Here is a 71845-nt window from a genome sequence, read left to right on the forward strand (position 1 = left end):
TGTCCATCAATTACCAGGTTCATTCATCTCATGATATATCCGTTGTTCCTAGACCTCTAGGAAATAGGCAATAGCTGTATATAGTCATTGATAGAATTTCCAACGTACCGAAAAAAAAGGAAGTAGGTTCATGCATTGTTCTAGACCTTTTGGAAGATGAATGACCATTTTCATTTGTGGAGTCTATAAATTAATGTCACTTCAATATTTTAGAGCTTTCAAGATTGTGTGATGCAACAATATGCTTTGTTGTGTGAGACTAAAAAGGCCCTAGGTGAGATGCCTAAAGTTTTCTAGGTGTGAGGTCTTGGTTCTTTTTTCTATCTACCGTCCACGTACCAAGTTATACATGCCTTCCCCAGCTTTAATCCATGACTCTTTCCCCCATTTTTTTCGTTAATTACAAAATATTCCTCCGCCATAATTTTTGACCTAACAGTCATAATATCTGCATTGCCATTTTTTCATAAAATACTTAGCAAAACCTTGAATATTGCAATCACAAGTAGGCTGGATAAGTATCATTCCCACCTGGCTGATAGCCTTTGAAGGCATTCAAATGCAATTTGCTTTTTAGTTGGAATCAATCCACTATAAAATACAGATTTCAATACAGTCGCTGGTTCTAAAGGAACTTAGATAATTACGAGAAAAGCAAGGGCCATATCTTATATGGTGTATGGGGAAGTATAACAAAGCAAACACACTATGGTGGAGGGTTCTCCATATAAGACCTTTCGCAGTCCTCCATGTATTGCTATCTTCTCTGATCCACACCGGTACAAGTATATGAGATAATTCTGTACGACTCAGCAGTGATTTTCTGGTTTATCTGAAAGGATTAACATCAGCTGATAATGTTCAAAAGTATGTACAGCTAAATCCATTTGTTCAGTGGCTTATCACAGATTCAGAGTTATATTGGAATTCTATCTTGAGATTATGAACACCAGCTGGTTGCTAGCAAAAGAAGATGCTAATGGGTTTTGATAAAGATCAAACACCAAATGATCTGAGGCATGGGTTTTGATAGGTGGCTTAACTTGAATGTGCCGCATGATCAAGGCATGAGTTTTGACACCTTAACCAGAAATCATCGTCAGGTCCTAGAGTATTATCTTTCACGTCCTTGTACCGGTATGGATAGGAGAAGACATGGATGATTGTGCAAGCCTTATATGGAGAATCCTCCACAAGTAGTGTGTTTGCTTTTTATACTTCCCCATGTCCCATGGAAGATCTGGCTCTTGGTTTTTCCATAATTTTTAAAGTTCCTTTAGAACCAGGGGCTTGTCTTTGTTCTCACTTTTCAATTGTATTGAAACCTATATCTTGATAGTGGACTGATCCAAACAAAAAGGCAAATTGCATTGGATTGCCTTCGAATGCTATAAGTTGGATGAGAATGATACATATCTAGTATACTTGTGACTGCAGTGGTCAAGATCTGGTTGACTATCTCATGGGAATATGGCAATGCAGATATTGTGATTGCTAGATCAAAAATTATGATGGATTCCTATTGTGTAATTAATGTGAAAAATGAGGGAAAGAGTCATGTATTAGAGCTAGGGAAGGCATGTTTAACGTGATACGTGGACGATAGATAAAGAAAAGAACCTAGCTTCACACATTGAAAACTTTAGGCATCACACCTTGGACCTCTTGAGCTGATAAATAGGATTGCATCACACGGCCTTGAAAGCTCTAAGTTCTTGGAAAACCTCATTCATTCATTATTTCAAAATATTGAAGTTAAATTAATTTATAGACTCCACAACATGTGTTGAATGCAATGACCATTCCTCTTTCAAGAGGTCTAGAACAATGCTCGGGCCTATCAATAATTAGATATGTCTATTCCTATTCCCTAGAGGTCTAGGAATGGATGGATGCATTACATACTACTAGGGCATTAGTATGATGAAATGAATCTCGGGCATTAATGTGATGAAATACATTCAACGAATGTATCTAAGCGCAAATGAATGTAACCAATGTTATGAAAATCGGTCTAGGCAGCTGCCTAGGTTCTAGGCAGTGGTCTGCCGCCTGGACTAGGGGCTTAGGCACTGAATAAGGTGGCAGAACAATTAAGGCGGGATTAGGAGGCAACTAATCCGATGGCGGATGGGCAGAATTAGGCGGCTAAGTGAGATTAATCGGAGAATTAGGTGCTTAGGCGAGATTAATTAGAGAATTAGACGGCTAGGTGGGATTAATATTTTTTTGTGTGGCAAATCTAAGAGGTTAATTCGGGTGCTACTGTAGTTTTAATATGGCATATACTTAGACACCTTACAATATAAAATGATTTAAAATTTAAACCTCGTTGCTGTTGCAAACGGATCAACAGTCCTCTCTCTCTCATCTCTCTGCATCGTCTCTCTCGTCTTTCCCTCTGTTCTCTCTCTCTCTCTCTCTCTCTCTCTCTCTCTCTCTCTGTTCTGTTTGTATTTAGTCACTTTTTTTTTCACCTGTTATGAAATAAAGTGAAATTATGTATATATTAAAGTTATGTTTGTTTTGGAATTATGTATATGTAGGCTCTATTTCCTCTATTTGGATGCCATTTAATGTTTTGTTCTTATATTGTTCTACTTACTAAAAACTTGGAGGGGGGAGAAGAATATTTGTAAAAATAAAAAGGGAAAAACTGACTAATCCCTAGATGCCGATTAATCCCTGATTAATCAGCCTAGGCGCTAAGCGGTGCGCAGCCTCCTGACTAGCGCCTATTGACTTAGAACATTGAATTTAACTTAGTAGACTCACATATCGACCAATGGAATACCCATCAACCCATGACTTCGAATCTTTTGAAATTACCAAACTAGCCATTGCATTATTGTGGACTGCATCAAGATGTGAGACATGGCGTAAGAGAAGTTTCTTGAATTTATAGGGGGGAAGGTTTTTAAGAGATCTTCACAACATTGAGTGACTTCGTTGTTCTCCTCCATCTTTCTTCGCCAAACCCCAACATAAGCATGATTACTTACACAGACCCTATGGAATGTTTAGGCAGAAGTGCTAAAAATATGAGTGAAAACAATTTTATTTTACTTTTGTTCCTCCTTTGCTTCTATTACTGTAACAGAGAAGCTGCAAATCCTACACATTTCTTCTATGCAACTTTGTTATCTACTATGCACAACATACTCTTAAGTAATTTCCATTGGTGGGATACCTTCAAAGGTACATTTTTTATGTCATTCTTCTTTTGGTCACAATAAACAGGTTACAGCTTGGTTCCTCTATTTTTACTAGTGTTTTTCTTTTTCCTTTCAAAATTGGAATATTCTTGGAGCCAAAACTTGATTGGATAAGTCTAAATTCTGTTGCAAAGAAACTGTGATTGATTTCGAACTTCTAGTTCCAGAGAATAGGCAACAGTTTCTCTGCTTACGATTTTACTACTAATTTTGTTGACGTGTATATAATATAAGTACATGTAACTAATTGAACCATATGTTCCTTGTTTTATTGTCAGATTTGGTTGACAAATTGTATGATCTATCACCTTGACGTCTAGAATGGAGATTCCTCTAAAAGAAGCTAATAGCAAAACTTTGATTATATGTTTACAGCCTTTGACGGAATTTCCAAATACGAAATGCAAGCGGTGTGGGTTCTACGAGGAAGACATCTTAAAATCAGATGAATTTGATGAGTGGGAGTTTTGCCCTTCTGATTTTACTAACCCTGATGGAAGTTATAACAAGTTCAAAGTCGAAGAATTCAATGCTACATTCTTGTGTCCTGATTGTGTGCCTCTGGGAAGTGGTGAGTGTTTTTGTAACATTGTTTTTCTTGGCACGTTTCATTTGGTTGACTTTTACATTCGGAGGTTGCCTTGGAGAATTAATGGTTAGTAGAGGAAAAGCAAGAGTATTACCGATGTCCTAACTTAACAAGAACGAAAAAAGAGAATGAAACTACTATCTTGATTACCTTACTGTGTCAAGTTTGGATTTCCTATTCAAACTGAGAATTTCCATAGTTGTATTAGTAAGTTTGGGTGTGTGATATTAAGTGGTTAAACGAATGTTGGTAGGATGGTTTGGCATCTTAGTTTTCCAGAAAGTAAAGACAACGTTTCCACAGGTGGTTTGGTGGGACTTGAGGCTCTGCCCAAAATTGGTCCAAAAGTTTCATGATTGAATCACGACATTCTTAACATTTTATTTGTCTCAGATGGTCTTGTTTGTAAGACAAAACTATACAAACATCTACTACGGGCCAAGAGACAAGACTCCTGCAGGCCTCAACCACTTATTCGAGCGAGCTACAAACGCAAAACGCGACTGTAGTGGACACCGACCTATACCTTCAAAACTGGAACCCAGAATGAGTTCTAGGAATGTATATGAGACATGGATGTTGCTCAATGGAAGCAATAAATTTATCTAACATCTCCAATAATCATGTGTAAGTGAATAATCCATCAATAAATCGACATGAAGTCATTGATCCGGCACGAAGCCATTTAGGGTTACTTACAGTAGGTTTTGATTGACAAATTTTAGGTTCCAACAAAAGTCAATGTTCAATATTTTTACTCTCACCATACATGATTTTCATCCTAGATAAGGAAAACACTACCTCTAACAACTTGCAACCATGTGCTGATAAAAAAATGATGGGGAACTATGTAAGGATCATTTTGGGTTCCATTTATGTTTTCATGTTCTTAGCTAATGAAATCCATTTTGCTTCCTGCACCTTTGCATTTTCCCAGTTGCGCGTTCAGGTTTCTCTGCACTTTTTTTTATGGACTTAAATATGTGTTTGTGGTGTTATCTATATCACGATTGCATTATCCTGATTTCATGACATGATGCACCTTGAATTTCATGTTTCTGTAGATTCTAATCATGCCTCCGCTTCACATAATGGAGGCAAGGGAATGCATGTGGCCATAGTGATTCTAATCAGCGCCTTGGTTTCAACTGTCTTTATTCTTGGACTAGCGGCTGCATACAAGTATTGGCAAAAGAGAAAGAGGGAACAGGAACAGGCCCGGTTTCTGAAACTATTTGAAGAAGGTGATGACATTGAGGATGAGTTGGGTCTCGGGCCTCTTGATGGTGTAATTTGACATCTTGCATGATATCATTACCTCACCACTCAAAGCCAGAGCTCTGTATGGTGAGCTTTTTGACGATTAAACTCGGAGTGAGAAAAGAAACAAGAAACAGTTCGGCAGCTCTGTGTACAAATCTTTTTACTGCTCTAATGAAAGTGTTACGGGGGTGGTTTATGTTAATTTGTTTATTTGTCGTGTCTCAGTGTCGCAGTAGGTTTTAGGATTGGCAAAAGGCTAACAGCAAAAGAATGATTGTATAGAACTTGTATTTGCGGAAACAGGGAGTCCACAAATGCATGAAACTGCACCCTTTTATTTTTTATTTTTGGGTGCTGCACCCTTGTTAATATAGTAACAACACGTACATAATAAACACGTTTGGTTGAAGGTTAAACTGGGCTTAGGTCATTTGGAATATATATATTTTTACACGTGTATGGACTGTGTGCATGGATTGCTATTTGCATTCCCAAGTTACGGCAATGCAGAAATGAGTTTCCAAAGGAAACTATGTTGTACCAGGTTCAATTGAAGGAGAGAAGCTAACAAATGAAGCTAATGAACCGATGAAGTCCCAGCCACACAAGTGAAAATGAACCAATATGGTCACTTCAATGTGAAATGACTCGGAAATAAAATTTTGCTTTCAATTTAATTAGAGTTTTCTCCTCCATTTACAAATGTTTTTCTAGCTATAGTGCCATTCTCAAGTTAGCAGTTCAACTACAGGCTACGAAAGCTGTGAAATAATGGCTGCAGCATGAAAACGATAATAGCTATTTTGCCTGCACACATGCAAGTGATAGAAGTTAGCGTGAAAAGAGGCGATCACTGCAGATTATGAGCATTGTAAAAGTTGAAGGATCACTGCAGATTACGAGCATTGTAAAAGTTGAAGGCCATTTTTGCAAGCAATCCGTGGTCTTATCAGACGCAGAATTGGTTTGTTAGATCTAAGGGACAACATAAAGCGTACACTTTGTCAGAAAAAGAAACTGGTTAGAAATATAAGACATTGGAGTGCCAAGATCAGAATAAAGTCTTTCTTCAGCATAGCTTTCCAGGTTTTGCTCTAACAAGCATGGCCAGTAACCAAAGATGCTTTCACAAAGTTTCTTCTCATACCATTGTGCTTTTGATTCCACCTCTCAATCGATGGGCGATTTCTAAATGCTTTGAAAAAGAAACTGACTAGAAATAGGACATTGGAGTGCTAATATCAGAATAAAGTCTTTCTTCAACATAGCTTTCCAGGTTTTGCTCTAACAAGCATGGCCAGTAACCAAAGATGCTTTCACAAAGTTTCTTCTCATCCCATTGTGCTTTTGATTCCACCTCTCAATCGATGGGTGATTTCTAAATGCTTTGTAAAAGAAACTGACTAGAAATAGGACATTGGAGTGCTAAGATCAGAATCAAGTCTTTCTTCAACATAGCTTTCCAGGTTTTGCTCTAACAAGCATGGCCAGTAACCAAAGATGCTTTCACAAAGTTTCTTCTCATCCCAGCCAACTCCAATGTTGCCGTGGTCATGAAAATCTTCTTCGCTCCCATACTCATCTCCGAACCAAGAAATATAGTCAAAACCAGGCTGCATTTCAACATCGTTGTCATAACTGTAATTACTGCTGCCATGGTGTACTTCACCTAGGTATGCTTCTTCTGCCTTGTCCATGAATCCACTGCCATATGGGGGCTCGGAATTATCGAAACCAGCACCATGGGGGAATTGATCCTCTCCCCAATAGCTGTTGAAGTATGACTCGATGCAAGGCCAAGTTGTATACTCGTTGCGGGGTCCGCTCGTTTGATAAACATCTCCTCCAGTCGCGTAAGCAGGGCCTGGATACAAAAATCCAAATCTCTCTTGGGAAGAAGAAAGCGGCTCTCCATAAGTGTCAGTCATTTCATAATCACCAATATCTAGAGTGGGATAATGCACAAAGTCCGGGTAGCTAAACTGAGAAGTATAGGAAGCCATGCCGGATCAAGAGTTGAGGTCTGAATGTATAGCCTCTTTGCCAGCTGTAATGCAAGTTTAATGAACATGTTCTTCCTTCTGACCCTTAATATCCAGTGGAGAGAGAAAGAAAAAGGGATTGACGTAAAATCAATCCTTTGAAGTCTCCATCAAACATCAAAGCCGTGAGCTTGGTTCAGCTATTGGGTGAGATGATCCTTGAAGGGAATCACTTTAGGGAGGAGAAAAGCTAGGACGAAAAAGATTGGGCATCTTGGGGGGCAAAAAAAGTGGCTCAACTTGTCTCCAGAGCATCCTATCCAATTGATGCATCACCACATAAACACGGAGTACGGTTTCCACATACCTTCTAGCTAGGGGAATATGTTGATGCCAATGGTCTAAATGGCGCTCGGCCGTAGTTGGGCGGAGACCCACCTCCAAGCGCCAAGCCGTCTAGGCAGCACCAAGCAATTCGGCAGAATTTTATTTTTTTTAACAAACCATTGTCCTGTCAAACTATAATCCATGTATCCATAATGCAAGTTCAAACTTCAAAGTACAAATCCAAATGAAATTAAGTAGTAGCAACTAGCAAATAAGTTGAATAAGACAATAAGTAGCAGGGCTTTGCTCACCTCCCTCGTATTATTTTTATATATATTTTTTTAGGCCGCCAAAGACCTCCAAAGACGCTGACGCCACCGCCAAAGCCCGCCAAGACCGCCAAGCCCATCTAGGCGGCCGCCAAACCTCCCTGGGCGCCAAATCAAACGCTAAGGGCTATTGGCGTGGCGGCAGGGCACCTCCAAGCGCCTAGTGGGCCGCCATTTAGAACACTAGTTGATGCCATCCAAGTGATCTACGTTCTTATTCAGCATGCCCAGGTCAGAAAACTCGGTCCTTAACACTGCTAACCTTCAAAGCAATCAAGCCTTGATCCGTTACATGGGTTATTACAAAATCAAGTTGTACTTTACAGCTTTACACCCGCTGTTTGAGTTTCATCCCTTCGGGAAATGGCAATTGGTAAAATAATTGGTTTAACTTCATTCAAATAAAAAAGGCTCATACTAAACCTGATGCAACAGACACACTAAACTCCAAACAAATTAGTTCCTAGGTAGGCATATGATGAGAGTATCACATTCCTAGACTCGGAAAAGGCTCAAAATTCGAAATGAATATTGCTTTATAACCCATCATGTCTTAGATTTATGGCAAGGAATCAAGAAGGATTTTCATAACATAGCCATTTAGGACGGGGGAACAGTTTAATGGGGATTAAGACTGTAACAATTTGCAAGATGTGATCGATGGCAGCATGGATGCAATGCGAAAGCAGTAAATGGGATAAAACCAGTTTCTGTTGAGCAGAACCAAACACAGCACGCACATCTGGATTTTATGCGTGCAAGAATGAACTTGCATGCACTAACCAAAGCCACTGCACGAAGTTCCAACCTGCGCACACCAATAGACAACACACGCACGGGGGTTTGCTTTTCTTATAGACTCTGTTTTTACCCCCTTCTGGGCTCTAGAAGGACCAGTGCACACCCAAGACAAACCAAGCAGTTATAGTAGTTACACTACACAGTTTAAAGGCTGAAAAGCCCTACAAATTAACAAAACACCCCATAAACAGTGTGGGGATTAAATAGAGACCAAGGGCCTAATTATCCATGCAAGGCCAGCCACTGGTCAGAGACGGACAAGCGCGTGGGTAGTCCACAAGCGCGCGCGGGTCAGATCCACTTAACCAGTGCTTGGTTTACATGTTTCTGGGTTCTGGTACATGTCCAGAAAGATCCCATAGGTACTCCATAGCAGCAGGTATGAATATTGAACTAAAGCTAACAATTTTAACTAAGGAAAACAATAAACTAGTTATTAGCATGCTTAACAGTGATCTATACAAAGTAAAGCATAAACAGTAGGACACCAAATCCCACGCAGACCTGCGAGCGCAACCACATAATGGCGCGCGCTGGTTCCTACCACAACGGTTTTTGAAACCTTGCCAGCTTTAGGGCCAGGACACGGTATTGATTACCAGCCTTGACCCTGCTAGCCTCCCCTCAGGGATCAGAACAGAAGACAGAAGGTATGCTATACTTAGATTGAGTTTGAAAGAGGTTGAGCTTTGAGGTGGAAGAACAAGCTATGTTCTTGAGGGTGTATGAGTGGTAGAAGCAAGAAAACAAGGTAGCTTGTGTAACTTGGAATTAGGGTTAGGGTTTTGTATTCTTTGGAACTTGATGTTTGGTAACCCTTTGAATATTTTTTTTGGAACCCTTTTAATGGAAGAACCATGGGGGGTATATATAGGAGGAGAGGTGGTAGATATGGTGGCAAAGAGAGGAGTTCAATCAGTCCACGAGGCTGGCCTTGGGTTACTTGGTGGCTAAGCTTCCTAACCCATAAAGGCGATGGGGACAGGCTTTGACCAACGCGCACGCATTGCGCCCTGGCGCGCGCGTGTCATATCGACACGCGTGTGGGTCAACGGTCAAGCTTGACCGTTGACCATCACCTGTCCGTTTGACCAGCACGCGGATTTGGGTGAAGCGCGCGCATGTACCACCTACTCATGCGTTGGTCAACGGTCAAACTTTGACCATTGACCAACACCTGTCGAGTTGATTTGCGCGCGCAGGCTCCAAATCAGCGCGTTCCAGTAGGGTTTTTGACTAAGGTTAGGGGATCAAGGGTTTTTCAAACACTCAAAGCTCAAATACTTATCATTCCCGGGGTGTTCTTGACCTGTTTCATCATTAGGGAATCAAATACTGTAAGTAAACTAATCTAGAAGCCCAGATTGGGGTGTCTACAGGGTATCATTCTCAATACCTATAATGTACTCTTATCACAGAAAGCAACTGCACAAAATCAGTAGGAACATTTCTGGTATGTGTAAAACTCTTGAGCCATAGGCCCATAGAATACGGCTATCCATACATAAATCAAAAGAGTACACTCTACATCTTCTGAAATTCAACAAGCAACATCTGTCAGAACCTTGAGAAAACAATAAATGAATCTCATTATCTCACAGAAGCAATAGCCAAGAAACCTCGGCTTCCCTATCAAAGACTTACACTGGTTAGGAAAGAGACTTTGAGCACTCACAGAATTGCTAACCAAAATAGTTAACCAGAAGTTGTGCTTCTTGTTGCATGATTAAAGTTCTCGAGCTCTTTTGATTTGGAACCATATACGTCTCTAATTGTATCCCTACAACAACTGCAAGGAAGATAAAAACAATGAACAAAGCTCAAAACTAAAACTTTTACCGAAGGCTTTGTAGACAAGAACTTAGAGTCCTGGTTTGATACCTGCATGCCTCCTTGTCGAACCTTTTCTTGTTGATTCCATACAAAGTTTCGAAAATTTCAGGCTCCACACGACAAAAGTATGGCCGATCTAACACACACTAAGCCCAATTGCTATCAGATTTCATGGGTGAAGCTAATCACAATTCAATATGACAACATAGTAAATGCTCACCGGCGTAAATGGAGCATGTTCGAGAAGATTTATTGTAGTTTATACACCAACCGTCTGCACCTACTAGGCTTCTATACAGCTGAAATTCACAAATTAATGTATTTACGTGGCTACACATGTAATATAAAGTGTGAATATGTAGACAAAACTACCAATAGATGTTTGTCTATATACAGGGTTGCTTAGCTACAGGTTAAGCACCCTAAATTTCAACTATATCCCCGGTACTGACACAGAGTTGCAACATATATGCTAAACACAACCCATTCTGTAAAATCCATATATCTCAATGGTTTTTTTGTTGAACAATATTATCGATATATCAAAATTCTCTTTTTAATTGTAAGTTGTAGAGTTTAGATTAGTATGTCGACTACAAATAGATGATTGTTAGTGATAGCTTTGTGTTCTTTTATTTGTTTGTCATAACCGGGATGGATCAAAAGATTTCAACTTTGAGAAGGTGGACTTCTATTGTTTGGGACAGTTATTAAAGAAATTGATACTGTAATTTTGAAAAAGTTTCTTTGGGATTCAGGCTCCCCCCACCCCGTTGGATCCATTACTGCAATATCTGTATGAATGTACGCGTGTGTGTATATAGTCAGCGTCAAAAGGAAAATGCAAACACATTTATCCAAACATTGATCGTCTAAATGTGGCTGGAGCAGTTGGATGTGTGAGCGCGTCTACATACTAACCTATGAGACCCACATGCATTGGACGGCTCTGCAAATAATTGTGTAGTATAGATTCTATAGACTTCTTTCCATATTTGATTTGTCCCACTGATAGGGCTTCAAACGAACCGACTGCTACCAAGCAGCTCGAGGCTAGGCTCGGCTGAACTCGACTCATTTAATAATCGAGCCAAGCTTAGCTCAAGCTCGAATGTTAGGTTCGTGTAGTAGACCAGCTGAGCTCAACACTGCTTAGCTTGTTTATAAAGGGTTGCTTAGCTAAGGGTTGAGCACCCTAAATTCCAACTATATACCCCGGTACTGACACACAGTCGCAACATATATGCTAACCGCAACCCATTCTGTAAAATCCATATATCTCAATGGTTTTTTGTTGAACAATATTATCGATATATCAAGCTTCTCTTTTTAATTGTAAGTTGTAGAGTTTAGATTAGTATGCGACTACAAATAGATGATCGACACTGACAACTTTGTTTTCTTTTATTTGTTTGTCATAACCGGGATGGATCAAAAGATTTCAACTTTGAGAAGGCGGACTTCTATAATTTGGGAGAGCTATTAAAGAAACTGATAATGTAATTTCAAAAAATTCTCTTTGGGATTCTGGCTCCCCCCTACGCTCCGTTGGATCCATTACTGCAATATCCCTGTTTCCATCGGTTTGTATTGTTAGTCGTTTCCATCAGTTTGTATTGTTAGTCTCTTATAGGGTTGCTGCTCTGGGCTGGGACGACTAGTGGATAGATTGCTGGCCCCTCGTGTCCCGACCCTTTGTGGCGGTGAGTCGTGCTTAGGTCTAGTCACTAGTTTTTGCAATTTTTTGTCGCTGCCCCTTTGTCACCTGTTTTCTTGTTTTTCCTTCGGTGATGGTTTGTTGGAGGTTCCCTTTCTCTGCTCTAGGATGGATTCGCTGTATTAGCCTATTTGGCGTTTATGAAATGGGCTTTGGATTAAAAAAAAAGTCGGCGTCAAAAGGAAAATGCAAACACATATATCCAAACATTGACCGTCCAAATGTGGCTGGAGCCGTTGGATGTTTGTGTGCGTCTACGCATGAGACCCATATGCACTGGACGGCTCTGAAAATAATTGTGTAGTATAGACTTCTTTCCGGATTTGATTTGTCCCACTGGTAGGGCTGCAAAGAACCGACTGCTACCAAGCAGCAAGAGGTTGGGCTTGTTTGGGCTTGGCTGGACTCGACTCATTTAGTAATTGAGCCGAGCTGAGCTCGAGCTCGAATGTTAGGTTCGTGTAGTAGACCAGCTGAGCTCAACACTGCTCAGCTTGTTTATAAAGGATTGTTTAGTAAATGAACCAGTCTCGGGCCGCTCCCCGCTTGATAAGGGCTCGGCTCGACAGCACACCTTATTAGTTTAGTTTGTCTAAAAGGCAAGCTAAAAAAAACAGAGCGAGAAGTGATTAGGATCGAGAATATAACCTCAATATCAGAAGGGTTTTCGAAAATCTCTTCAGGGGTGGCGAAGGAGGGACCCTTGTCGAGCTTGCAACACGCGCCGCAACCCTCAACGCACTGCCACCGTGGGCCGAAGCCGACGGAGGAAGGGCCGCCGCTTTTCTGGGTTCTTGTTTTCTTGGACTTTGCGTTGGTTCTTTTGCTCGGTGGGTTTCCCGCCGCACACCGAACGGTGAGGAAATATGGCGGAACCGCCACGGCGTGAGGCATTTCTGCTGGTTTCCAAGATAAGACTGGTTTTGTATGTAGTTTGGGCTGGTTGTTTGCCAGACTAATATTTGATCCAATGTGTGAGCCCAATTCAATTGTCCTCATTTAACTAATTGTTCCGTTCTAAAAATGATGACAATTTTTAAAATTCGTGTAATTTTTTATTACTTATATATTTTAATCTGTAATATTTTTTATAAGTTTAAAAACTTTGTATAATAGAATTAATCGAGAACTATCAAACAAGATCTATATTGCGTATTTTTTAAGATTTATATTAATAAATGATGTATAAGGAACTGAAATTACACAATATAAAAAATTATCATATATCCAATTTGGGATGGGGTACAACTTTTTCCTTGGTAGCGGTTATATCCCATTTTGTTAGCTTATGTTTTCATTTTGAGTCGTCCCAAATATTTTCTTCATTTTCTAAATTAATTTCAATATACGGTAAAACTTTCAATTTACCCCTTAAGTTTTGAGTTGAAGTAGATGCTCAAGTTTAATTGTGAGGTAATTTTGAAAAATCTGAACCTTTGATTTAACTCCTCTAAAAATTGAATTCTCAATAGGGGTACTTAAATATTTGTATTTCCTCATCCTGTGACTTTTTTTTGAATAGAAAAAAAAAGAGATTTTATTAACTTTTGAAAAAGATACAAAAATTAATAGGATAAAAGAGATAACGAAAAGTTCAATCTGAGACCCAAACTCTTGATTGACAAGATATCAACCAAGACAATACCTAAAGGGAACAAAGCTCCAACACCTAAAGGCGTAGAAGCCCAGATAAAGCAATTAAAGCAAATGAGACGCAACCAAAAACACTGAAGAGGCCTAAAGCCCAAATCACATGGGAATAACCCAACAAGCAAAGCCCAAATAAACTCAAACTCTAGCTACATAATCACAGCTAGCAACACCACATACCGCTGAAATCCCACTGCCGCAAGCCCACCGCCAACCACCACAAAGCAAACACCCACCGCAGCTTGCCGCCGCCTCGCAAGCCGTTAGGCAAAGATCCGATTGAACCCAGGAGTAGGACCGATGGAGGCGTGTGGCTTCACCCCTGGAGCCATGGAGAACAGCCTCGCCGTTAAGGCAAAATCGGTTGTCCCAACAGAAGCAACCGGCCGTGACTTATGTTTTCATCCAACCACTTTTCCAGTTTATGTTTTGATCCCCTAATTTTGAAAAACCCCATTTTACCCTTGTTGGACTATAACAGGAAAACAAAAATTCTCAAGCAGTTCTCTTGCGACACATGATATGAACATTCCAATTCAGTTAATGCTTAGTGGTATTTATGTCTCATCGATTTAAGAATTTACATTAACTGCAGAGATTTTATTAAGAAAAACAATTTGAATATGAGGAAAAGTTTGAAAGATTTTTGGTTGGGGAAACAAATAGGGAGGGGAGAGGAATATAATCATATGGATTTTTATGATATTTTAATTTGTTTATTGCTTATGAGGGATATTACATATATAGATTACTTTAATTCGGCCTGGTAAAAAAAAAAAAATCGGAGGCTTGCACTGAGAAATTGTACTAGAACTCAACGAAACAAATTCAAGACAAAATAAACTGGCCGTGCAACTAGTTCATAAACAACAGAAGCAAATGCAGGACGCCCGATAAATTTTGTAAAAAGATTTAGCGTGAAAAGTGCAATTTACATAAATATTTGAGCACAGAGACACATGATTTTTTAATTTTCTTTTGGTATTTATAACTTCATTTGGTTTCCCCCGTAACCGTAAGAGCAGGGCCCATCCCTTGGCGCCAAAAATGATATTGTCAATATAGTAATGCTACTACACCAGTTTAGAGCCGAATTTCGACTTTGATATTGAGTTTAGCTCAAGGCTGGATTTGCTCTAACCAGTATGACTATCTCAAAGCAATTGAACTTATTGAAGAACAACGACTAGAACAACCCTATTAGTTTAGTAGTAAAATCCTTGCTAATTAATCTCATTTTAATGCAAGAGTTAGATCCAAAACTTCCCCTAGTAGGTGAAATTATACAATAGTCCGAACTCATGCAGAAATTGGCCAAAGTCGCATGTTATCCAAAATTTAGCTACATATATGCATGTTTGGCAATACCCTAACATATGCCTCTTCAACGTGAGGCGCCCTTGAATGCCTTCTCTCTCCCCCCGATAAAAAGTAGTACCCCGTACAAAAGCCTTATCTCGAGGTCCAATTTTCTGTAATGAAAAAGTGTCTATGTACCTCTGTTCTCGTATAATTTCAGACGTGAGATTGCACAATAATATCTTCCCGAAAAGATAATTTTGCATAATTTTACAACTAAAATCGATCGGGAACAGAAGGACAATTAAGTTTGGGTACAGGTGACCTAAGATGCCTTATCCCCTATAGTATTATTATGGTTGACACATTTTTGGAAGAAAGAATTTGATCCAAATTTTTAATTACATTGTGTAATTTGAAAACATCCCCTATGCATGCATATACTTAGGTAAACGATCATATTCAACACTAAAAATCTACAGTAACTCATAGAATGGGTCAAATTCAATCAAACTATAGCACATGTTCACATTAGTAAGACTGAGATATCTTAATCTGTTGGATGGATATGGAATTGGATCTTCCCCAACCAAACATGAGTCCGGCTAGCTATTATTTGTCCATTCTCAAGGATCGAAGCGCTCAAACTATAATCTAACGAGCTTCAAAATTAATATGTTTATGAACGATCAACGTTTCATTCATTTCTGCACAAGCATGGCATCCAATAATTAAATTCTGAGCGACGCGAAACACGTTCAACCAACATTAGTCTAAGAACTTTCACAATTGCTTATTACCCTCTAATTATAATTGCAACTTTGAATTCAAGAGTTACACAAACAACAAATGCACATTTTTTGTAATCCAACCAAATTACCAAAACCTTAAGTATTAGTGAAACAAATATTCCTTTTTCGCCAGCTGCAGTTGTTTTATTTCGACCACTCCAACTTTCTTCGATGATCTCTTACCTTCTCTTGTTCTTACTCCCAACTGACAAAGCAACGTAAAACAGAAACCTGAAAAAAAACCCCAACCCAACAGTAACCCACAAGCAATTCCACTTGCTCAAATCCGTGACCGCCTGCGTCTGCAAGATATCGGGCCCGTTGGTCAAGCAAGTAGCATTCGTGATGTTCATCCCCAGAGTCTGGCTCATTGTCTTCAACAACTTGAGCTTCGTCGCCTCCGGGAAGATCCCCAGCGGCGAGTTATCGAAGATCTGGACCCCCCTCACGAAACACTTGCTGGGGTCGCCGAACTCGTTCTGCAGGACCCCTTGGTAGGGGTACTTGACGAGGGAGATGTAGTGAAACCATATCCAGTAGGCGGGGATGCGGTCCCGGGTGATGAAGAAGCCGCTGAAGAGGAGGAAGTAGGCGAGGATGGCGACCACGACGGTGTAGCCGAGCATGACGTGGGAGACGACCCCGGAGAGGAAGGTGACGAAGGAGCTGCCGGCCCAGAAGGAGGCGGTGACGATGAGGAAGAAGAAGAGGAAGCCGTGGAAGCCTCCCGCCAGGCCGACCGCATAGTAGGTTATGGAGGAGAAGGTCAGGGAGAGGAGGAGGATGGAGGGGATGGAGGAGAGGGCGTGGGAGAGGACGTAGGAGGAGCGGCGGTAGGCGTTGTAGGCTGTTTCTCTCATGAAGATGTACCTGTGTACGTTAAACCATTAACCACAAATAAGGTCAATTCAATCAAAGAAATTAGCTTGACAATTGAGTACAAGTGTAAGACAAGATTCCTAAATTTGACCATTATGTGGCCTACCATATATAGTTGGTGATAAAATCTTTTTAACAGCGGAGTCGTGAATTGTTTACGCGGCCAACCGCGATGGTCCGAACGTTAATGAAATATTTTCAAGGAAGAGTTAAACTTTTTTTCAGAAAAATTTCATTAAAATACGAATCGTTTGAACGATTGCAATTGGTTATTGCGAAAAAGAACTTATTCACTGCTGAATCAATAATAAGTTTCTCTCATGATGATACGAAAGACAGAGTTGGAAAAAAGAATCAAGTTTTCCGCTTTTGAAAATTCACTAGCATGCCAATATTGCAGAGGCAATCAACACATGACTTTGAGTAATTATCCGGTGCCTCGTAACGCATAATTTTTTTCACGACGAAAGTCAACATTGTTATTTGTAACGTTGAATATCATTTTTACTTTTTAGTAAGGGTAAAGTGATACTGTAGAAGAATTAAATGAGATATTTTATTGGAGAAGTCTCCATTTATTCAAAACTCTAGTAACCTCAACATAAAGATCGGGCTCTGCCTTTGGCTCCCGGGTTTGAGCCTTGTCGTGGGCGTTTAGAATTCAGAATTATCGATGGCCTCTGAAATTTATTGTGGATTAACCTATTCAAATCCCGCTACCCACTAAGAAACTTTTATGTATACTGGAAATACCAACCTCCTTAGTTTCCCTTTCAGTCCATTTTGCATTTTTCAGCTATTTTCTAATCATATTTGGATGATCGATTCCGTTTATTTTGTAGAGTTCGGCGAGAACTTTAATCTTACAAAAAATTGTGTTCATCGAACTTTAATAGGTACATGATCGGCACACGTGAAAATTGAAAAAAAACCAAAACTGTGTCAAAAAACACACTGAAGCGGAACCCAATTTTGATTTTTTTTCCCATTTTCATGTGTGCCGATCATGTATCAAATAAAGTCCGATGAACACGATTTTTGGTGTGATTACGGTTTTTGTCGAACTCGACAAAATGAACGAAGCTGATCATCAAAATGGGATTGGAAGATGACCGAAAAATGCGAAACGGGCCGAAAGGGGATACCAAGGGGTTGGTATCCCTGGATACATAAAAGTTTGTCTCCGGCTGATGTATATAATATGGCGCGAAAAAAAAAAAAATCATTAAGTTCATTAAAAATTGACTGAAAAAATAAGCCCATCAATGTAAACTCAGAAGAATGGCATGCCAAAATTCCAACGTTACCTTTCCATGAGAAACACTGGTATGGCTTCTGCGCAAGTGTAGAACGTCGTCGACATCGCAAACGCGAAAAACCCGATTCGCTCCTGGATCCCTTTTGGCGAATTGTCAAGGTGCCAGAACATCGTAGCAAGTATGATTCCAGTAATCAAAACCGCCCCCAAACGCATCCCGAACAGCTCGGGCATTCGCCGCGAATTGAGCGACGATCTCTTCGCGATCACTGCCACTTCGATCCAGAAAGGATTCGCGAAAGTGGGCACCGATGCACTGAGATTTGAGTCCACGTTGGTTGCTCCAGAAACTAACTTGCCCCTAGAAATGCTGGCGCTTATCGCGTCTTTTAGCGACAGATTGGCTGCTCTGTTTTTTAGGCTCTGTTTTCGCTCTGTTTTGATGCGCCACGATCGGTTGAAATCGACGAGGGATTTTGTGCCGCCTGGAGAGCCTTCGAGCTCTCGGATCAAGTCCAGTGCGAATTCGGTCCGGTTCTCGTTCTCGGGAACCGGGTGATCGAATTCTTCGAAGAACAGAGGGAGAGACGTCGGAGAGCCGTTGAAAACGGTTTGGCCCTTGGAGAGAAAGACGAGGCGGTCGAGCAGGTTGAGGATTCGGTAACTGGGTTGGTGAATCGACATGATCACTATGCTTCCGCTCTGTGCAATTCTTTGCAGCACCTGTTGAAAATACAAATAAGAAAATTTATTATTTTAGTCGTTGATAATTTAAGCCGGTCACTAAACATTTGTTTTTGATCGTTCATCTCGACGAGTGTAATTTAGAATTCAAAATAAAGAGATGAAATTTAAATGAAGTTTACGAGACACAAACATAAATGAATATTCTTATCTTATTTCTGGTGTTAGTTTTTATCGTTGGTGAATTTTTTCAAAACTTTATTCATACTTTTTTCTTTCTCAATCTGTTTTCTTTCTCAATCTTTTTGTAAGGCAAATAAAAAAGTTAACAATTGTGAACTAAAGAGTTAAAAAAAAGCATAGAAGGCTACAAATAAATATATATGGAATAATTAAGCTTTTAGATGAATTATTGATAACAATCTGGTAATACCTTAACCACCATGAACGCGCTCGTAGAGTCGAGCCCGGACGTAGGTTCATCGAGAAACAAGACAATCGGGTCATGAATAATATCAATCCCGATCGAAACACGACGCCTTTCACCACCCGAAACGCCCCGGTGGCCCTCATCGCCGATCACGGTTTTCGCAGCGCTGCGGAGGCCTAGTTGGTCGATAAGTTGTTGGACTCGGGCCTTCTTTTTCGACGTCGACAGGGAGCGGGGGAGGCGGAACTCGGCGGAGAACATGAGGGTTTCTTCGACGGTTAGCATCGGGAATAAAAGGTCGTCTTGCATTACGTAGGCCGAGATCACCTTGAGGAGTTTGGACTCCAGGATTTCCCCATTCAGAGTAACGGTTCCTTTGAGGCTCTCCTTGTGGATTCGGTCCGCGAGGGCGTCGATTAGGGTCGATTTTCCGGACCCACTTGCGCCGAGGACGGCCAAGATCTCACCTGTTCAGAATTTGAATTTTAGAAAATTGAAGTAAAAAATATGCCATAATTGTGTGTTTTCCCCTCGATTAAAGGAGTGGAAATGAGCGAGCAACAGAGCAACCCCTTTGGGTGCGATCATAGGTTTCTAATCTTGCGATGTAGCTATTGCTTGGACTACGATGAACAGTCTATCACCATAACTCTACGGAGACATGATTACAAAATTATATATGGTGCCCTCGAGGGAACAAAAACATCTTATTTACGAGGATTATTATCGAAAGAGGATTGACACACCCAGGGGTCACCCCAGTGGTAAGGGTGAATGACTGACTTTGAGAGTATTTTCCTTGGTCAGGGGTTTGATTTCCCATCGGGTGAGTACCCTGATAATAAGTAGGAGGCCGTGACTGGTGTGACCGAGCTAGTTCTCCCGAGATTTGAGTTGCGCAGTTAGGTCCAATTGTGGCTCGGCGGTAGAATTGTTCCTCGGTTAATAAAAAAAAAAAAACGATTGTGTGGCAGCCTGTCATTATTGTGTGTGAGTATGTACTAACTATGATTTGCCTTTTCTTTCTTGTGGTAATTAACAGATCTTTTCGAGTCCCTTTGGTCCATTTGTAGGTCGGTCCTTTTATATAATTTTTTTTTTGACATCGCTATCGATAATATTCTAATCCTGTTTATTGAGTACGATTAACCCGATTAAGGAATATATATATCTTGATCGAAAACACTAGATCAAGCCCATTTATATCAAGCTAAACGTAGAGAATCACGTGATGATTGAAATTCGATCAACAGGGACATTATTGATTATGCATGTCAACGAGCTCTACAACAAAATGGGTTTGTCACGTGATACTCAAAGACACTAAATAACCCACTCCTTTAGGCTTGTCGGGATTTGTGTTTGTTCTCGATAAGCGTGCATGATTTCATTCTTTTGCGAAGGAGAAACAAAAAATATGAATTACACAGGGTTGCTTGTTAATCTCTTTAGAGCATCACCAATGCAATTAAACGGAGCATGTCATAATTTTGTTGCGAACTTAGTACAATTCAAAAGAACAAGAAAAGGTAATTTAAACATCACCTTCTCTAGCCTCGCCGGAGACGTCATTAAGCAAAACTTTTGTGTTGCTCTCCATCATATTTTCGGGCAACTCGTGCTCCCTCCTCCGCCTGAAACATGCCGGAACCGTCACTTTCCGGGGAATCTTCACGCTGTAGGTGAGATTATTGAATGCCAGAACGAACGGAGACGAAATCGGGTTGTTGGACACCTCCAGGACATGGTGGTCCGGAGTGGAGTCAGAGTCCGTCTGGGCGTCCCCGACGCGCTGCAGGAGCTCCCCAAGAGTCGGGGTGACGTGGTGTATGGGCTTCCGGCTCAGTTCTTGGAGCTCCATCGCCGCCGTTCTAGGACCCAAAAACGGCGTGTCACTCGCCGAGGACAGGGACATGCTATCCGCGTTAGACATTGGTAGTACTCCTTGTTTGTTGTTTGTTTGGTTTGTCAGTTGAGAAACTCTCGCTCCAGACATAACATAGCAAGAGAGAGAGAGAGAGAGAGAGAGAGAGGGGGTTGTATGATCTGTTTGTGTATTAGTATTAATAATGTATATAAGGGGGTCTAGTATTTGGTGGTGGGTGGTTTCGTGCAAATCAGGAGAGGATGATTTTTTTTGAGAACGATATTTAGGTGAGAAGTTGTACTGCCTTCTTACTTGCTCTCTATCTTCTTATTCTTACTGCCATGTACAACTTTATACAAATAAGTCCAAGCTAGTCTTGAGAGGGGAATCGAAACGTCATACATGAGTCTTTTTTTTTTGTTTTTTGGGTACTAAGTGTACCATTGGGTTTCTTGTTAAAGGGTTAATTGACCAAGTTGGCCATGCATGTCACGTTTCAAGCAAAGTTTTAATGCATTATAGCTAGTAAACAGAGATTAACTAAGTTCTATCTTTTACTCTTTAATTAGCTTACGTAAACTGTTTTTACGGTAATGCAAGTTTTTGGTGTCAACTTATGTGTACTTCAGACTGAACCTTGCAGCCCTCTATAGTCATTTTATAAGCTTACACATGAGGGGTGAGGTAACTTCAAGAGTTTCTAAGAAGGAGAGTTGAATCTGGGATTTTAGGAGGGAGTAAGCCCTCTACTCTCGAAAACTTATTCGGTGGTCTCGGGGCACGGTCATGTAGTTTCCCAACACTCTTTTGTATCAATACTTTCTGTAGAGCCTGGTACTATGAATAAAATCTCACATGAATATTATATGTGTGATGGAGGGCACCACGTGATAGTGTCTCAAGACCACTGAATAATTACTCCTAGGGGTGATATAGGTCCAGTTCAATCTAGTTTGGACATATGTTTTGAGACCGAACCAGTTATTCGGTTTGGAGAAATGGGAAACTGGAACTGGTTGAAACTAATCCGATCCAATTTCATTCGGTTTACCTGATTTCGGTCCGGTTTATCCGGTTTCCTCTACCATAACAAAACCACCATACATGGCCACCACCACAATCAGACCATCCCCGCCATTGCCACCATCATGTCCAAACCACCATTGAAAGGTTTCAAAGCTCCAATTTAAGGGGTTTCGAATCATTGGATCCAAAGGGTTTTCAGTAGATTCAATCAAAGATGGTGGATGAGGGGAGAACGAGAGGGATGATGGATTTTGTTAATCTCCTATTTCTAGATCTGAGATTTGTGTGTGTGTGTGTGTGTGTGTGTGTGTGTGTGAGAGAGAGAGAGAGAGAGAGAGAGAGAGAGAGAGAGAGAGAGTGGTTGCAAATCGCCATCGTTGGAGGAGGCCTTAGGAGTGAAGTCGACATGTGAGGAAGACATGAGGGATAAAATCTGGATAAGATTTTAGGGTTTGTATTTATATAGTCCGGATCCAGTCAGGGATCCTGGATTGGGCTCTGGTGTGAACTTCTTTTCTCAGTCATTGGATTGTGTTTTGAATGGTCAGGATCCGCAGATAGTTTGTTCGCGCGCCGTTGGATTGTGTTTTGAATGGTCGGGATCCGCAGATAGTTTGTTCGCGCGAACAAACTATCCGCGGATCCCGACCATTCAAAACACAATCCAACGGCCGAGGAAAGAAGTTCGCACCAAAGCCCAAATCTAGGATCCGCGGATAGTCTGTTCGCGCAAACAAATTATCCGCGGATCCCGACCATTCAAAACACAATCTAACAGCTGATGAAAGAAGTTCGCACCAAAGCCCAAATCCAGGATCCCAAACTGGATCCGGACTGTGTATTTATATATCTAACTTATGTATGTAATAAATATAATTATTCCATGTAAACTACACAACATGTTGATTTGAGGGTGAAAATGTAATGAGGGTGAATCCTAATTCTAAGAAGGGTGAATTGGTATATCTAGTGTTTGGAATGTTTTTTGAGAAAGGGAATTTGGAAGGTGGATATGATGGGATAAGGTATCAAATGACATAATTGCTCCCCCTTTAGTTATTTAATGGACAAAAAGGTTAATTTCATTATAATTAAATAAATACATATTTATTATTAATTGTTGGATAAAATAAATTAGGGCACAAGTCAGAAATTATGGCACAACTTAGGAATTAGGAAAAATCAGAAATTAATTAGGGCATAAATATGAAATTCGGGCAAACCAAATCATGATTTAGGGCACAAATATGAAACAAAATCGAAAACCAAATCATGAAACCAGAACCAATTCAGATTGCGATTTTAGGGCTAACTCAGATCGCAAACCGTACAAAATTGGAAGACGAACTCAAACCGTACAATAATGGAGCTTAACAATACCTGAGCAAAAAGGAGGAAGACGAAGTAGAGAGTGACAATTGTCAGCTTACGGCGGTGGAGTCACAAGAATTTTGAATCGGCGACTTCCTCTCTATTCTCTCTTCTCAGTCTTGTTTGTAGGATGATAGAATGGAGCAAAAATCATGAGTAAAGGGAAAAGCAAGGGCAACAAAGTAATTCACCAACCCTGCATATATAACCCCTGTCATTCACAAATCCACCCACAGGTGGATTACAAATCAAATCCACCCTTGAATTTGACTCACGTTTTTCATAGCCAAAGACCGGAGAAGACGAGAGGGTGGAGATGGAGTCCGGCCGCGTCGCATATTGGGGGGCAAATCCCCCAGCCAAACAGGCCGTTAGGTCTCGAGTTTGAGCCCCACTCCTTGCAATTTTTACATAACCGGTTCGGTCCGGTGCTCAAGTCCTCAAAATCGGGAACCGGACTAGACCGGTTCTATTTGAAAACCGAAAATGGATTCGATTTTCTGCTTCGGTCTGATTTTCGTAACTGCCCTAATTACTCCTTAGTCTTTCACACTTGGCCAACCGTTGGAAGTTAACTTTTATAATAAGCTCATGTAAACTAAACTGTTATTTATGTATGAATTTCTTATATATCTTCTCTTTCGTCCGTAATATTGACCCCAATCACCTTCAAGGGAAAATGCAGAAACAGTCCACCAAATGAGCGGTAACGGATGACAACTTTAACCTGTCTCATATGTTGTAAGAATAAGTCTTAAAACTTTTTAATAGTATTATTTGCACATTAGCCGCAGTGTCTGGTGAGTTAGCGTGATCACACCGACCCCAATTTATATCCCTAAAGTTCTAATTGTTTGAAATTATTTGCACATTAACTACCGTTTGCATGATTCCAAACTGCATGATACGGTCTCCGAAGTGCACGAATATAAAACTTTCAATATATAAATTTGGTCCATAGAAGGTTGGCCGAAGGTCATATCACTATAACTTACAAACACCTTTTGCCCTAACCTTACTTTTCCATTTTCTCAAATAGATTGACTTATTCGTGGAGGCTTTGTGAATAGGGTATTTACGGAGTTGCGCAATTACATCCGTCCGTTTCGGCCATCAATAGTTGAGATATGTTTTTAAACTATTTACCGGTAATAAATATCTTTTAATAGTAATAGTTTGTGTTTAATCTAGATCGTTCAAAACACTTTTGAACACACGAGAATGAGCTCCGTAAATAGGAATGGGAGGGGTTGTAGTGCACCCGTCGCACTACACCATGCAATGCGGCCGATCTGACCGTCCATGTCGGTGCGGACGGCTTGGATTTAATCCGAATTCCTACAAATCCTAGCCATCCATCGTTCGGATGAAAATCCGAGCCATCCATTGCCGAGATAGACGGCCAAAATGGCCGCACTACACGGCCACACGTGTAATGCGGAAGTGCACTACAACACCCCGGGTCCCCTAGATAAGATTTTCTCTTTCTCAATTTGATCGACAAAAAGTATTCATTGGGTTCATGTTCATAGTTGATTTGAATATTACTCCACTAATTAACATGTTTTCAGATGGATAAAATGGTGACCAAACGCTTCCTAATCTCTTCTCCACACGCCTTCATTTCTTCACGAAAGCTACTCCGGCCCCTCATTTTCAATTCATGGAATTAATATGGCCCCCGCCTTGCTCTTTAGCCATAATCTAATTAATCAAAATCACTTTTTGTTAAGCTGTTTCGATTATTTTCTCGTTAATATTGCTTGGATTCGAGTTTTTTAAATCATGTAGTTTGATGAGGACTAAGGCCCCGTCCCCCTAAGAAAAATAAGTACTTATTTTTAAATTAAATGTGATATTTTATAAGAGAATGATCTATCTTGTAAAGCAAAAAATAAGCATTTAAAAGTAAGAACCTTAGCGTTACGAGGCCTAAATCTAGCTACTCGATCTGAGCTCAATGCAAGTGGTGAATCTAAGTTTCGGTCCCGACATAGGTTTGGTTCTAAGGGAAATATTAATTCCCTCTTAGTATATTTGCTTATCCATTTCAAGTACCAGAAAAAACAAAAAAAAAACTTGCCTTATTTAAATTTTCTGTTTTATGATTGCAGTACTGGTAGGTATGGACGTTCATCTACTGTGGACTTAAAATCGTTATAACTGCACAACTAAATATGCTTATTCTAGTGTGTATGTATAAACATATCGACTTACTAGAGAGAGAGAGAGAGAGAGAGAGGTCCCAAATATAAATACAGAAACAGTTGTGCTTTAAATCATATGATCCGTTGGAATATTCCACCAACTCAGATGTATTTTGGTGTATGGTACGTACGTACTAGCTACAATTTGGGTGCATGGCAGTGGCCTAATCTAATCTTGCGTGTGTTTTTTTTTTTTTTGAATAACCGGTCATTAACAGAGTTCAATGGAGGAAAATGATTCATGTGGCCGATCCCAAGTGATTGGAACATAATGCTCGATTTGGTTTGGTTTGATAAGGAGACCAACGAAACGTGACTAACTCATCTCATAAATTTCGATACAATAGGGTGTGAAATTTCAGGTACGAATTAGAATTTTGTTATTTTCATACGTATCTAGGAGCCATGTGGGCAAGTGTAGTGGAGTGCAGTTAGTACCTCCCTTATACTCCAATGCACATGGGCAGGATTTGATTCTCGTAAGCACACAACCCTCTCCCCAAGTCTCTTAGGATAGATTATATTATGATTAACAAATGGCCAAAAGAAGAAGAAGAAGAAGAAGCCATGTGGCATGGGCCTATATTTCCTTAACAATCCCTCCTCACGTATAGCCGCGTTTGAGGTATGTCACATATAGTCTCATTTTTTTGGGTCCATCATTGTGAAGGATTTTGCTAGCCTATCATCGTTGGATATAGATTGTGAATTTTTAAAATGTGAAATGGAATGAGCTTTGCTCATACCATATGTGGAAACTTTATATTCAACGAAAAATCAATTGACAATGAGTGGAGAGATCCCAACATTATATTAAGCGATCACTCATTCTACTCCCAAACAATATTTCCTTAACATTGAATATAAGAATTTTTGAATAAAAAAATTTGACAATATAATTAAATAGTCAGATAGTGTTTTCATGAAAATTAATATATACTACTACTCAAATAAAAAAAGGTTTATAGAAAATAGTACTCCCTCCGTCCCTTTTTTATAGTCCTGTATTCCATTTTGGGCTGTCCCTTAATAAGTGTCCATTTTGTAAAGTTAGTGGGTAAAAGTTGGTGCATTGTCTATTTTATCCCTAAAAGTAGATTTCTTTTTGAAAAGTAAGTGAGTAAAAGTGTAATGATGATGGGTAAGTAGGGAAAGTGAAGGAAAAAGTTGATGTGAAAGGTATAATGATGATGTTTTTTTAATAAGTTGGAATTACGAAGCAGGACACTTAAAAATGGACGAAGGGAGTAGTAGGCGAAGGAAAAAGGGTGAAACTTAAAGTACAAATTTAATTACTATATTGTACTTTCAAATTCTATTTCGCAAAATTTATTCCGCACATTTCACCCAACAAATTTCATAGATTCTGAAAATTTTTTTTTTGAATGCCATAGACTCTGATTATAACATAAAAATTAGTAATGTTTTAGCTCCCTAGCATCCCAGAAACAGAGTGAACTAAATAACTCTCATCCTTATGTCAGGTTACTCGAGGGTCGAGGGTAAGGGTGAGTCCTCTAAATGGAATTTTCACTACCATATTTACGTGTTTGGTCGATCAAAATGATGCTTCAATGAAACTTATAACAAAAAATGAATCCCAAAAACAGAGTGAACAAACTCATCTCAATTTTTCGATGTTGACATTGGCCCGAATATTTTGACAAATCTGACAGAACCAAAGGTGGTGTGAATTTGACACCAAAGATGATTTTTTTTAAATTTTTTTTTGGGTTCAAATAATAGGATAAGATTTTATAAATGGTAGCAACGAAAAATAACTGAACGGGCATCCATTCCCATGGATGAACTTGCTATTAGAGCAATGCCACTCCTGTTAGAAAGTCATGGGCTGATATAACCAAGTAAAAATCTCAAAGACTGGGCATCAATCTTGTGAATTTGGACAACCCAAGGCACACCTTTGAATTCGGCGTCTGAAGAAGATCTGAGATTAGATGGTCAAAGGCATCAAACCTAAGTGGTGCTATGAGTGCAATTCGGGTAATTAAGTTGGACAAGTTTTCTTACCCACTGTTTTTTGAAAGGCAAAGGAAAGGAGTATATTAATCATTAAATAATATTACAATGATTACAAGGATCCGAAGTATGACAGCATCACAACGAGAAAAACTGGCACCCTAACCCTCGACAATCACATGCCACCGTAGTTTTCCAAAAGAGTTGGTGAGTAACCAATCATGATTTACATGAGATAAGCAAAGAAACAAAATATCAATAGGATCTCAGGGGAAGCATAAACCCCTCCTTTAGATAAACGCCTGCCTAAGAACCCAAAATCAGGCCTAAAACAGATGCAGGTGGCCTCAATGAAAACCACACCAATGACGACAAAAAAGAATATTACTGGGCCAGGATGAAGTCCCCCGCGATGAGACCCACCAGTAGCAGCAGTAATTCAAGAAAAGAGACATCGGCATTGCGATTCAGACGTGAGAGCGGCAGAAGCGGGTGGTTCTGGCCCTTCATTGCCAAATGGAACAGGAACCGCGGCTTCAAATGGAATTTAACCAGCAGCAGCGATTGGAAAAAACATGCCAGGAAATAGTAGTATCGAAGAAGAAATCTCGCCATCATCTACCACTATAGCTAACAGTAAGTAGGCCAAAAACCTTGAGCTAATTAAGCACATCAAATCCTCTGCATCATGAAGCCAAAGGCCCAACCGGATCCTAAAAATCGACTTGGGAAAAGGATGGCATCTTCGAAATCACGGCCTGCTTTAACTTGAATAATCCATGTTTTGCTCCCACAGGGATTGGGAAGTGAGAAACACCATACATCAGCGTCGAGCCACAAAGGGCCAAACTGGAATTTCCCCCAAAGAGACAGACTCATATGTCCAAACACACAAAACAAGCTCCTGATAAAATAGCAATTGATATAAGACCCCAACCCACAACCCAAACCAGCGCTGGACAACAAAGAGAACTAAGACCTAACCAAAGCCTGAAAAGAGACCTGTCTGGTAAGGCAGAACCAAGACAGAACCAAATTAAGAAACCAGACCCTCCCCAAACCAAAGAGTCACGATACCATGACTCTCAAACCCTTTGCCTTTCTAACCCCTATAATACATCTTTTGAAATCACCAGTTGAGTAGTGCTTGAGAGATTGAGCCTGGCTTTCACCCATAAAGCAATTCTCACCTTGATTATATCCTCCAAAGCTGCTGTATCAAGGACCTTGTTGTCGAAAACAATCTCATTTCTTGACAGCCATATGGACCATATATATGACTGCAAAGAAACAAGACTGCCAGCATCCCTTTTAAACCTCCTTGTATATCTGTGACCTCCATAAATTGAAGGAGGGCATGCCCCACCACTGCATAATATCAGACCAAACTCCCCATGAAACATTGCAATGGAGCAAGAAATGTTCAGTTGATTCTTCAACCTGGTTGCATAGGGGACACAAACCCACACCCTATTATCACCTGATAATCAAGATGTTCCTTCTGATTAGTTCATCTGCTGTAGCTATGTTTCCTTGAATTGCTTGCCACAAGAAGATTTCAATCTTTGGGGGCAAGCATTACTCCATATTAGATTGCACATAGGGCCAATTGGGTTAGAATTGTTAAGAGAGTTTTCCCACATTTCATAGCACAGTTTGACTGAAAAGCAACCAGAGTTTTCATCTCCTCTCCATCTCAAATGATCCATCCCCAAATTATTCAGAACAACTTGACTGAGAGAGCTCTGCAATTCTGTTAATAAAGCTTCTTCCCACACAAAAAGACTTCTTCTAAAGGTCAATCTTCTAAGTCATGGCACTAAATCTTCTAATTCGTGTGCAGCTTTGATGACAAATATTTGAGCAATATTTGTCCAAACTGATTGATTGATTTGGATGTTCCAAGAATATTTAGTGTAAGGCAAACTGACTCTTTAATCATTATTATGCTGCTGTATTTCATGAAGATTCAAATAGCTATGTTCAGAACTACTTGTAGTTTTTGTGTTTTAGTTTCATTTATCCTAATCATGGCCTAAACTTACAATGGAAGCCTTATCTGGGCAACACTTATCGATCATGATATATTGCTAACACGCTTCGATCTCGTTGAGTTGGGATCTGGACTGAGTTCCTTCTTTCCAACCTAGCTCTGCAAAACAGCGAACCATGTTAGTGCCTGGCATGCCGGGGACGACCGGTAGACACTCTGATGGCTAAGTAAGTTCCAGTTTAAGGAAGGGTAGTACACAGCTAGAGTGAGTCAGGACGGCCTACCTCTCTCAGCTGACAGCAATCATTAATCAACTCATATCATATTATAAGTTTAAAGTCAGAATCATCAACCCAAATGAAACATATATTTGCTTCAATAGTAGCAAATGTAGGCATCCAAGGCCTGGACTTCCATAAGCCCAGTTACCCTATACTCTTAACCACAACCCAACTACCCTGATGTCAATAGCAGCACACTAGGTTGAATGCTTGATCCCTGCTTCTGTAAATGATATACCTCTTGGAATTTCCAAGGGCTCTTATGGTGTGATATTGCATTACATTTCCCTTGATGGAGTAGTAGTTAACTAGCTACAGTTTAGGTCAACCAAAAACTTACTGATCACCTAAAAGCCATACCTTAAATTTGGATCTGAGAGACCCTGTCAAATGGAGGTGAAAATGATCATGTAGCCTTTCCTGTTCCTTGTCTTTTAAGTCTCCACAAATGGTTCCTTCCTCTTTCCACTCTTTCTTACACAAGTCTTCATTGTAACAAGGACAAACTCCCTCGTACGATATAACTTAACGAATACAAATCTTCCTGTGCGCTCATTTCTCTGTTCTACTGGATTTCATTGGTTCACGGGACTGTATGAGTCAACAACCGTTGCCCCCGGACCAACAAGGTCCCAGGGAGCAGAGAAGAGGGCAAGAAATGGGATAGCTTGGTGAAGAATTTAACAGAACCAAGCATGTTAGAATAAATAGGTATAATAAATAATATCATGATATTGAGATTGTGATTTGATTGTAATTAGAATGATTTTCTTTAATAGTTAATTAGTATGATTTCCTTCCGTAATTAGGCTCCCTCTCTTGAATAAATAGAGGGCTCATTGTATAGTTTTATTATCGAATTCTATAAAATATCTCTTCTCTCATATTTAACATGGTATCAGAGCTATAAGGTCTAGGCCCTGTGGAATTTTCGCTCTCGACAGGTGGCCTATACTTCGTTGCCGTCCGCCGGGCACTCATAGTAACATGTAATCGATTCGCTCTAGCTTCCTAGCTTCTCCTGGCGCATGTTTTCTCTTATTTTTCTCTCTGTCTCTCCTATTCCTCTTCCTGACTTCTCTTGGCTCTTGGTTCCTGATTGCTCGTGGTTTCTTGGCTTGGCTTGGCTGCCTCTGGTTTCTCTTGGCTTGGCTGCCTCTGGTTTCTCTTGGCTTTTTCAAACTCAAGTTGGTGGACCTGCTTGAGTTTGAGGGGGATGTTAGAATAAATAGATATAACAAATAATATCGTGATATTGAGATTGTGATTTGATTGTAATTAAAATGATTTTCTTCCATAGTTAATTAATATGATTTCCTTCCGTAATTAGGCTCCCTCTCTTGTATAAATAGAGGGCCCATTGTATAGTTTTATTATCGAATTCAATAAAATATCTCTTCTCTCATATTTAACAAAGCAAATGCTATTCTCTTCTCAATTTTTGCTTTCCTCATGTTTATGTCCACTTTCACTACCAAATTGACACTCATCTTCTTGCAGACCCTTCAAACAAAGAAAACAATAGATTTTGCTATCCATCAAAAGAAAGCACATGTTTTGCTAATTGGTGCTGTTTAACCAAGCATGAAACCGGCTCATGCCAAAGCATGAAGCAAATGTTTCCATCGTTAGCCTATTTCGCTCTCATCAGGACGCTTTAAGATGAAACATGAAGCAAAAAGCTACATCACTATCCTCTTTCCTTGCATACGGTCATACAATATTGGCCTATGATTTTGTCTTCGTTGAGTTTGGTTCTATATTTGAAACTGTTTAATGTCAAGGTATGCACCAGATAGTATAAGGATCTCAACTTGTATTGCGTAAGTACTTAGTTTTTACACACGTTTCATTTGACGATAAAGAAGAAAAAGAAAAAAAAGAAAAAAGAAAAAAGGAAGACGAAGAAGAAAAGAAAGGTTGAAAAAAAGTTGATATAGTTCTTCGATGTCCAACCTCTTCCCATTCAACGAAAGGCAAGGGTCAGCGGTTGGACCAAGTATAAAAACCATGTAGGGATCAAATATAACTATAGAAGAACATGTATTTTACAATCCCCCAACTTCCATAAGGAAGCTTTTTTTGCAAGTCCTTTTTTTTTTTATGTCAAGGCCGCACAAGTTTTCTCTCAGTCTGTCTTGGGCTTTAAAGCTTTTCTCGAGCCGGATGTGAAAAGTCCTCCGGTACTCCTCCCCACAAACTTCAGAACCTCGTCGATCAAAATCACCGGGAAAGCAACTGTCAAAACCAATATCCATTCATTGAGCCCTAGGGGCACTATACCAAACACATGAGCCAAGAATGGCACGTAGAGAATCAGAAAGTGCAAGGAGAACGAAATGGTCATGGCCAGAAGGAGCCAAGGGTTGACCCAAGGGGGCATCGTTAGGAGGCTCGTGTCCTCAGAAAGGGCGTTGAGCGAATTGAACATCTCGATGGCAACGAGGACCGAGAGGGACAGTGTGGTGGCCTTCACTTTTCCTTGCTTGAAGTAATCGCACGGGTTGTGGTCGAAGGAGAACACTTGTGAGCCGGCTGTGAAAGGGGATACCGTGAAGTTCTCCCAAGATGAGCATTGGCCCCAGTTTGCAAGCTGGGAGTATGAGACTAGGGTGTGGCCATCAGCACCAAGGTCAATGCCCAAGAAAGAACCATGCGTGTACCAAATAACGAACACCCCCACGGTTGCTATTCCAACATATAGTCCAATGACCTGTGCAAAACCAGTAGGAAAAGTGTGCAATTTAGAGCGCAATCTAAAGGAAATGGTGTGGTAAAGAGTAGCATTTTGTTGTTTGGAAATGTTGTCACTTGTCAGTTTTATGCTCACAAGAACCAGGAAACACGTTCGTTTTCATATTTTCTCTGGAAAAATCAAGTAAAACATGCTAAATACAAACAAAAGTTTTTGAGAAGTTTGTGTTTTTTTTTTTTTTTTGCTTTTCTGACCACAAGAGAGGGGATGGCTAGAGGGGCCACTGGAGAGAGGGAGTTACCGGTGGGAGGGGCCGCAGAGGTGGTGGTGAGGGAGAAAATAACAAACTTTGAAAACAAGTGAAAAACTTATTTTGTTCCTGGTATTTTAAGAACTTCAAAACAGTCGCGAAATATGTTTTCAGATTTTTTCAGCAACAAAACTAGAAAACAGGAAACAAACCATTACCAAATAAACTTTGGCAAAACATATTTTTCACTGAGATTATGTATGGATCCCGTACCAGATAACGGAACAAAGTCCAAGCACTGATGAGGCTGTCATCACTTCGACGAGGGGGTTTCTTCATGATGTCCCTATCAGGTGGGTTGAATCCCAAGGCTGTCGCTGGGGGTCCATCGGTGACAAGGTTAACCCACAAGAGTTGAACAGGGATCAAGCCTTCAGGAACCCCTAACGCCGCTGTCAAGAATATAGAGGCAACTTCACCTATGTTCGAGGAGATCATGTACCTGCAACATGAGGCTGAACCATTCAGAACACGATCCCATAGATTATCCATGATTCAATCACAATATTAGACATTCGATCTAAACAGGAACAGGACGGATCCATAAAAAGGAGTATCGATTTTATTGAGGTCAAAGGGAAAAAGAACAAGGTACTTCACAGACAAGCTACATAGAATAGAGATGCCACCTGATGAAAGCCTTCATATTGTTGTAAATAGCTCTCCCTTCACCAACAGCAGACACAATTGAACTAAAGTTGTCATCAGCTAAAACCATGTCAGAAGCTTCCTTAGCAACCTGAAAAAAGAACATAAGTCAGCACCATGTTTGCGATAATGTTCCAAAGAGAGAGAGAGAGAGAGAGAGAGAGAGAGAACCTCTGTCCCGGCAATGCCCATAGCTATTCCGATATCAGCTAGTTTCAAAGCAGGGGCATCGTTCACTCCATCACCAGTCATGGCAACCACCTCACCATCTTCTTTAAGTAGCCTTACAATCTCCTGTTTGTGCCTCGGTTCAGCCCTAGAGAACAAAAGCCCACCAGTTTGTCTAAGATGGGCTTTCTGGTCTTTAATTTCCATAAAATCTCTCCCGGTTAAGCTATTTGAAGTTATGTCTTCTTCCGGTGAAAATACTCCTATTTCACGACATATTGCTTCTGCTGTGTTCTTGTTATCACCCGTAATAACCATCACGCGAATCCCAGCTTCCTTGCAGTCCTTAATAGCTTGGTAAACTTCTTCTCGCGGAGGGTCCTACATGAATTTCGCCGTAAATTATTCACTGTCACCTCACTCAACGTATTCCAAATAGACTAAAATGAAGTTGCTTTTTACTAACCCTTAGGCCAACCAAGCCAACAAAAGTAAGGTCACTCTCGATCGATGAATAATTCAATGGGTTGAGTAAAAGCTGGTGAGCCGGATGATCCTCGTCGCCATCGTATGTTTCAAAATCTGAAAGATCATCTTTGTAGGCGAATCCCAAACAACGTAAGGCGCTGGTTGACATTCCATGGAGGGCTTCCAAAATGATGTTCTTTGAATTTTGGTCAAGTTCTACCACAGAGCCATCTAGCAACTGGACAGAAGTGCTTCTCTCCAGTAGATTTTCTACTGCACCCTGCAGCCACAGTCAAGCATTTATGTAAGACTTCCAGGATAATTTTCAATACGCGGAGCAAGGATTCAAGAACCTACAAGATTGTGAAGCAAATAAACCCAAGGGGTTTGGCCACTTGGGCATAGGATAGCAATTGAAGGGCGTGCCCCCAAGAGGACTGAAGGTCAAATTTCACTAATGTCGAATGTCAGCAAACGTTGGGGTCATTGGAACTTGCCTGTTTAATAATTCTACGGCCCCGTAGTCGGTGCTTGCAAGTTGGCCAAGACACCCGATTATCAAATAGAAAAAGATATGTGAAGCAATGAAAATGCACATTCTTCTTTATCTTTTCTTACACCTTATAGCTCTAGGGTTGAAGAGGAGTAATGTCCACAGGAGAACAAGAACCAGCGCCGACCCCATACATTTTGGGACCCGGGTCGAACTAGTAATAGGGACCCGTATTCGTGGGTATAGAAGATTTGAAAAATATCATTACGAATCATTTGAACTATAAAACAAATTGCTGAGGCAAGAAAAATCATGTATTGGCAATTTTGCTAGATAATCTTGAAGTAACCATGGTCAAGATGTGCCATGCCAGCCTTTGCCCCGCAGCATCAAGGGTGCACTTAAGTGGTAAGAGAAAGGAGGTTAGATATTCAACTACTCTCTCAAGATGTTAATCTAGCTTTTCTCATAATACTGACTTTCGTCGATATAAAAAAAAAAAAAAAAGTGGTTAAGATACATCCATATTATTGCATAGGTTTGTTTTCGAAACGCAAGCCGGCTTGTTCGAACTTGGAACTAAACAATGACAAACGCCCCCGCCTACTGCTAAACTCTATGTCACATGATTCAAGAAAAAGTTGACCTATATGAGAAATAAGATTTCCGTCTCAAAAAGGGCCTCATTTTTTAACGAACAGATGGAAGCTCTAAGCGGCAGCCTGGTGGGCCTATGCCAAGAGCTGAGAACATATAGATCAATAAATCACCCCAAACCCCTCTTGTATCCATTTAAGTTAAAAACGGGGACAAAATAAACATTGGTTAACCAGATGAATTGAATCAACCTTCCACCAGAATGTGTTTGCACCTCTGCTTCCATGCATTTTCAGCAGCCGCAGGAGGAAGATACTTTTGTGCAATCCTGCGGCTGAAAATGCATGGGAACATAGGTACAGAGAGTTTTTCGGTACAAAAGAGTTGAGTTCAATCAACCTGAAGAGTCGAATCAGATGGCCTAAACTTTTGTAGAATAACGTTATGTAGGAAGTTACTTCATAAAACTAGTATCCTATATATGAGTTTCATTTTTACGAATTATTGTTTCTCCTTGTTCACAAGGGAGATGCCAGGGGCATAGGCATATCAAATTGTCTCTCATATGCACGTGAATCCCTAGCATTTATTGTGGAATTTCTACATATGCATGTGAGAGAGGTGTGATTGAGGTGTGACACATTGATGTGTCCCTAACATTTTCTTATTCTCAAACCATGGCTCAGTTGACCCTTCTCTTTCTTACAGGAAAATCAGATTCAAAGCTATACGCAGCAGGAATCGGCCGATTTTGGATTGCATGCACTGGTACAACGAGGTGTAGAGTTATCGAAGGACCCAAAAACCAATCCATGCCCCAAAAGGTGTATTCGAAGTTGGTCCGGAAATCAAAAAAATAAAGAAAGGAATTGGTTGATGTGATCAAGGCATCAAGCCTTCCCCAAACGTTACTGTCAAAAGTAGTTTCGAGGAACTTTCCAACCCTTTAAAAAATAGAAAAAAAAACACAGACGGCATACTGGCTTAGGTAGAAAAAGGTTTTACCTTCACCAGCAATGACCTCTTCCCAGTCGGAGAGTTGACAATCACGCCCATCGACTTCCTGTCCCTGTCGAACTCCAGAGTTGCCACTCTCCTCACAGTCTTTTTCCAGTGTCGGCAACACCCTTTTAAAATATCAGACAGAAAATAACAAACAAGGAAAGCGAATCAAGACTGCAGTTTAAGTGATCGCAATCGTCGGTCAGCGTTTTTCAATAGTTCAGGTTTGTTTTGAATCTTTTACCGGTAATGATATAGTTTTATCGGTAAAAAGTTTGAACCATTAATTGTCAATATGAACGTACGGTTTTAGATTAGATTGTACACTCTTCTCTGCAGTCAACTGCAGGGAAAGCCGAATCCTGTGCCGAATTTCTCCCAGTGCAATGTACATATGCTGGACTGAAGGAAAAAAAAAAAAGTGGAAGAGCAAAAAATATTTGAGTCAATTGGGACATACGTAATATCGTATCAGAGGGACTCGAACACGCATCGTCTTCGGATTTTTCCGGAAAGCCCATTTTTTCCACTAGTACCTGAAATAACAAAGGGTCACGTTCGCAAATTATAAACAGATAATGTTACAGTTCGAAAAGAGAAGAAGAAAGCAAATTGGTTGCCTAGTGTGATGCGGCTAAAATTCGCAAAAACTGTCTTAAGTACTGTCCTATGCTTTTCCAATCGCGAACGGATTCTTGCAATATTCAAAATTTTGAAAAAAAAATTGGCTTTTTGAATTTTAGGCTGTCAAAAGCAATCGATATGTTCGTGAAAAAGAATTATGGACAAATTTTAAATTTTTTGGAGAACAGAGCTTAACCGCAACTTCAAAGCTATCGCAAGCTATATAGCAACACATGTTTAACAAAAAAAACTGAAGTTGTAATCTGAAATCTATTTATAAAACTATAGCAAACACCCCTAACGAAGCCAAGCAACTACTCAACCTGCATTGCTAAGCAAAAAGAAAAAAAAGAAAAGAAAAAGAAGAAGCTACTCAACCTGCATTATTAGTTTTGATCATTCTTTATCTGCAATTCCATCTCAGAAATAAACGTAAATGAAGGAGAATACTAGCTACTCATAAACATTATAACAGAAAAAAACTTGCGTAGTGTGGTTGTGGACTACAGAGCTCTCGAATTCGAAAATTAACACATTTTTGGCGTAGCGTTTCAGACAAGAAGCATTTCTTCTATATTCATCATCAATGGGGTCCACACATAGTAAAAGTATTGCTCGGTAAACTAACCGAAAAATGAAAACACAAAAGCTGAAATGAAAACAAATGAAATGAACGGTCCAGATTTAAAGAAACTCTTCCGTAGACCGTTCCTTTGTTTTCCTCAAAGGTATCCTATTTTGGGTGTCCAGGACCTATCATTTCTGAACAAAAAATAGAAAGCAGAAAGCAAAAAAGCATGGAAATGGTCATTTCTATGTACCTTGAGGGCAGCTTCAGTAGGCATACCACTGGCAACGAACTTGTGCTCCGAATGAGCCACACCCGCATCGTTACAAACCGCAGCGATTTTCGCCATCGTTTTCAAATTCTCGTCCATGCCTTCCGCAGGCCAATCGTGTATCTTCCCATCACCGGGATTGTAAGTAGTCCCGTCCACCTTGAACCCCCTCACCTCCTCCCTCCGCGCCCCCATCGCCACCAACTTCGCCACCGCCATCTGGTTCGTCGTCAGCGTCCCCGTCTTGTCAGAGCATATCACCGTCGTGCACCCCAGCGTCTCCACGCTTGGCAGCTTTCTCACCAGCGCGTTTTTCTGGGCCATCTTGCGCGTACCCAGTGCCAGGCACGTGGTGATCACCGCCGGCAAACCCTCGGGAATCGCTGCCACCGCCAACGCCACGGCGATCTCAAAGTAATAGGTGCATTTCTCGAAGGAGAACTTGAAGTTCTTAGGCCACCACCCGTTGGTGCCATATTCCCATGTGAAGAAATACTTCACGTTTATAATCCAAACTAGTATGCAAATTAACCCGATTATTTTCGTCAGCGCCTCTCCGAATTCGTTCAGTTTCTTCTTCAACGGCGTGTCCTCTTCGAGCTGGGACGCGAAGTGGATTTGACTGTGGACTTTTCCAATCTCCGTTTCCATTCCCGTTTGCGTAACCAGGCACACGCAGTTGCCGTTGACGACGGTGGTACTGGCGAAAACCATGCATTTTTTGCCCTGTATCTCACAATCAGCTTCCGGAATTGGTTTGATGGTCTTGTTAACGGCCTGGCTCTCCCCTGTTAAGGACCCCTGTTCGACTCGCAGAGTCGACGAGATCATCTCCACCAGCCTCATATCCGCGGGAGCCTTATCGCCGACTTTCAGCTCGACGATGTCTCCCGGGACGAGCTCTTTCGCCGGGAGATTCGGGATCCTCTTCCCTTCCCGGATAACCGAAGCGCTGTCGGACTGAATCTCTTTCAAGGCCTCCAACGCTTTCTCGGCATTGTTCTCCTGCCAGACACCGACGATGGCGTTCAGTATCAGGATCAGGAAGATCACCATCGGCTCCACGAAGGCTGTGAGCTCGTCGCCTCCGCCCTCCCCTCCGTCGTACCAGGCGAGCACGAAGGAGATGATGGCGGCGGCGAGGAGGATCCGGACCAGGGTGTCGTTGAACTGGTCCAGAATCAACCTCCAGATCGACGGGCCATCGTGCTTCTCCAATTCGTTGTAGCCGTGGATTTTGAGCCGCTTTTGGACCTCCCAGTAGCTCAGCCCGGAGGTTTTCGTCACTTCGTAGTATTTCTCGCATTCTTGCACTTCCTTCGCCCATGCTGGGTAGGTCTTCTTCTCTGGGATTGTGGCTTTCGGGCTCGGCATTTCTTGCTGTAGATAGTCTTCCCCTACTTTACCCATATCGAAGAAAAAGAAAAATATATGTTCTTGTTGTATCAATGGATACGACAAGCGAACTAGAAATTACAATTCGCAGCGATAAGAGTCGTAACTGTGTTTAACGATTTTAGTCCGTACTAACTTGTTGACGAAGAAAGACTGGATCTTTTTTCGAACAAGAATTTGACTGCAAAAGCTGAAACCCAACTGAAAGCGAATACGAATACAAGTACAAAGACCTGGATTATATTTGAGCAATTATGAGCTCAAGAAGTCAAAATGGAGATATAGCTTTCGATGGAAGAAAGAAAAAGGAGTGTTGGCCAAGACTAAAACCAAATTGTGGAAGATTACGAGGGTTTTTTTTATACTAAATGTCTTTGGGCTTTGGAAAGAAGTAAGCTTCCCAGAAGAATCCTTGGAAATTGCTTCTATTATGTGGTAGTGGAAATGAGACGTTTAAAAAAGATAAAGAGGGAATTCCATTCGCTCAATTGGCTATGTGCATTGAGGTTTGTGACTAGGTGACATTTTTTTTCTTCTTGTTTTTTTGTCTTTTTAGAGATTCTTTGAAGACTTGGCTTTTTCATCGTCCCCTTTTTATAGTTTCGTTCTCCAATAAATTATTCAGTAGCCTATCAACACCGTCAAGTGATACTCCAAATCGAGGGGCGGAGTTGGTATTTTGGGGGAGGTGGCACTTGCCACCCCGTTTTCACACAAATAAAATAAAATTACCTAGAGTGGTCTAGTGATGTGTCTTAGAGCTCGATTGGATGCGGTATGAGTTTTTGATGTATTATTTATGGAAGGGGATAAAATATTAAAGAGTATTAGTTAAAAATGGAGGAGCCACATGTAAAATTTATGAAGGGGAATTAAAAAGTAGATGATTTGGATGAGGTATCAGGGAGAGAGGATAAAATAATACTTGGTTGGGATGCAGGATATATTGGGTGTATGAGAAAGGGGAGTGATTTTGTCACTCCACTTTTTGTTAATGTCACTCTCCTTTGTGTCTTTATTATATGATTTGTTTTGTGAGAGCTTGAGAGTGATATTAACAAAAAATGGAGTGACAAAATCAATTCACATAAGAAATGGTGTATGATGTAAAAAGCTGTTAATTGACTATTTCGCCCTTAAACATTACTCCCTCTGTCCCATTTTATTTATCCATTTTTGGAAACCCAATTTTTTTAGGGAACATAATGATTACACCAAAAAGCATTTAACTTTCCAACATTTACCCTTTTCACTTTTTTAAAAAGTAACCTTATTTGAAAAAAAAAAAAAACAAGGGCAAAAAGAACATTTAGTTCATTAAAAAGTCAAATGGACAAACATTTTAGGACAAGGAAAAGTCTAAAAGTGAACAAATAAATCGGGACGAAAAGAGTATTAAATTAGATTATTCATTAGATTAACTATATAATTACTTGGCCTCCAACTTTGATTAATTTTGTTCACAAATAATCGACAATAATTTAGTTAACTAATATAATAATTAATTAACATATTAAAAATATTAAAATTTACTTTTTTAAGTGCTTTATTATATTTTTGTTATGAAATTAAAATGTTAAGTTTAGTTTTTATTTTATTTTATAGCTTATTTTCTTTGTTGAATGATGAGTATCCAATTTTCTTCTTTCGAATGGTTGATACGTTTATTTTTTTGTTGAATGGTTGACATACCCTTTTTTCTTTTATGAATGGTTAGTATGCATTTTTTTTTTTTTGAATTGTTGGCCTATCTAATTTTATTTGTTGAATGTTTAATTTTCTATTTTCTTATAAATAGGAGGCATTGCTTCATTCTTCATTCATTCCAAGTACAAATTATTCCTTACAAAAAGGTTAAATTTTATAAATTTTCTTATTTGTTCTATGGCTCAAAAAGTTTGGAGTGAGGCGGAGGAGACTTTATTGCTTTGGGCCCTTATGGGCATTGTACAATCGACGATGTGGAATGTTGAGACGAGAATCTTTCTTTCCAGTTGCTTGAATTATCTGCAAGGTCTCATGGCCGTGGAATTTTCCGATGCTCCTATTGAGGAATACCATATTAAAGCCAAGATTAAGAGGTGGAAGCAGACTTGTTGGGTAATTCTGAACTTAATTAGCCTCCGTTCCGGAAATCTTCTTAAAAAATAAGTACTTATTTTGCCACTTCTTATTCAAAAAATAAGAATGGTCATTCCACAAAATTCAAATAAAAAGTTACTTTCACATTTTCAAACTCAAAAATAATGTAAATGAAAAAAAAAATTAATTTTTTTTGCACCGTATTAAAGATCTCAATAAAATCTATCAAACAAGATCCATAGTGATAGGAAAATTATTTGCGTAAACACATGATTTTTGAGCTTGAAGTTGCCTTATACAAAAAATAAGACTGTTGCTATGATAATGGGTGCCGGGGGAGGGAAATCGTACCGGCGGCCGTGCCGGGCCGTCTCCGGCCACTGGACGGCTGATCCGAGCCATCCTAAAATTTAAAAAAAAAATCGAGGGGGCCTTCGCGGGAATCAACGGCATCCGAGGTGTGTAGGGTGCTTGATCTGAGCACCCCTTTTCCGTGTATATATGATTTTTTTTATAGAATTTTTGGACATATATACACGGAAAAGGAGTGCTCAGATCAAGCACCCTACACACCTCAGATGCCGTTGATTCCCACGTAGGCCCCCTCGGTTTTTTTTTTAAGAATTTTTGGACAGCTCGGATCGGCCGTCCGGTGGCCGGAGACGGCCCGGCACGGCCGCTGGTACGATTTCCCTCCCGGCACCCATTGATACCTATATAAATTCTTTCAAAATAATTACCACCCTTCTTATTTTCCGGAACAACCCTTCTTATTCCACAAAAAATAAGTTCTTAACTTATTTCTGGAACACAGCCTTAATGTTCCCGGATTTCATTGGGATCCAACCCAACACAAGGTGGTGGCAGAAAATGAGTTGTGGGATGCACATATCCTAGTAACCCTTAATTATATGTAGAATATTTTTTTAAATCTACTTAGAATATTAAAAGTTCGAAATATAATTTCTCTTTGTTTGTATTTGTACTTATTAGGATCATCCTCAAGCTAGGATTACAGTGGGTGTTCAATTTTCACAGTTCAACGATTGGTGCATGTGCTTCACTCACCCCGGTCCCGAGGAGCAAGTTGAGATGGCAGAAGCCAATAAAAAGTGTAGCTCGAGAAAACTCCTTTGTTTAAGCAACGTAGTTTCTATGATGTATTTTTTCATGTTCGTTCTATGTATTTTGAGAAATGTAGGAAGTTTGATGTTAAATTTGCTCATGAACTTTGTAGAGCTTTTGGTATATGTTGGTCTACATAATAAAATCTTCATTTCCAAATTCTCAAACTTACACTTACAACTTCATTCCGAATCGAATAAATATGCCAACAAAATACAACATACGAAACATAAGAAAAAATTACAATGCTTCATTATCTTCCTGGTCTTCCTTTGCTTCTTTATCATCATAGCCACAAAAATCTGAAAAGGGGCCCAATTGGTACAATGGCACAATCTTGGATATAGTTTGGAACCAAAACTGCATTCAAACCTTGAATTTTTTGAGCCAAAAATCTGCTGCACACATAGCACTTAGTTTGAACAAAAAACTTGCACACATGGCACTAAATTTGAACCAAAAACCTGCCGTAACAGTAGTAACACCAAATTTTCCAGCAGGTGTATTCAGTTTGGACATAGCAGCAACACAATCACCTATTTGGATGCTATAACCACAAACACACCTCTGAAATACACACACATGCACCTGCTGAAAACCTTTCAAACACCTCTTGAACACATGTACACACTTCTTGACCACATGCACAAAAAATTGCACTAAAACAGCCGTAACACATGCACACACCTCTGGACACAGTTTGTGTTGTTTGAACACATCTTGGACATAACAAAGGATGGACACAGGTTGAACACAGATTTAGACACAGCAGTAACACAAAAAAAATGCACTAAAACAACCTCCAATCTCCATTAAAACTACAATTTGAACACACACACACACACAGGAGCAGTTGCACTTGCATAGCATAGCAACCTGTTCTTAGGCTCAGATCAAATATCATCACATTTAAAACCATAAAACAGCCTTCTAAATTGCAGAAAACAGCAAACAGACCTAGAAAACAGCTTTCTAAACCTAGAGAACAGCATGCAAACCCATAAAATAGCATTAAAACTGTAGAAAAATAACATGTTAAACCAAACATAAGCATGGCATCAAGATAGTAATGAAAACATGATTGGGCTCAGAAAATATATTTTGGAAATTAGAAGAGTACTCATGGTTGCATTTAATGATATCCTGCTATGGTATCCATCTTAATTATGAATTGAATTAATTCATCATTGCCCACAAAAAAGATAACATACACGTTCATGTTTTTCCATATCACCAAACACCAAAACTTGTGAAACTTGCTGTTTGACATAATGTTTTATGCAGTTAAGCATGTTGTCCAATGGACAACAAAACCTATGTAACTTAAGCACATGCAGATTGAGGGAACACAGCAACACACACATGTAGAAAATAGTATTTTAAACCTCATAAAGTGCAGAAAATAGCATTCTAAACCTCAAAAAATAGATATTTAAATCCAGAAAACAGCATGGCAACAACAGAAACACCGAAGTCCAAGACATCCATACACACACAGAGGCTTGTATACGTGCCAAAGGCTGAAAACTAGAATGAAAACATGCCAAAGGCTATCTTTACCATTCCTAACAACCTGTCAAAACCTGTCATAGCCATTCATAACCATTTTAAACATGTCTTATAGTCCTTCTGGCTCAAATAATATATCATCATAGCCTAATATTATTCATAACAATCTATCATGACCATTCAAAACAAAGAATAGCCATTCATAGTCCTTTTGACTTAGATAATTTATCATCATAGCCATAATTTATACATCTGCTGGTGCACACACCTGCACTTTATACACTTGCACACATAGTTTGCTCTCTCTCACACACACACCCCTGATGCACAAGCGCACACACATCAAACCTGCATATTATACACTTGCAATGCACATACCAGTCAATTTTACACCCAATCACACATACAATGTGCATTCAAAACCCAAAAACAAACTAAAAATATCATGCTAAACCAAGAAACTGCACAAAATAGCATGCTCAACTCATAAATAGCAGAAAACACCACTGCATATTCCAAACACACACAGTCATGCTTCTCCAACAAAGTCCAGATTTTCATGTTGTTTTCCGCAGTTTGCATAAAGTCCATATTACACTGAAACTTGGAACACATTGAGCATAATGTTTGCTCAATCCAATAAACACACACATACACACTTGGGACACACTAAAACCTGCATTGAAAGACACCCACACATTTGCATTTCACCATAGCTAACAATATATGCCAATGCCACATAGTAAGTAAGTAAATCTATTTTTTTGGCTCAAATAAATGAAATGTTAAAAGGCACTAAGGAGGCAACGTCAGTTGTCAAAAAAAAAATTCAAAAAACGACATTAATCTAGCAACCCTAATCAGAAATTGCGAAACCCTAACCATAAAATGCATTGAACCAGAAGTAAATCTGGATTGAGTTCAACATACACACATAGAGTTAATCATACAGCAGCAACACCACACATGCAAGCCTCAAATCGAAAATAAGCTTTGAACCCATCGTTATGCACGGAGTCCAAATCAAGTAAAAAAAAAACCCTAGTTTTTGGGTAAAACGCCCAAAATCAAAACCATAATCGAAGGCTATAAGTATAAAATCGCAATCAAGACTAGGTGTAAATCATACCAGAATCGCTCAAGGAATCGGGCAACAAATCGCACACCAAAATCGCACAACAAAACCCAGGGTTTTCTCTTACTGTTCGTAAAGCGAAGATGAGATGAAGAGGGGGATTAGGGAGGGCAGAAAGGTCAAAAATCACACCTGTATTACGCTGAATTAGCTATTGTTCGGTCCAAGAGTAGCAATATTTTAGCGCCTCTTCCACCGGATCAGGGTGTATACGCGAAAAAGGGGGAGAGTCTAATACAGGTGGAAATAGGGTTGCCAAAGCCAGCTAAACCAATCCCATCACCCCTAAACCGGGTGTATTGTGGAATACACTCAACCAAAATTGCATCCAATCAAGCCCCTTAGGGTTCTGTTAAAACTCTTGCACTAGAGTTCGAAACCGAGGGTCACCATTTTTATTTTTCCTCTTTTTAATATTATCAATCTCTCTCTCTCCCCCTTTTAAGTTTTTGCATCCTCCCTCCCCCCACCCACACACACACACACAAGTTTAGTATCTTTATTGCATTTTTTTTTACGAATTATAGTGAGTGTGTATTGACGTAAAAATTAGATTCACAAACATATCAATTTACATACTTGTATGATTTAATTACAGTGTCACTTTCGTATCCGAAATCCTGACTCTGCCACTACTCTAGATGACTTCAAATTAAAATCACACATTCTTTCGGAATTTGCAACTAAGTGTATGAACCCCATTTAAATGCGCGATTTTGAAGAATCATAGCACACAGCGTGACGGTGTTTTGGGACTATTGAATAAATAGAGCTCGTTCTCTCTCTCTAAATCTCAGTGGCACTACTCTTTCTCTCCCTTCAAGGAATAAACATAACAATATAGGAAGCTTCCTCGATCCGTCCTTTTCGGGTTAAAGTACAAAAAGGTAGTTGTTCGAAAGCCTTGGTAATCACTCATGACAGTGATATCGATCCCAGAAAGACTACAGCCACCGCAGGCAAAATACGGTGGCCGGCCACCACATGCTATTTGGGCCCATTTCGGGTTTCGCACGGACGATTCGATCCGTTCAATAATTTTTTTAAAAAATTCCGAGTGGGCAGAGGAGGAAATCAGCTCGATCCGATATGTGTAGGTACTCGGATCAAGCTTCTCATCTTTGGAAAATCGAAAAAAATGGAAAGATTGGTTTTCCGATTTTCCAAAGATGAAAAGCTTGATCCGAGTACCTACACATATCGGATTGAGCTGATTTCTCACGATACACACTCGGTTTTTTTTTTAAATTATTGAACGACTCAGATTGTCCGTGTCAGGCCCGGAGTGGGCCGTCACTTCGGTGGCCGTAGACTTTCTGTATCGATCCATGGTGGATATTTGTAAAATAATTTACAAAGACAAGTGTGAACTTTTATTAAATTATAAGTGTCTTTTTGGAAAGCTGTTGTATTAATTAGAACAGGTGTCCTCTGGTGGGGATTTGGGGAAGCATTATCCCCCAGCCAAATCATCACTCCCTATATACATATAGTTTTTAAGGAAGAGTTGGTGGTCTAGATAATTCGGTGATTAAGGTATGACACAAAGTACCATGTCAAAAAAAAAAAAAAAGGTATGACACAAAGTTTTTTTTTGGCCTTGTTTGATAAATGTGTTGAATTAGATAGGATAAGTAAAGAGATGGGATTGAGATGCGATTTGTAAGGAGATGAGATTATGGAGTGAGATTCGTAAGGAGATGAGATTAGTAATATTACGTTTGTTTCCCACACGTATAATAGGATTAGAAGATTAATATTCTAACATTACCCCTATTCATGCGTAATTTTCAAAATTTTACCTAATTTCTTTTTTAGGCAATAAACAATGGAATACTTACCAAAAAAAAAAAAAAAACATAGAATGATGAAATTGTTAATACTCCGTCCGTCCCTATTTAATTGTCCACCACGGTTTTGCGTGCAATTTCAACGGCTTATATCTCTCGACGTATATTATGTTTTATCTTTTTGAAATCATTGTCTTAGAGAAAAAATTGAGATCTATCAAACAAATTCATGTTGCATATTTTTAGCAATGTACAGTATGTCAAGAGATAGAAGCCGTTGTAATGCACGCAAAATCATAGTGGATAATTAAATTGGGACGGAGAGAGTATCATATTTGTTTAGGACACGATTAGATTGGATTAAAACAATAATTTTCTTTAATTTTTGCCCTCAATGAAGTAAAAGAGAATACAATTAAAATGTCCTATATTTTTAGTCTTTCTTCTCTTTTTTTAACTGTACTAAACATTTTGTGAAAATACAATTAACATGGATTGAAAATACAACTAATGTATATTTGCATACTACATTCAGGTCCAACACAATTATGGCTACCCAACACCATGCACCGACGGCACACAACCGGGTTTGTGGAATCCACTTATGAGTTCCACACAAATAATTCAAGGTACTAATTAAATCTATTATGCCTTTTTTTTCATTTCCGTTTGTCTTTTTGGGTTTTTACAAGTTCCAAAAATATCACGAAGCAAAAAAAAAAAAAAAAAAGTGGAACAAAAGAAAAAATTTACAAAACATGAAGAAAAAAAAAACTGTTTTAAAATCATTGCACAAAAAATATAGGAAAATGATGAATGTTTGTAACTCACTCTTCAAAAATGGATTGATGCATTGATAATCTAATTTTTACGCGGCCAATATCATACCATTATATCCGTGGTTTTTTTGGTGCACGGGTGAGATCCCAAGAGTAATTGCATAATTTATCTAAATGACCAAGGGTAATTGGGTCAATGTAATTTAATTTCATGGGATATGATTGTTAATACCTAGTCCCCCAAGGTATTACTAATCCTCCCTAGTGAGGGGATTGCCCATCCCATGGGATTACTAATCCCCTACCATTTTGTGCAATCAAACATAGAATTAGGGAACCCATATGATTAGTAATTCTATTCCACCCTCTAACTCACTGATCGAACAAGGCCTTTATGTCTACACTTGAAACTTCAGCTTGTTCGTTTGAGAGTCTCAAAATTTTTGTGCACGGTCCTTAATAAATGTTTTTCTATTTATCTCTCTCTACTCATTACTCTTAAAAACCTCCCTCAAAACGAACAGAGTCCTTAGGACTTATCAGCACCGGCGAGGCTAATCCATTCTCGGCTTTACCTCAGTTTTATAATGGATCCCGGCTAGTGAACATCAGAATATTGGTCCTGCAGAAATTAATATAGGTGCGCGTAAGATGACCTTAACATATTGTATTTTGAAAAGAATAAATAAAGAATATTGGGCCCGGTTGTGTTCCATTAAAGATTCTTAAAAAATAAGTACTTATTTGCAATTTTCAAACTTAAAAATAATTGACTTACTGAAATAATTTTTTGTGCAATATGAATCTTGTTTGGTATAGTTGGAGTTCCATCCGAAGTGTAAAATAAACAACCTGTGCACTATAGGATTTCCAAATCCCTGGTATGTGGTTCGTCGGCACAATTTCAAGTCAATGTATCATTTGTATATGATTTGTCATTTAAATGGTCAGACAATCTCAAATAATTTGTCATTTTTGTAATGTCCAAACCGAATGAATATAATATAACGGCCGTTAAATTTTATTTTATTTTATTCTGATATATGTGGGGTGCAATACTAGCAAATGTACTTGAGAATTTGTCCGAATAAAACTATTGACCAAATGAGCAAAACTTGCAGGCTGTAACATTGATAAGTATTAGAATATCATTCCATATTTCCATTTTCCAGGTGCTTACTATTGACCAAATGAGCAAAACTTGCGTCCAGAAAGGCTCTCCTTGAATCATTGTTTTATTTTCTAGCTGGACATTCTCTCTCTTTCTTAAAATTCGAAATTATGCGAGCGTGCCCTTGTACGTGATCGAACGACCACTGATCATATATAGTAACTAGCTAGGGCAGAGGCGACTTACGTACGCTCGTATATTAATTAGTTTTGAATGCAAAGACTAAATTGATCCAGGACAGTCTCTAATGCTTCTCTCTCTGCACATGCGATCGAGCTCATGATGAAGTTATAGGATTCGATCGACCTATCCACGTCTTCGTTTCTCTCCCACGAAAAAAATTTCCTGATAGCCTAAAAGTACTCCAGTACATTGGACCGTATGGAATAAATATAATGCAATTATGTGCTAATCGTCCTCGCCTCTTGTTTTAGAAAATCAATTTTCACACTTCCATGTATAAAACCCGCGCAGTTTTTTTTTTTTTTTTCTCCGTTTTTTATTCATATGAATTTACTGAAATGCCCATGCATGTATTATAAAGTGAATCAAAGAAAAGGTAGTGCAAATTTACATCAATAAAGACAAAAAGGAGGTGCGATTAGTAGAAAGGAGAGGGCGAAAATGGATCATCACCCTTTATTTTAAAACTTACTACTCCATATGAAGCTTCTAAGCAAGACATGGACAAATTAAGATGAACCAATTTTTAAAACAATATGTTAGCTGAATTCACTAGTTAGAGAACCTCGTACTCGGTAATTTTAATATTATGCGAATAAAAAGAAAAGGTTGTTGGCGGCACGGGCATTAATTACTACTTAGCTTTTAGTAATTATCAAAAGCAAGCAATTTTGTTAAGCCTATTAGCTAGTAATTGAATAGTTAATTTAGGAAATTAATTTTGTCACTTCCCTTTTTATTAATGCAACTTCCATTCTCTCACAAAACAAATCATCTTATGTAGACACAAAGGGGAATGACATTAACAAAAATGGGAGTGGCAAAATCACTCCTCTTAATCTACCGAAATCTTCATAGTCTATCATTAATGCAAACATAGAAAGTATTTGTCTTATAGTCAAATGCAAAATACCCTTTCACTGCTCATACTCTACTTCGATACTAGCCGACGCAAAATAAATAAGAATCATTATGCTAAGGTTATGTTTGGAAAAGTTTTTATTTTTAGTTTTTATTTTTTTATTTTTTAATATTTTTTAAAACAGGCACCACAAACATGTTTGTGTTACCGTTTTTGTTTACAAAATACATAATCAATTCTACCGTTTTTGTGTTACCGTTTAATGCAAACATGTTTGTGCGTGTGAAGAGGCGGAGCCAAGATTTTTGGTTAGTGGGACCAAAAAAAAAAATTTAAATTCTTACACAAGTTATTTTTTTCATATGGTGATCAAAGAAATAACAAAATCAAGAAGATAATTGTAAGATAGATACACATTAATAAGTGTAATTTTGTTTTATAATTGACCCAAGACTTACTATTATATTTTAAAAGTTGCATGATAGCATCTTTCGGTAATACTATTAATTCATTCGAGTAGAAGAAAATGTTTAAAATTTCTCTGTACGTATTCGAAGGAAGTTGAAGAAATTTAGAATTTTTCGAGGGGTCAAAATAACAAAATTTTGAGGGGTCAAAATATCAAAAATTTGCTTCAAATTAACTATACTATCAAATAATGATGAATATAATAATGTCATTTCAAATTATGTGATAGACTTGAGACATACCGCGAGACCTATTATTCTCTACCATATTACTCAAATTTCTTTTGCCGAAATGGTAGAAGTTTCATTGCCAGCTATATAAAATAATCGAATACATAAAAAAGGACCATTATCTATCTCTCACAAAAGGAGTCAATAATAACTAAACAGGACGCCTAGCTTCCCAAGTTTTAATGCCAGAACCTCACAATCCCAATTTTGCGAATGGGCACTAGATGCACTCCGGTGACCTAACACAAGCCCATGTTCTGACTGTTAATTTCCTGTAGAACTTGTGCGTTTAATTCCAACAATTTATTTTAGAATGGGTATGGAAATTCTTAATTAGAGAAACAACAGCTAACAATTAAAGGGGTTAGAGTTAGTTTCCAAATTAAAGAAATTTTAATTTGTAGGGTTTTTTTTTTTTTAGGAAGAGCGAGTAATGCATAGATAATAAGAAACAGGTTACAAACAGTTTACAAGGGAAATACCAAAATACAACTGCAAATTCATGCAACAACTATAAACACAAGCAAAAAGGAGCTATAAAAATAAAGCCAGAAGATCCATAGTAACTCCGATCCAAAACGGTATCTCCCTTGCAGCTGCAGCTGTAGAGAAATATATTGAGGAATAGAGGAAGACAGCAAAGCCGACCAGCCTGGCTAGACAGTGGGCTGGGGTTAGAGTCGTTGCATTTCCATTTTCAGGTGCTTACTATTGACCAAATGAACAAAAACTTGCGTCCAGAGAGGCTTTCCTTGGCCAAAAAAGAAAAAAAGAAAAAAGAAAAAAAAAAAAGAAAGGCTTTCCTTGAATCATTGTTTTATCTTCTTGACATTCTCTTCCCTTTTAAAATTTAAAAGATCAATTTAAAAGCATACGAGCGTGCCCTTATACGCAAACAACATTATCTTCTGGTTTCCCTTTTTTTTTTTTTTTTGGGTTAGGAAAATTACTATTCATGATTTTAAATTTTTTTGCCACTATTCTTATTTACATTTCTATATTAGATCTTTGATAGATGTAATTGGGCATAGGAATGTGAGTCACATTATGTGACCGCATAGGGGTGGAGCCGGAATTTTCAGCTGGTGAGATCAAAAATTAAATTCTTATACAAGTTACTTTTTTTTTCATTTGTTGATCAAAGAAATAACAAAACCAAGAGAATAATTATAAGATAGATACACATTGATAAGTGTAATTGTGTTTTATAATTGACCTCAAGGACTTATAAATATTTATAAAAAAAAGATGCATGATAGCATCTTTCGTAATACTGTTAACTCTTTCAAAAAGAAGAGAATGTTTGAAATTTTTTATTAGTGTTTGAAGCAAGTTGGGGAAAAAATGAATTTTTTGCGGAGTCAAAATAACAAAGTTTGGCTTCAAATTAACTATGAAATATTAATATGAGAAATCAAAGTGAGCGGGGGCAAATGACCCCACTTGTACCTTGGCATCTCCGTCACTGTGCATGCGCATGGTCCGTTTCTCATGTTATACGATAAATTATTCAATAAACATATTCTTGCCGGGTTGAATATTTTTCACTAGTTAAATCGCACATGTTGGTTGGATTTTTTAGCGGTTTCAAATCGTATACTAAGGCGGGTTGGTCGGGCGTGTGACAAATTTCAAAAGGTAAAAAATGAACTTGAAATGAGAGACCAAAAAATTAAGAACAAGAGATTAAATCATTTAATTTAAACAAAATCATCAAACAATTTTTTATCTTCTTGACATTCTCTTCCCATTTAAAATTTAAAAGATCAATTTAAAAGCATACGAGCGTGCCCTTATACGCAAACATTGATAGTTAGTAACTAGTGTAGAGGCGATTTATGCTTACACTATATTTGAATGCAAAATGTAAATTGACGTGGAACAGTCTCTAACACTTCTCTCTGGACATGCGAGCCCAAAATTTGACTTGGGAATCGGCAATAACCGAACAACTTTCTACCATTGGATGTTAAAGAGCAAGCTTAACAACAAAGCCAGGCCAATTTTACAAGTTCAACGGCAATGAAAGTGATATTATTCTTGAACATACATAAATGCGAGTTGAGTTCGATTCATCGTGGATTGAGAAAATCGATTTAACTTCGCAGTCAACCCACCCTACCCCACAATTTATGACCCCTCTGATCACTCCATGCCAACCCGTTCATTCTCCCCAAGGACACGCAGATGGTTGGTTTGGGTTGAGTTGATTTGGCTAGTTGACAAGTTTTTTGCACACCATAAGCAGTTTCAATAAGTCTAGGTACACTACACTAAAGCACTACATCATTCATTATATTTTTTATGGGGCTCATTTCGGGTATCACAAAAAATACAGAAAAATATTCATAAATTTTAAAATAATATTTTAGGGGGCTCTGTAAAAATTCAGCTCTAACGGATATATATAAGTATTATTTCTAGGTTTGTGGGAGCGAAAATGCTCAACTGCGTAGTTTCGGACATACAAACCCAGAAATAATATTTACCGATATCTGTTGGAGCTAATTTTTTACAGGGCCTCATCAAACATTATTTTAAAAATTTTGGATATTTTTTTGTATTTTTTTGAAATTTTGAGTGAGCTCCACAAAAAATGTAGTGGATGGTGTAGTGGTTTGGTGTAGTGTATGTAGCATCTCTCCCATAGTTTGGGCGCTTGTGGCGATAAGTGTGTGTATCTATCTATAATATCACCCCAAAGCCCTCCTAGTCGAGGGTGGAGGCACTAAGGGACAAGGGGGGTCGAATGACCCCACTCACTTTGATTTTTCACTGGAACATTTGATAGTTTCCAACCAAATTTTGTTATTTTGACCTCACAAAAAATCTCTAAATTGTTCCAACTTGTTTTAAATGCATTGAAATTCCAAACGTTCTCTTCTTTTCGAGAGTTGATAGTGTTAGAAATAAGACTAGCATGTATTATTTTACAAATATAACTAGTCTTTTACGGCCAATTATGAGGCAAAAATAAATTATTTGTGCATATCGATCTTAGAATTAACCTCTTAATCTTGTTATTTTTAGACTTTTGCATAGAAAAAATATAGTTGCATATGAATCTAAATTTTGACCTCACTAACCAAAATTTCTGGCTCCGCCCTTGCTCCTAGTTGGAGTATTGGACTCCCAAGTATTTCCTGAAACTATCTATCCCATGTAATGTGATATATATGCATTAAATAGGCCTACAAAATTATATTTAATTAAAAAAATCTCATCAAATAAGATTTTTAGAGAGCCCAAACTCAGATTCTGTTGCAGATTTATAGTAAAAGTTGATACTATTTACTGTAAAAAGCTGAAAAATCAATTTATATAAAACCTAAAACTTAAAATATGATCACAAAAGCTCTACAATTTTGCTTTTCACAATTTATAGAATCTGACGATTTTCTATCTAAATTTTTTAGTGAACGCTCCAAACTGATTCTGAAAAGCAAGAATCTCAAAATCTGCACATATAATTTCTCGTGAACTTGCACAATGTTAAGTAGTAAATTTGCTTCTTAAAATCGACCTCTAGCTCCCTTTTTTTTTGGTCATGTTATTGTTCTTAAAGCACATAAAAAACTCCCATTTTTTAGTTCTGCTTTGGACACCAAAATTAACTCTCTCTCTCTCTCTCTCTCTCTCTCTCTCTCTCTCTCTCTCTCTCTCTCTCTCTCTCTCTCTCTCTCCCCGCGCGTGCAAAAGAGTCAACCATTTCCATTTTTGCCAGTTTATAAATTTTGCTAAATAACTAAAATAACGGTTGTTTGTAATAATAGCAACTTTATGCCCTGGAATACTAACCGGAACAACGTTTTAACAACAAATATACTAACATTAATTTAGCAACTTAACATTAAGTACTCCAAATGCACATGATATAAAATTCCACCTCCAATACGTAATCTCTTTGATAATTAGAGAAAAAAAATATGGTAATCTCTCCCCATTTTCAACTTTAAACGAAACTTCCTAGAAAGCACACAATTTCAACCTCAACCCCAATATTTTCGCCAAGATTATTTATTATAAGCACATTATTAGTTGGAATGTTAAATTAATTAAAATTTAATTGGGTGAAGATCATGATTAAATTCTCTTCTTGTTGGCATGCGTTTCTCGACTGTTCTATATATAGGAAATATTATAGAAATCTAAATCCTAATATATTGTTGACAAACGCGTTAGATTTAGATTTATACCAAAAAATTGACACAAAATCAACTTGCCTACATCAAGTTGACCTAAGAAAAAAAAGGCAATAGGTTTTTTTATCAGCAAAAATAAATTTCATTAACTCATAACACGAAGTACAGAGATAATAGGGGCTTGAGTATACCGATCTGACCACCCAAGACCCTTTTCTCCTAACCACGCGGAAAAAGCTAATTTAAGCCCGACAGGCTGAACCCAAATCAAGAGGAAAAACCCTAAGGGAAAATGATGGCCCATGACATATTTGATAATTAATACCCGCCAAGGACAAGCTAAGAACATTTGTTAATGCTTAAAATGTCCTTGACGGATATTAATTATCAAAACACGTTATTGACATTTATTTTCCCAAACCCTAAACAAACCCAACGGTTGGTAAGAAACCAACCCAACTCCAGCAGCACCAACAAAACCCAAAAAAGAGCCAAGCCCAAACAAGTGGACTAGGCCCAAACACCCAAACCTCACAGCAAAAAAAAAAACCCTATCACCTGCAAAAATAAAAAAAGAAAAAAAATGTCCCCGAAGGGACATCCGATAAAAGAGGCATTAGTTATAGGGGCCGGTTCTCCTGACAAAAATTTCGGCACAAGTTTTTTGTGGGATCTTTTTTGGAGTCCCACACAAATGATCGGAACCGTTCTATTTGTTTAAAACCTATTTTTAAGGGTTCCTATAAAAAATCAACTCATTCGGATATCGGTAAGTACTTAATCGATTCATTCAGTTGGTTCCTGTCAAATTTTACAAGATAAAATTGAATGAACTGATCAAACCCTTACCGATACCGAAATGAGTTGATTTTTCATGGGAACTCTTCAAAACCTATATATTTTAAACGAATTGAACAGCTCAGATCATTTTCTTGAATCTCTGATTAGTTTGTGTCAAAATTTGTGTGGGGAGAACCAACCGTTAGTTATATATGAAAGTAGCGGCGGGAAAAATGCCCTTGCGACTTGAAGTTTAGCATGTTGTTTAACTTAATTAAGGGTACGTCCTAGAATCCATCGTGGATATAATTAAGTTGACTGGATAGTCGATCAGTTTATATGATCGATCGATAGATCTGGGATACTGTGTCCTAATTAATAATTTATGCAGGATTAGGATCTTGAACTGCAATAATTAGGAGAAATAAAAGTTTTTAATGACAGAAAAATGCTTTCATCATTCATGTGGTCATTTATCACTCTTGTGTACACATACTCCCTCCATCCAATATTTACTTGCCCTTGTTGGGGAAACGAATTTTTTATGGATAGAAATGATGGCGAATTTAATTGGGAGTATTAATTTTTTAAATATGTCCCTATTTAATACATAATAATTTAATGTATAGAATAAAAGAGCGAATAATATTGCACAATTTTTTTATATTGAATTATTTAAATGAACATTGAATATACCCAACTATCACAATCATGTTAACTTATTATTTCCTTATATTAAAAGTGGATTGTATTTTAAAAAATTAATGGGTAAAAGTGTAATAATGATGTCTTCATAAAAAGTAAATATGAAAAGTTATAATTTTTAGAGTGTAACGATGATGTTTACATAAAATGTTTGATTTATGAAGTAGGACTGTTCAAAAAAGGACGGAGGAAGTAGGATTTATTCTTTTGTAAAAAAATTCTCAAAGGATCACTACTAATTTCTTTGATAAAATATTGGATGATTGTTAGATTTTTAAAACGATATTGGGCGGCCAAACCTATATAATTTGAAGGATTTTTTAAATAAAAACAACTACTACAATACTAAAAATATATTTAAAATATGGGTTGGCAGATCATCCGGACTTAGTCATTTTGAGAGTGCCTATTAGGGGTGTTATTCGGTCGGTTCGGTTCGGTTCGGGGTGGATTTGTCGCACCCCGATCGGGTTCGGGGTATATATTCCGGAGACCGATCCCGACCGGTATTAATTTCGGTTCTGTTCGGGGTGAGTTCGGTTCGGTCGGGGATTTCGGGGCGTTCGGTCCGGCCGAAATGGGCCTTAGTTGGGCCGTTTGGGCCGTTTTTAAAAATTAACAATAGACTACGGGCTATGTTTGGACCATTTTTTCACCCATATTTGGGTCATTTTCACATATTTCTCACCCATATTTGGGCAATTTTCAACCTAAAGTCAATCACCCATGTTTGGGCCATTTTTTCACATTTGGGCCATCGTAATTTGTACCTATATTTTTTTTTTTCAAACACCAATTGAAAAAAAAAAAAAACATACAACAAGTATGCTCAAACAATTACAACTTTTACAAGTACTCTTCCACCATCTTCTTTTTTTTTCAATCGAATGGAAATATTTCTACACTAGTGTATATAACTTGGAGGAGTTAAAGTAATTTAGAACAGAGAGAGTAATCGATTGGAAAATTTTGCAAAAACGTAAATAAATCAAGCAATGAAATTCCAAAAAAAAAAAAGTAAGAGCCAAAAGTTAACCATTCAAAACAATAAGAGCCAGAAGATTAAAACAATTTATATAAATATATAAATATATAATATTCGCGCTCGGTTCGGTCGGTTCGGTCGGTATAGATTTCCAGAAAACCGAGACCGAACCGACCTAAGTTCGGTTCGGTTCGGTCCACCTCGAACCGAAAAAAAACTCCCTTGGACCGACCGAAGACCGAACCGATCGGTCGGTTTTTTCGGTTCGGTCGGGTTCGTAACAGCCCTAGTGCCTATTGTACGTTCGTTGGTGGCCAACACACTTTGATAGGCGCGTGAATATTCATATAAGCGCCCTTAATTTATCCTTGCTAAGTCTGTTTATATTAGGAGTTTTTAAATATCCATCCCAATATATAAACCATCTCACATAAGTATATGATGCCCACTTTTCGGGGTTATGTTTTCATCCTTTCAGATGGTGAATTACCTATCTTACCCTCTTAATAAGATATCCAATATGGATGTGTATATTGCTTTCCTAAATTAATGGGATTGGATATATCTTCTATCAAAATTACTAAGGGATACAAAAAGGAAAGAGTTAAAAATTTCAAACATTTGAAACAACCAAATCCCACTGATTTGGTTTTCATTTTTTACGGATGGAATTTAAAACTCAAAACATTTTTTTGGTTATTCATATTATTACCATGAAATCTGCTTGTTCAAGTCACGACTTGTTCAAGTAATGCACCATGGTGATAAAATACACTATGAATACATGAATCATACTATTCGACCCATGAATACATAAATACATGATGATCATGAAATACAGATCTGAGTTGGAAAATACACCATGAATATTTCATGAATACACCATGATGAATACATGAATCTATTTTTTACGGATGAAATTTAAAACTCAAACATTCGAAATCATGGTAGATTATTCTTACCATTTACCATGATTGTTCTCATGGCTTGTTTAAGCAATGCACCATGATGGTAAAATACACCTTGAATACATGATCATAAAATACAAATATAAGTTGGAAAATACACCATGAATATTTCATGAATACACCATGATGAATACATGAATCTATTTTTTACAGATGAAATTTAAAACTCAAACATTTGAAATCATGGTAGATTATTCGTACTATTTAATTACCATGAAATTTGGAGGGTAATAATCGTTAAAGACCATCCACCACCCCAACCCTGCTTGCCGCCGTTGTAACCCCGTCCACCTTCGACAGTGCTTGCGGCGGTAGAGTAGGCTGCACCACCGCTTGCGATGGCACTATGCAATTCAAAAAAAACTCTGTATAGCATTATACAACTACTATTTTTCTCCATTGCTTCGTATAGCACTATGCAATTCTTCAAGAAATTATTAAGTAGTACATGCAAGAGTAGTGGTCTAAATCTTTAGATTCGCATATACACAGATCCTACCTATTAATGGCAGACTCTTGTGTAATTGTGGATCCATAGAAAACGAGTTCGGATTACTTATGAACTTGCGGGTAATGCAAAAATTGTCCTCTTCTTCACTGATAGTGTTTTTCGGCGATGTCGACTATGGCGGACGGCGACAGAGGACGGAGAAGACGGAGTATTGAGGATGCGATGGAGGATAGCGAAGACGGAGGATTGAGGATGGTAACGCAAGTTCTAGAGTTTTGTCTCAGAGATGTTTTTGATGCACCCCTTTGGTATTTCCATTCTTTTTTTTAAATGATGAATATGAGAACTATTTGGTAATCGTAAATTTAGGGATTTGTTATCGGTTCAAATAGGAAAAAGTCCCAATTAGGACCTCAAATTTTATGTTTTCATGCCGAAAATTTGCGCCCTATATAGTACTCAAAACTAAGGGAATTAAATCAAATAAGAGCAATTTTGGATTTATTTAAATGCTGGAATGAAAACATAAATGTTAAAATTGAGCAGGATGGAAACATAAGTCCGTTTTGGTATGAGGATAATTATTTAAGTCTTCCTTTATATTATTACTCAGAGCTTAATAGTTGATTATTGTGCTTATAGGCATTTGGAGGCTTAACATTCGAATGGACTGTAGTAGTGCAAAGATTTATTAATCGACAAGTTTGGAGATTGTTTTGCAACCCACGGCCAATCAACTGGAGTAAATTAAATGGCGGGCCCATTGTATGTTATGGGGCCAATGTTAAATGCTTGAAGAATTTGATTCTCTTTGACTGTGCACAAGTGTGTTGCTGAAGTAAAAAGGGAATTGGGTCAAGCCCCAATTGGGTAGAAATTAGTTGCTCAATTATCGAAGGAAATGAATGGACCCAAATTAATGATATCGTATAAGGGCTTTTGTAAGAGGAAAAGAAGGGGCTTCTATCCTCGATACATTGTCGGCTACATGGCTTATAAGAGGGAAGCAGCACGAAAGAAAGGACGGCACGCAAAACATGAATTGAGAACGGGGCTGCCGAGACGATTCTTTTGTTCCGATAGTTTTCTTCCGAGCCCTTTTCCTTTTAAATTGTATTTGAAGTTTTGTTCAATTATTCACACTTCGATAGCTCGTTTTAATTTATGTTCTTAATAAAAGTTATTTGCTGGTATTTGATTAGTTGATATTTCTTGTTTGTTTTTCATCTCGCGTAATAGAAGTATGTTTCAAACTAGGGTTTTTTTTGTTTCTTGCTTAATAATGAGTAAATAATCATATAGGTAGAGTCGTGGGGTGATTAGTACACCATGACCAAATCGTACACATTCTGCTCCTATTTCAAAATAATAATGAAAAAGCAATTTTAGGTTAATAAAGTACATCCATTAGATGAACCCGGGCATCGTCAGAGCCCATGTGAACGGGGGAATGAGGGTCCAAAACTCATTCTCCATTGTGCATGGGTAAACAGCGACCATAAAGGTTCGCATCTTTCAAGGTAGCTTTTTCTCTCTAAAGTCAAACGTTTTAAGAATACTGATTGAAGTAGATGAGTCCGAGACTGATTGCGAGTGCTATGAACCCTACGACCGTACCTCCTTTTAATTATTTAAAAAATCAAATAATTTCTCAAGTTTAGTTAAACTCAGCCGAACAATAAGGGGTGGCTACCTAAGAACCAATTTAAACAGTAATAACCCGAGGTTTTTAGTCAGCACACATCACCGTCTCTGTGGATTCGACTCCTATCTTACCGGATATTATACTACGTCAATCTCAACCCTTCGCTTGGGGCAACCCGTTAATTTAGGACTAGGATTTCGGCAAGTACACTTCTACTAGCTAGCAATTATTCTACCCTTCCATACCTAGAGCGTCTGTAGTGGGAGAGTTAAAATTTGTTTGTTAAGTGTACACCTAATTAAGCATATGTGGGACCTTATTTTACGTGTTAAAAATTTAGCTAGCAATTAAAAAAGAGTTTCATTTTTAATGGGTTATATCTAGAGAATTGATATTCACGCTCTCTTTTTTGATGTAGGCGCTCTACTTTCAACGTACAGTTATTAGTAACTTTATGAACAAAATGAAGCGCCTGCATCAAAAAAGAAAGCACGAATATCAATTTCCTACGTCTATATTGGTTAACTCGAGAAGAGATTGTATTTTTTAATGGAATGGGACCCACTAATCTTACCCAACGGCCACTTCTTCTTCCAACCGCACTTTGGTAATCTGCCCCATGCCAACGGCCAGAACCCAACGGCCATGAGAAAATGATATAAAGTCTATGAGACCATTTCCTTTCCATGCACTCTGTTTTGAAAAATACTAACTGGTAATCTTCCGGGACTCGCATCGCACCCAAGCCTTACTAATGCCTCATCTTCCTCCTTACGCGGATCTGGATTTCTTTCCTTATGAATGAACCACTTGAGCCTTTGTTCCTTGTTTGAGAAATGGTAAGATTGCACATCAGGATTTGGGGAAGGATGAGTAGGAAATTGAGATTGCCCAGAGACAAATGCATGGAAAGTAGGGAGGGATAGGACATTGTGGGTTGTAGAGATATTCAGACAATGAGTTGGGATGATCAAACTGTTGGGAGTTCAAATGTTGATTCGGTTGGGTGTCAAAAAAAATGGGGGTCTTGGATTCATTCTTTCTAGAGTTTGCGAGGTGGGATTGAAATCAACAAGCTGTTTTTATAGGAAAAACTAGGCTCTGTTTTTGTATTTCAAAATACGAGGGTTTGAAATACAATTAACGGGAATAGATTGATCAAGATATGCAACGGCTAAATGAAAGCAATATTTTGGGCCCCTCTGTACATTTCTTTACTCTTCCTTTGTACAAAAGTTCACTACTGAGACATGCACAGCTAACCGAACAGTTAGTTTTGGTTAGAGTTAGCCAAGGGTTTAGCAAGCTGCAAACCCACTAGGAAGACCAAAATGGCTTTAGTTTAGTTAAGTTGATCAGTACTTTTCTTACTTAATACGTACATCTCTTAACTCATGCACTAGAGATGCCGTTGTACTTCTCAATTAGCAATTAATGCTAACCAATGAACTAATTATGGTTGTTAAAAATAATCTAATTACGAGAATCCAAGACAAAATCTGTCACAAGCAATTACTAATACGTACCCTTTGTTAGGAGGAGAACAACTGAATATTCAACTCTGGAAAGTGTAAATACTGTAACTTTTAGAATGTCATAATGATGTCCCCATAAAAAAGTTAAATTTATGAAGTATGACTCTTGAAAAGGGATCGAGAGAGTAGAATTTATTTTTTTGTAAAAAAATTCTTGAAGGATCACTACTGATTTCTTTCATAAAATATTGGATGAGCGGATGTAAGATTTTTAAAAGGACATTGGGTGGCCAATCTATATAATTTGAAGGATTTTTTTTTTGAAAAAAAACTACTACAATACTAAAAATATGTTTAAAATATGGGTCAGTTGATCATCCGGACTTGGTCATTCTTGAGGGTGCCTATTGTACACTCGTTAGCGGCCGGCACGCCTCTCTACTAGCTAACAATTTAATTCTGTCACTTCTGCCCTTGTATGCTTATATTATTTCTCAATTTAGTTGTAGTTGTTAAAAGTAATCTAATTACAAGAATCCAAGTAATTATCCAGTGACACAAAATCTGTCTCTAGCAAATTACTGATACGTAGTATTATTATTTTCATTTGTTAGGAGGAGAACAGCTGAATATTCAACTCCATTCATATTATATATGTTCAACAAGAAAAAATACCAAGAAAAGTTGCAGAAGTTTTCAAAAGAATAACAAGAGAAAAACTCTCAAAAAAAACTATAAAAAATTTGCATTTAGCAACCCAAAGTTGTCCAAAGTCCAAACCTTATCCAGTATTGTATTGAAAAGACAAATATATATGGGGTGCACCATGGGCTCAAGGAGAGAGGCCACAACTAAATGGCAAAGATTGTAAGTTCGGCCCATATTTGGCCACAATGAAGCAGTCAGTAATTTGTGAGTTCAGGTGGGTGTCCAAGGATTGGACAAAGTGACAGCCCGTTTGCTGACAGTATATAAGAGGCGGATATGTTATTATCCTAAATAATATGGAGGAATTTTCAAGTGAGAGATTCTTCATTTTGTTAAAATGAGGGTTTCATTTTCCGATCAAATTTTGAAAATCCGAACCGTTCAATGTGTGCAGACGTAATTTTAAGGGTCCCCGCGAGAAATCTGCAAAAAAAATGACCGGGAAGGGCGTCATCCGAGCAGTTATTTTTGAACCGTTCAATGAAAACTGCTCGGATGAAGCCCTTCCTGGTCTTTTTTTTTCTGATTTCTTACCAGGACCCTTAAAATTTCGTTCTGATCACTTTGAGCGGCTCGGATCATCGAAATTCAATCGGGAAGGGAAGTCCCGCATTTTAATAAAATGAGGGATCCCTCACCGGAACCTAACTCAAATAATATATCTGAAGTACTTATATAAGGTGTTTGTCACCCGGACCGGATATAAACCGCAAATATAATTATATTCGCCTACTTGCGGATATAATAAGGATGGGGGAGAGGCGATGTTATTATATCCGCTCCCTTAATTACAGAAATGTCACCACTGTCTTTTAATTCTATATCTACCTACTCATATTCACCCCAAAACAAACCAAGCATATACATATCTGATTTTCTATAAATCACTCAAACACGCCATCTATATCATATTTCCCTATATACATCCATCTTTTTCTCATACCGTAATGCTAAGGGGACCGACCACCCCATACCGATGGGATACTGACGAGCACGCGGGGTTCACTCATGGTCCCGCACGGATGATCCAAATTCTGAATAAAAAAATAAAAGATTGGATCAAGCACCTACATATATCGGATTGAACTAATTTTCAAAACTCCACTCGATTTTTTTTTAAAAAAATTATTGAATAACTCAAATTATCTGTACGGTGCCTAGAGTAGACCTCGTTTGCCTGTTGATACTCCATTGGTATGTTATTGGTAAATTCTTTAATATATTTTTCCTCATATTATATCCACTCAAAACAAATTCAGTGGACCAACGACCCGTGATTGTAATGCCTCTTCATAATGCAAATCCCCAGCCCCACTAAAAAGTGCTCATGATGGGAGATTAGACACTAAGGTCTTGCCCCACAACAGCAAAATTGACAAGCCGGGAAATTGAAATGTTGAGTACTTTCTTGGCAGATTTTCCTGGGAAACAAACAGTTTTTTTTTTTTCCCCCTTGAATCATGTACTTTAGATGAATTCATTTTTCAATCCTCGCGAATATCCCAAGGCGCCTTTTTCTCGGTTCGACAAGTCTGCAGACTGCAGCGGAAATGGAGGGCAATTTGGTATATGTGCGACGGTAACTAAATTAATGAACATTAAAGACAAAATAAGTGCTTACTAAACTTTTTTAGCTTTCGTTAAAATAATTGGAATAAAAAATATACTCCTTTCGTCCCACTTTGTTGTATCTTTATTTCTTTTTGAAATGTTCCAAAATAATGTGTTTATTTCAAACTTTTCAATTTTAGATATCCATATTGCCTCTCGTTTCTCCCTCCCAAATTCAAATTTTGAACTTGATTTGAAAGTGAAGAAAATTAATGACATGACAAGAAAGTTGACAAAAAATCATAAGTTATAAAGGGGTAAAATAGTAAAATTGACACAGTTAATGTAATTATAATCTTTCCTTAAATTATGTAAAAGTCAAAATATACGCAACAAATTGGGACGGAGGGAGTAATAAGTATATCTACACAGACAATCTATGCGCAGATTTTATTGTGGGGCCCACCATGAGTCTCACACAAATAATCCGAACTATTAATTAAATGCAAAACATTTTTTCAAGGGTCCGCCCTAAAAAATCAGCTCAATTCGATATTTATAGGTACTCGATTAACTTTTCATTATCCGAAAATCTGAATGAAAATTTAGATGATTGGAACGAGCACCTATAGGTATCAGATTGAACTGATTTTTTGCGGAGACCATCGAAAAATGTTTTACATTTAATGAATGGCTCGGATCATTTGTGTGGGATCTATGGTGGACCCCACAACAAAATCTGTGCATAAATTGTCTGTGTGGTTAGCAGCGCTGATAAAAAATATAAGAATACAGGGAGCGAAGTTAAAAAAAAAGTTCAGAAAAGAAAAATACTAAGACAGTAAATTCGTAATTTTGTTTTTTGGAGATATAAATTCGTAAATTGTGAATCTTGTTTTTGGTGAAATTATTTTATCTCCCCATCATAATTACTTATTAGATTCTTTTAGTGAAGACAAAGAATTAATCCAGAAGTTCATCTTAAAACTTACAAAAATAAAGGGAAAAAACATACGCAAATTAATTTAAGAAAAAAACACCCTTATATATAGAGGATGAAGCCCTTAACTCCACTATCTCCTCCAAAAAAAAAAAAAACCCTAAAAATCAATGTGGCTAGTCAATAGACTCTCTCTATATATTGGATAGCTATTTGCACATATTATTTAGGCAGAGATTTTGATATAGGTGTGTCTGGAATTATTTGATGTAGGTGATTTTAATAAAATACCATCTTCGTCCCATAATGTTGGACACTTTTGGAAATACGCATTATTTTTAAATTGTATATATCTTTCAATTCATAATGTTTTATGCGATTTTCCGAACTTTGTTCAATAGAATAAATTAAAATTTATCAAATAAGATTCATATTGCTTATAAAAGAATATTATGGATTAAATAATATAAGTAATTTTTTCATAGAATTGAAATAGTGATAGTGTCTAACTTTTTGGGAGGAATGAAGTAATAAGGAATCACATGCATTGGACGATGGTTCGAACTTGTGCAATTAGCATTGCTTCGAGCTGAATATATATGCCCGGGGTGCTGTAGTGCACTCCCGGACTACACTTGTAGTGCAGTCAATTCGGCCGTCCATCTTGGCAATGGACGGCTAAGATTTGTAGGAGTTCGGATTAAATTCAAGCCGTCCGCACCAAAATAAACGATCAGATCAACCGCATTACATGATATAGTGAGATGGGTGCACTACAACCTCTCCCATTCCATCATTCACCTTGCAGTAGTTCTCACATTGTGGCATATAACAGCACTACAACTGCGGAAACACATGTAATTTGCCAAATGGTGCTAAATCCATCCACCCAATCACAAGAAATCTATTAAAACAACTACTTCTTTACAAACAACAAAGCTTCTCTCTCTCTCTCTCTCTCTCTCTCTCTCTCTTACATATATTTTCCTACAAACCAGAAACCACCACAAAGGATGAGCTCTCTCCGCATATCAGACTGCCTAAACAATTATGCCACATTCCCCATCGGAAGCACCTACATGAACCTTTACAAGTCGCCAGAATCCACCATGGAGTTAGTGAATCCAATGGGAGGAGAAGGAGGAGCGGGTAAAAATCAGTCCCCCAGGGTTCTGGTGAAAAGTAATTCCTGTAGGCAGGTGTACCTAAGAAGCTACAGTACCATTGGCAGGAAAGAGTTGGTGCCTGAACAGAACGACAAGTGCTTCCATCGAGTTAGGGAGATCAGCGCGGTTGGTGGCGGCCGGAGGAGGAGGAGGAGAAGGAGGACAAAGCTTGTGGCCGGCGGAAAGAGGCGGTGGCGGTGTGTGATGGTGGTGAGGAGAGTGAAGGAATTCTCGTGTACCGTGTTTCGTGCTTTCCTCCATAAGCTGCTATCCTGCGCTGTTAGTGTAGATGTTGTGGATTATAAGGGCAAGTGAGAAGAGTTGTTCAATTAATTAGTTATATCTTGCAAGTTCTACTGCTTTTGTTGAGAGTATGTTTCTGTTATATATGCATGCGATTTTCAATCTTCTGGAAAATAATGAAACCACCTGTCATTGAATCTTGTTCATTCCAATAAGTCACTATATATTGTGTGCTGGTTGGAACTTTTTTAGGTCAAAAAAATGTTTATCCAATTTTTTTTTTTGGGGTGTAAATTTTTGTATATTTTTTTTCACTCTTTTGTAAATTTTTGCATTATATGATGTTCTGGATTTTGAAAGAATGAATTGATCGAATTGGGTCTCTACGCCTGACAACCCTCTCTTATTCCTTCCAACTATGGGCACGATTCCACAACATAACCTCCCTTAAATTTCTAGTGGTAAAATTTTCTAAGAGAAACCACTTTATCCATTTACTAACAAACATTTTTTTGGGGGGTAAGTAACAACTACCAAACATTAAGGGGTTGTTTGGTAAAACTGAAAACTGAAAAATTAAGTGTTGAAAACTAAATGCAGAATGGAGTATTTTAAGTGGAAGGAAAGGTTTGATAAAAAATAATACTCCCTCCGTCTCTTTTTTTGTGTCCAGTATTTCATTTTGGGCTGTCCCTTAATAAGTGTCCATTTTGTAAAGTTAGGGGGGTAAAAGTTGGTGTATTGTCTATTTTGTCCTTAAAAGTAGATTTTATTTTGAAAAGTTAGTGAGTAAAAGTGTAATGATGATGGGTAAGTAAGGAAAGTGGAGGAAAAAGTTGATGTGAAAGGTGTAATGATGATGTCTTTTTAATAAGTTGGAGTTACGAAGCAGGACACTTAAAAAGGGACGGAGAGAGTAAGAACTAAACTAGAAAAATGGTTATTTATAAAGACTAATGTATCCAGCTTTAAATTATTTGTGATTGTTCTATTTTAATTGGGGAGTGATTTTTGCATTCTCTAAATTGTTAACCGTACTCCCCTAAAGGGAAGTGCGAAAATCAACTTCATATTGATTTTTGCACTCCCCAAAGTTAACAATTTGGGGAGTGCGAAAATTAACGCCATATTGATTTTCACACTCCCCTTGGGAGTGCAGTTAACAATTTGAGGAGTGCAGAAATCACTCCCCTTTTAATTTCACTCAAGAATGTCATGTGTTTGTAATCGTAGTGGTGGAGATCGAGAAGTGGTGGTGGAGAGAAGGCAGTTATGGTGATGGTGGCGGCAGAAGTTGGTAGTGTAGTGGTGATGGTTGTAGTGAATGTGATGTGGTGGTGATTTTTATAGAGATGGTGTGGTGGAAGGATGACGATGGTGGTGGTGGCGGAAGACAGACGGCGGTGTGATGACAATAGTGAGCAGTGGTATAGCCGATGGAGTGGTGATGGTAGTGGCGACGGTGATAGTGATGACGACAGTGGCATGGTGGTGGTGGTGGTGGTGTGGTGGTGGTGGAGTGGTGATAATGGCAGTGATAACGAAATAGTAGTGGTGATGGTTGTGGTAACAGCGGTGGCATGGTGGTGGTGGCAATGGTAGTGATAATGGTAGTGGTGGTGCAGAGGTTAAGTGGTGATGATGGTGGCAACGATAGATTAGTGGTGATGTACGTTGGTGGCAGTGATGGCGATAATGGTAGTGACAGTGGAGTGGTGGTTGTACATGTGGTGACGGTGGTGGTGGTGATATTGATGACGGCGGTACGTGGATGGCAGCAATGGTGGCATGGGGGTGATGGTGGAAGGTGGTGGCGGTGACAGTGGAAGGTGGTGGCGGTGTTAAAGGAATGGGTGATATGCAACTATACTGACAAATTCAGTCATAATTAAGTAGATACCATGCTACTTAATTTTTTGTAACTTTAATTTTAAGCATACATTTTATACTTAAAATATCAAGTATGATGAAATTTTGTTATCAAACCAACTTAATGGTAACTTATTACTTAAGACATTCAATTTTAAGTACTGAGTTGAATTATTAAACAACCATTAACTTCATCTACAATACTCTCATATCTATATCCCATCGATTGGAGATTTCGTATGTGGATACTATATATATATAGTGTATTGTACTCGTGCAGCTATTAAGGTGCCGTTTCGGTTTCTTAAAAAAAAAGAACTTTAAGAAAAAGAAGGTAATTTTAAGATTAAAAAACATGTGTTTACGCAAATAATTTTTCTATTAATATGGATCTTAATTATGTAATAGATTACATTGAGATCTTTTAAACGGTGAAAAAAATTTTAAAAAATTATTTTTTATTTTTATTATATTTAAATTTAAAATTATTTTTTAAAAAAAAAAAATTTTAAGAGAAAACGGAACAGACCTAAAACCAATAAGCTTGGTACTCCTTAACGGTGCTCCGATAATTAGGTCAGTACTCAGTAGTGTCTTCTTCAAAACAGCCACACAAAAGTGTCCATCATGAACATAAAAGGCATCTTATCACACACATGAACCTTACCTTTGGTCAAATTGTCACAAGACAAAACCTGATTGAACATCTTTGCTATCCAGCAAACATGCTTAATTATATGAGGAGAAAACAAAGGCCAGCTAAAGACAGGGTCAGGGTGTGACCATGTTTGTTCTATGCAAACGTGCAGTGCCTGCAACAGAGGAAGGAGGAGAGAGAGAGAGAGAGAGAAGCTACCTACCGCAATCAATGGAGACAGAAAAGACACATCAAACATTTGTACCTTGAGATTCCCCAGTACTATGTTTGACTGTTAGAAACTTACAAGGGGGTGGTGGTGGTTTAGGTCATCTCTGATCCCCGACAGTGTCTCAACTAATTCATCCAAAGTTAATTTCTCCTTTTTGACTACTTTTCTCTCATATAATTGGTTTAATTATACAGTGCCGCAAGCTGTAATGAGGAACATTGAATATGATGCTACTAAAAAGCGGGCTCTGTTTAGGGTTTTCCTCTTTAATAGAGCTTAATAGAAGAAAATAATTCATGTAGTCGACCTTAAGTAATTAGGACGTAAGGCTCGGATTGGTTTAGTTTTCGATGTTTTTTGAAACAGACACCATAAACATATTACTGTTTTTGTTTACAAAATATATAATCAATTCCACTAGTTTACGGAAATTCTAGAAATAAAAAAATTGTGTTGTCATTTGTTTTGAAAATACTTTCTACAACCCAAAAAATAAATAAACAAAAATTATTATGGTCACCAAATATATTTTTTATTTTTTATTTTTAAACAAAAACTCATTTCTTATTTTTCATTAACAAAAAATGAAAAACTGGCAACTTTATTAAACAGAGCCTACGTAGGTGTGTGTTTTTTTTTTGTCTGTTCAAAAAAAATTGCATTTGTAGTTTCACATTAAAGTTTTGTGGATTATTGATTTGTCTCGATGCGAGGAATTGAAAAAGTAAAAATTTTTAGTCTGAACTCTTTTTTTTTTAATAAAGCCGAAAAAACTGACTTTTTTGCTGATTTTTGTTTTTATTCAAGAAATTTTGAATTTGGACCATAGTTTTTTTTTTCTTTTTCGATTCCTCTCGTCGAAAGAAACCAATAATCAACAAATTTGACGCAAAACTAATAAGTGCAAATTTTTTTTGAATAAAGACAAAAAATAATAATGCAAGTGGCTTGTTTAGCCAAAACACCAAACTTGCATTTGCATGTAGTAGGTTGCATACAATGACCATTGACCTAAGGATGGGACCGGGGGGGTCTAGTGATGGCGACCGCCACAGCAGGATTTTTAGAAAATACAATTATTATATGTGAAAAAAAAATTATCCCCAACTTATATAGTCATGCCACTGCTAGGTTTTTTTCTTATTTTTATTATATACTAGTCATAAATCTTCTAGTTTTTTTTCAAGAAATGAGACCCAAAAAAGTATTCTAAAACTATATTCAATGGGCTAAATTGAAATAATATAAATGATGATGTGTAATTAAGAAAAAAAAATCCACATTCTAACCCTAAAATAACTTAACCTAAAAAATTAACGGAATTTAATTACAATGCCACTCCCCAAATTTATAATGTCACTCCCAAAAAGGAGTACGGTTATCAATTTGGGAAATCCATGTAGGGATCTAGAGAGTGACATTATAAATTTGGGGAGTGACATTATCGATACCCAAAATTAAAGTTAGTCTTTTTTCATACTCCATGTGCAAATGAAAAATATCATTTACTATAGTTTTTGTTATGTTATTTTAATTTTTTCTGGAGCCGATGACTATTAATATTGTAATGCATCTTTTTATTTTTTTTAATATATATTTCGCTACTGCTAGGATAAAATTCTAGTTCCGTCCCTGATTGTCAAGTATAGGTCAACAAATTTCTTATATCTGGTAGACAAAAACAATTGCAGACTGAATACTAAAGAGCCCCGTGTAAAAAAAAAAAAAGAATACTGAAGAGCCATGCAGCCAACGGATTGTTAATTATAAAAACTACTAATTATCAGCACTTATAAAAGCACTTTGCATGGAAAAGTAAATTCAGAAGAACACAATAGATATGCAAAGATAGTTACAGTTATAGAGACGTTTGATTGCCGGATTATTTTTTAGAAGGAATGAAAAGGATGCATGGAATTAGTGATGGAGATAAATGAGACATGTGGGTTTCAAAGATAATAAATTGATCGAATTGTATGTAGAACTGGATTAGTCGTGCTATATTTGGTTTGGATGGGATAAAAATGGGGTATAGAGTGACACATCATTGACCATTGGAGGAAGATAAATAATTACAAAGGTTTGGATTGACTAATGTACCACCCTTTTTTTTTTTTTTTGCCAAAGTTTAGGATAGATTAATCTCAGGAAAATAAAACCAATAGATCAAGATGGGCTCTCATCCTCACATGATGAATGAAAAAAGCCGGGGGGGGGGGGGGGGGGGGGGGGGGGGGGGGGGGGGTTGGAATTCCTATGAACAAATCCCACTCCCTCTCACAGCATCTTTGGCCACAACATGCGCCGCCGAATTGCCAATCCTTCGAATAAAACTCACTCTTGTATCTTCAATCTCCTGCATTAGTCGGGTCACATCAGCAATTAAAACCCCAACTGCTATGTTGACATCTTGCTGCTTAATTTTGAATCATGTCAATCACCAATTGGGAATCTCCTTCAACATGCATCTTCTTCAACTCCTTCGAATAAAACTCACTCTCGTATATCAAAACTCTTGCCTTAGCCGGGTCACATCCGCAATTAGAACCCCAACTGCTGTGTTGACATCTTGCTGCTTTTGAATCATGCCAATCACCAATTGGGAATCTTCTTCAATATGCACCTTCTGCAACCCAAGTTCTTTCGCAAAGACCAAACTTTCTCGTGCCGTGCGCCATTGCCTCCAACACTACTGGGCTCATCAAATACCCGTAGTGAATACCTCTGGCCGCTCTAAAAAGGCCACACGAGTCTCTGATCACAATGCCTGGCCCGCTTGACTTTCGGTGATTGTCCAGTCCCCTATCGAAATTGATTTTAACCCGACCATTCATGGGTTTTTTCCATTCAACTTACTCTCCCAAAATTGTTGGATGACCAGTGTCCCCAATCCTTGGTGTTCGTTCATTAAATTTCAAGAAATCTGCTGCCTCGTGAATCGCACCAGTGCAAGCCACATCCAGTCTCCACAGTTTATTATTGAAAATGTCATTTCTGCATTTC

At 38.3% G+C, this 71845-nt stretch overlaps 5 protein-coding genes across 11 annotated transcripts in view; 2 read left to right on the plus strand and 3 right to left on the minus strand.

Moving 5' to 3' along the window:
* LOC131322129 (uncharacterized) overlaps nt 1–5483 on the plus strand; it is a 9976-nt gene extending 4493 nt beyond the window's left edge. Inside the window, exons 3-4 of one of the 2 annotated variants that reach the window (XM_058353312.1) lie at nt 3591–3786; nt 4974–5483. In XM_058353312.1, coding sequence (XP_058209295.1) covers nt 3591–3786; nt 4974–5101 — 324 coding nt within the window. In that variant the 3' untranslated portion in view covers nt 5102–5483. Of the gene's footprint in view, nt 1–3590; nt 3787–4868 lie in introns of both variants that reach the window. The other variant, XM_058353311.1, reaches the window with a different exon arrangement.
* A 4479-nt stretch (nt 5484–9962) lies between these two features.
* LOC131322130 (uncharacterized) lies at nt 9963–13059 on the minus strand. 6 transcript variants are annotated; one of them, XR_009198704.1, is made up of 5 exons: nt 12705–13059; nt 10560–10638; nt 10388–10475; nt 10151–10295; nt 9963–10039 (listed from the first exon to the last, which is right to left on the minus strand). XR_009198704.1 is itself a non-coding variant. In XM_058353317.1 (5 exons), exons 1-4 carry the CDS (start codon nt 13053–13055, stop codon nt 10202–10204), a joined length of 612 nt encoding a protein of 203 aa, XP_058209300.1. In that variant the 5' UTR covers nt 13056–13059; the 3' UTR covers nt 9963–10039; nt 10182–10201. The 6 variants fall into 6 exon arrangements, 4 of the variants coding, with proteins under 4 accessions (XP_058209300.1, XP_058209297.1, XP_058209298.1 ...); XR_009198703.1 differs by having other exon boundaries at nt 9963–10070; XM_058353317.1 differs by having other exon boundaries at nt 10182–10295.
* A 2714-nt stretch (nt 13060–15773) lies between these two features.
* LOC131323279 (ABC transporter G family member 20-like) lies at nt 15774–21090 on the minus strand. Its single transcript, XM_058354986.1, has 4 exons — nt 20593–21090; nt 19051–19514; nt 17983–18656; nt 15774–16666 (listed from the first exon to the last, which is right to left on the minus strand). Exons 1-4 carry the CDS (start codon nt 21041–21043, stop codon nt 15976–15978), a joined length of 2280 nt encoding a protein of 759 aa, XP_058210969.1. The 5' UTR covers nt 21044–21090; the 3' UTR covers nt 15774–15975.
* A 10478-nt stretch (nt 21091–31568) lies between these two features.
* LOC131323136 (calcium-transporting ATPase 4, endoplasmic reticulum-type-like) lies at nt 31569–39441 on the minus strand. The gene is made up of 8 exons (XM_058354780.1): nt 37599–39441; nt 36614–36689; nt 36157–36278; nt 34060–34341; nt 33597–33974; nt 33407–33516; nt 32991–33219; nt 31569–32485 (listed from the first exon to the last, which is right to left on the minus strand). The coding sequence occupies exons 1-8, from the start codon at nt 39024–39026 to the stop codon at nt 31901–31903; spliced, it is 3210 nt and encodes a 1069-aa protein (XP_058210763.1). The 5' UTR covers nt 39027–39441; the 3' UTR covers nt 31569–31900.
* A 26267-nt stretch (nt 39442–65708) lies between these two features.
* Nucleotides 65709–67445, plus strand: LOC131323914 (uncharacterized). The gene is made up of 2 exons (XM_058355750.1): nt 65709–66140; nt 67338–67445. The coding sequence occupies exons 1-2, from the start codon at nt 65709–65711 to the stop codon at nt 67443–67445; spliced, it is 540 nt and encodes a 179-aa protein (XP_058211733.1).
* The last annotated feature ends 4400 nt before the right edge of the window (nt 67446–71845 follow it).

Source organism: Rhododendron vialii, chromosome 4a (assembly GCF_030253575.1).
Source record: "Rhododendron vialii isolate Sample 1 chromosome 4a, ASM3025357v1".
Lineage (NCBI taxonomy): Eukaryota > Viridiplantae > Streptophyta > Magnoliopsida > Ericales > Ericaceae > Rhododendron > Rhododendron vialii.

What these genes read in the sequence shown, in the direction of transcription:
- LOC131323279 (XM_058354986.1), bottom strand. Translation starts at nt 21,043, where the DNA reads ATGTCTGGAGCGAGAGTTTCTCAACTGACAAACCAAACAAACAACAAA. An exon ending in GCGCGTTCATGGTGGTTAAG is followed by an intron (nt 18,657 to 19,050) that starts GTATTACCAGAT and finishes TATTTTCAACAG; the next exon opens with GTGCTGCAAAGAATTGCACA. An exon ending in CCAGTGTTTCTCATGGAAAG is followed by an intron (nt 16,667 to 17,982) that starts GTAACGTTGGAA and finishes TAACGTACACAG; the next exon opens with GTACATCTTCATGAGAGAAA.
- LOC131323136 (XM_058354780.1), bottom strand. Translation starts at nt 39,026, where the DNA reads ATGGGTAAAGTAGGGGAAGACTATCTACAGCAAGAAATGCCGAGCCCG. An exon ending in AATATGAAGGCTTTCATCAG is followed by an intron (nt 33,220 to 33,406) that starts GTGGCATCTCTA and finishes CTCATGTTGCAG; the next exon opens with GTACATGATCTCCTCGAACA. An exon ending in GGACTTTGTTCCGTTATCTG is followed by an intron (nt 32,486 to 32,990) that starts GTACGGGATCCA and finishes GGTTTTGCACAG; the next exon opens with GTCATTGGACTATATGTTGG.
- LOC131323914 (XM_058355750.1), top strand. Translation starts at nt 65,709, where the DNA reads ATGAGCTCTCTCCGCATATCAGACTGCCTAAACAATTATGCCACATTC. An exon ending in ATAAGCTGCTATCCTGCGCT is followed by an intron (nt 66,141 to 67,337) that starts GTTAGTGTAGAT and finishes TTGTAATCGTAG; the next exon opens with TGGTGGAGATCGAGAAGTGG.
- LOC131322130 (XM_058353317.1), bottom strand. Translation starts at nt 13,055, where the DNA reads ATGAGGACAATTGAATTGGGCTCACACATTGGATCAAATATTAGTCTG. An exon ending in AAAACCCTTCTGATATTGAG is followed by an intron (nt 10,639 to 12,704) that starts GTTATATTCTCG and finishes TGTGAATTTCAG; the next exon opens with CTGTATAGAAGCCTAGTAGG. An exon ending in TTCGACAAGGAGGCATGCAG is followed by an intron (nt 10,296 to 10,387) that starts GTATCAAACCAG and finishes TCTTCCTTGCAG; the next exon opens with TTGTTGTAGGGATACAATTA.